Raw genomic sequence first — 60,948 nt, 5'->3', positions numbered from 1 at the left:
GGCAAGGGAACAACCTGTCGTTAAAGATAGTAGTGACAGATCACCTCAAAACCCGTCACTAATGATGGAGTCATTAGTGACAGTTAGAGAGAGCACACTCATTAGTGACAAGTGATTTCAAATCTCATCACTAATGATAGAGTCATTAATGACGGATAGAGAGAGCACACTAATTAGTGACGAGTTACCTAAAGGTCTATCACTAACGAGTCAGTCATTAGTGATGGATAGAGAGGGCACGCTCATTAGTGATGGATGACTGGTCGGATCCCAAGTTATAGCTGATCGAATAAAAAATTCATAACTTTTTTATACAAACTTAGATATGGAAAAACTTTATATCAAAATTATAGCCATCGACGAGGTCTACAATTTTGTAGTTGATTACTTTTTTATTTGAAGTCATATAGATGCACAAATAAATATGTAAAGACTGTCGAAAGAACCACACACAGGGCTACAAACTAAAGTGCTGAATCTAGTGTAAAACTAGTAGAAATCATTGAGAAAGACGCACATATGATCACAAAGTTAAAAATTGCAAATTCAAAGATTTTTATCGTGAGTTTGGTAACTCAAATTGATAAAACATCTACGCAGCACTAACTTTCAGATGTAGCACTATGTCTTCAAAAATTTCCCGGCAAATCGAAGTGGGCCAATTTTCGACGAAAACTTCAAAGGTCCTGTCGAGAGTTTTCCGAGCCTTTTTTGTGTCACGAAAGATAGAGGTCAAAAGACCTACATTTTTTTTGTATGTGTCTCCTTGTTAGTTTTGAAAGTAGAGGTCAAATGTCGAAATCGGACTCCGTATGAAAAAGTTATGACTGTTTTACTGAACACTGCACGAGTTGGGTATAAACTTTTTCATATGAAGTCGGATGGAGATAAATTTTATATGAACATTGTAGAACTCGATGAGATCTACAACTTTGTAGTTGACAAAATTTTCATTTAAGATCAATTAGATATTTAAATAGTCATTCAAACGTTCAATCAGAAGATGTCAAAAGGAATGATTTTGCTATTATACACAACAATGAATGAGAGGTGAGATAGTTAGAGGGGTCATGCGCGTGGAGCTCACTTCTGACCTCGAGAGTTCGAGTCCTGGAATCACGTGACTTGTGACTGGTCGGATGCAGTCGAGTGAGCAGTGACTTGTCAGATGCCTGGTCGGGTATCAAATTTTTTTTCCAGACAAAAATTATTTTCTTTTTTATTTTTTTAAAACATATATTAGTGACAGGTTAGGACCAGAGCCGTCACTAATATGGAGTCATTAGTGACGGGCCATATTTAGACCCATCACTAATGTTTGTCATTAGTGATAGGTCGGGTCCAGATCTGTCTCTAACGTATAGTCATTAGTGACGGGTCGGATCCAAATCTATCACTAATGTGTATCATTTGTGACGGGTTCAGACCTATCACTGATAGGTCCACATTAGTGACCGTCACTAATGAGGATTATCACCCGTTACTAATATGAATTTCTCATGTAGTGTTTGATGTGAGACTACGAGTACGTTACATGTTAATATCAAGATCAATAAAAAAGTAATTAGACACGCTTCGATCTTATAATTACACCATACGATAGATAAACTTACTAATTGTTTATAGATGAATCAAGCCTTTGTCCATCCCACAAGCGCATAAACTCAATTGCAGAGAAACCATTAGAGGTCCTACAGTAGAATAAATTGTAAAATTTATAGTTTAGCTAAATACATCAATTGGTAATAGTGGGGTTAGTCACAACTTACGAGTCACAATACCAATGAACATGCCAAGGATTAAAAAGAGGCCACCTTGAAATATAATAATTTTTCCCAGGATTTGCTAGTTCAATTGCAAGCCGGAAGCTCTTAGCAATTTTTTCATGTATATTCATATAGTTTATTTTAATTGGGTTTTTGAACCAAGCAGGAATAGGATTTGGGCCAAGGACGTTGATTGTTCTTTTATCCATGTCCAGTGTGAATATCATATAGTATAAACTGACTACAACATGTGGCAATAGAATCTGCAAATGGTAAGCATTAGAAAAAGTATAAAATACGACAATGATAGATAGGTGATACATTCTTACCAACTTGCACTTTGAAACATAGTGGTAGTCCATCTCAGGCCAACTATCAAAGGTTTTAGCCAAGGCTTGAACATTAAGCTCTCCACGAAGTGATGGCAATCGATAGAAATCGGAAATCGTCTTGGATAATAGAAAGAAATTTTAGTACTTAGTCATAATTGTATATCCATGTGTAAACATTAATATACACAGAATTTCAAGTCCATGTAGTGACAATCATAGTACACCCAATACATCCTTGAGTTTCCTAAGGTTTAAGCTAATGGGGTACGGCTCAGAGCTCCGCACCCATTCTGCCTATTAAAAAAATTCGTTGCGTTAGGTCTAACAAGACATACGAATATTTATATAAACAATAGATACTATTTTATGCAATAATAAATAAAAGTGTCGTACTCTAGAATATCAGCATAGTCTATAGATATGATATATTTGCATAGCTCGCCTACTAAGTTATTTTGTGTTCTTTGGAATGATGGTAATGAAACATCACACAACAACTGCTCTTTCTTGCATCGCTTGTGAGGACTTTCTATCATAACAACATCATCTGGACTTTCTTCTGGATTTTGGTCCGGACATTCTCCTTTTTTTTTTAGATTCATGGAATCTAGACATCCTTTCCTAATATTTAGTTTTGAGTCCAACAAAATGGCAGCTAACTTTGGTCTAAAATTAATCATATCATGCTGCATAGTAAAGTTAGTGTTATCATAAATTATATAATTAACAAACACACATTACACTTTTTTTACCATGACTGAAATACCTGAGTTACGATGTCAGTTAGCTCGCCTCCTATCCAGTACTCCATATGGTTAAGCAAGAACAGACCGCATGATGTGCTACAACATTATTATAACTTCATCAGAAATATATTTAATCAACGAAACATGTAAATGTTGTAATAAATGACGATGTTGGGCACCTGTCTTCCTGATTGGGTTCATCGAATTGTTCTTTCATGGTCTAGATCGAAACCTGTAAGTCCGGCCACTTATTGGGTTGAAGATCTTTCAACTACGATACAATATCAATTTGTCGCTACATGCCTGCACTACTACACAAATCTCCTTCACTACTGGCTCCAAAACCACCTTCACTGACGATTTTAGAGCCGGTAGTGGGTAACGGGCTATCACTGTCGGCTCGGTGGACCGGCAGTGAATGGCCTTATCACTGCCGGCTCAAGGATTCAGCTGGCAGTGAAAAATCTGAAATCACTGCCGGCTGAAGGATTCAGACGACAGTGTTTTGCCTCTCCTCCCTCCCCTCCTCCCTCTCTCTGTCCTCTCTGTACTCCCTCTCACTCATCGATCTCTCTGTCTCTCTCTCAATACATGCATATAATGATACATATATTTAATGTAAATCAATAATAATACACCTCATTAATACATAGTAATTAACACATATTTCAAGTCATAGGCATCGATAAACACACATATGTACATAATAGTTCCCACAGATTACCCCCTGAATAGTTCAGTCAGTCCAGTATCCCTATATATGTACCTCTACTTCCTCTCCTGCGATGAGAACCATGTCTCCGCACTGTCGACTGTTAGCGTGTGTACATCCGGGGACACGGGGGGGGGGGGAGGTGGGGCGATGGTGGTGGAGCGTTGGACCCGGGCACACCTGATCGACCGCAGCGTCGTCTAAGCTCCAGGCTTGCCGGCGTGTCAAAGACATCGAAGTCTGACACCTAAACGCCTCTACGGTTTGAGCCTTCGGTCTCCTCCGCAGCACACTGACGAGCCACCCTCTCGTCCTCCTCCTCCTGGGCACGCTTATGGGACACAGCTTCTTGCTCCTCCGCAACGCACAGCTGACGAGCCAGCCTCTCATCCTCATCATGGGCACACTTCCTGGCCGCTGCTTCTTGCTCCTCCTTCGCATCATTGTTGGAAGGCCATCCCATCAATACCAACTTCGCACTATACATAGTAATTCATATCATTCATTAATAAATAGTAATTAATGACATACATTAATATCGTGTCATTTGACGAAATATAATACGTTGTCAAGCCCCTTGGTAGCCTTCCTCCTTATCACATACTCTCTACTAGAAGGAGTGGTGTCATCTGAAGATCTGCGACGCGTGGACGACACGATCGATTCATGAAACTCGCCGTTTGGGTTGATAATATGTTCTAAGAAGAACCCGACGATCTGTTCATGAAGGGCATGTATTTCTGCAGGTTGTAACGCATTTGTGCATAGTTGCGAGCGTTGCATTTGATGAATCGAAAGACTTAGTCCTTGAACACGTATAGAAATTGAAAAGAAGATATCAATATGTTATTAATTTCATACCTTAAGATCATTGAACCTAACAACGTCACCGTCCGGGCTGAATGTGTGCATGTTAGTAACAACATAAAACGCGCAGAGATTGTTGCCGGTTGGCTACCTCATACACTTTAAGAGGGAAGGATTCGCCAGTGGAATGAATTGAATATTTTTATTCAGTAGGAAATTCAACACATGAATATTCCCTGCGTACCGGAAAGTCGGTTTTACATCATATTGCTTCCTAAATGGAAAGTAGATGATAATCTTTTTTCGGTATCTTGTGTACGCACTGTACGTGAATATGAATACCAATTAAACTTAGATGCAATCATCGAGAAGATTAAATGATTGAGTTAACCTATTTAGCATGTCGATGCGATGTTGGTAAGTCGTCTGATCTCTCTTTTATGAGTCCAAGACAATGATCTTGCTTATGTCTGGGTGGATAACAAGGAGGATCCATTGAAAACAGTAGAATATGTCATCATAGCAAATTAGTACTAGAATCGAGTTGCCCATAAAATGAGGACACCCTGGTGCGCAAACACGTACTCATAATTATAGGGTAAGAGTATGAATTTCTTGTATTGATGGTGAAGTAGACACTTCAATAAGTAGTTCTCGGTGAAGTCTGGATTCTCGCTTATAAGTTTCTGGTTCATAAGCCCAGGATCAATGAATCCTACTTTCTTATCTAAGTCGTGTCCTCATGCTTGGATCTCTATTTTACGAAAGAGAGAAGTTAGCTATGCAATTTCAAGATACAAGATCATATAACGTGAATTATATGCATAAGTCACTTACAGAGTCCACACTCTGACTATAGCCATGTCGAGGGCATCTGCCTTATACAATTCATACAAGTCCTTGAAATACACCCAGAAGGAGTCATCCCCGTTGAGGAAATAATCATCTGTATATCTTACGGGGAACGCTTGAAAACCCTGTCTGGAATGCTCCAAGTACCATTGATGTAATCGGTGCATTTGAATTTTAAGTTTTCTTTCTATATCTGGTTTGACCAAAGGTTTGGTTAACTCAAATGGTCATATAACATGCATCTTTTGGATATCCGCTCCCACAGTAAGCCATGCTAGTTCCTCTACTATTATTTTTGATTTAGCTAGGAAGTTCGCAATGCTTGGAGCATCCTTAATGATTGGACCTGACTTGCTTTTAGCCTGCTTCTTATTGATGTGTTCATAGTCAGTCAACGGATTTCTTGAAGCCACCCCCATCTGTTTAACTTTGGCCATTTTCGTGAAAATTTTCACGGCATCTTCAGGCACAACAGGCTTCGGTGGAGGTGATGGAGGATAGAAATGAGACGTGACACTGGCATTCACAATCTTTTTAGTTTCTGCAGCAGTGAATGAATAGACATCCTTGGGTTCCACCAACTTCTTAGATGCCACCGACTTTTTAGATGATGTCGTCTGCTTGGATGCTGTAGAACCTGATTATGTTTTCTGAGCTGATGGCTAGGTTCTTGATGGTGCTGGCTTCTTGAGCGGTGGACTTCTTTGAGGCGATGAATGAGGAGGTGGACTTCTTCTAGGAGATGGGTGAGGTGAGGGAGATCTAAGAGGCGATGACGGCCTGAGGTGTACTGGAGAGTAGAGGTTTTCGGGAGCTGTCCCTGGTAGAAATACTATGTAGGCCTTCTCCCACGCGATGAATGTGTGCTCGTTCTCTCCTATATTGTTCGCCCCCTCCTTTACGGGGTAGTCGACCTTAACATGGCGGTACTAGTCAACTGCCTCATCTACTTCGACGACAGCGTAGCCATCCGGTATTGGACGTCTGTGCAATTGTTCATGGGAGCCACGGGGAGAAGCCACGCCGGAAGCCACCTTGATGGTAATATTTCTAACACCAATGTGTAGTTCACACGGTGTCCGTGCTGTGATGAGTTCACACGGGATGATTTGTTCAAGCATTTCTATCATCCTAGCTTTCTGCACATACGTTTTGTTCAGTGTCCCCTTCCAATTCTTAAATGAAAGGCCCATGATCATTAGCGTTTTACGCTTAACTACTTCCATATCTGTCTCTTCAGGGAAGTCGAACTTCTCTAATATCTTGAGCCATAAGATGTCATTTTTTATCGAATCAGGAACCACTTGCGGATCACCTCGTTCACCAGTCCACAATCTGTAGCTAATGGGCACATGATCCATAACAGTAATCCCACATACTGACTTGTATGGCACCAAAACTCTCTCTGGTGCAGTTGGCTCCCCTGCTGGTGAGACCTCCATGATCACAAATCATCCCGTAGGCATCTTCGAGGGACCTCGGACACAATGCCGCTCTTGGAATTACTTATTGTCGTGACCCTCTGGAGCGTCAAGCATCTGCGCATAAGCGAAAAAACTATTGAGAACCTATACGATAATATGTACAACAGATGCATTTATCTACTTATGAATTACCTTATCGCCTCCACATGCGTCTGTTTGGTCTAGGTTGAGGTAGTGGCTCGGGCTACCTTCTTCAATGTTTGACGGCGACACTACATCTCCTTCTAACACCTCGCCTGGATTGGCGGCTGGTGATGCCATCACTTCCTGGGAGTTCTGCATACGATGATGACGAGCGGTTGAGTATTCTACATATAATGAGCAGAGGAAGGAGGAAGATAGAGATAAAATCGACGAGGGAGGGAGGGAGGTTGTCGAAAGAGTGAGATAACCATGAACTAATTGATAGGTTATGACCACATTTAACAAAAAAAAAGTCGCATCACAAAGCAAAATAGGCATAAAGGTACTGACAGTTGACACATTAATCTTACAAGTCATATCATCTTATATAGCAAAATAATGATGATTACAACTAAAACTAGGATTATGATATCTTTACACGTAAAATCACATTTCTTATTTTCAAAGTTAGTACTGATTACCTGTTCAGATATAAAGCATTATTCTCAAGTCAGCATTTATGTGTCAGTCCTTCTAGTTCAGAGAGCAGCTTATCTCAAAACGAGCTGGATGCCCCAAAGCTAAAAGAAAACTCTAGAGGTCAACCTCAGATAGGGCATCCAGCTCGTCTTGAGATAAGCTGCTCTCTGAACTAGAAGGACTGACACATAAATGCTGACTTGAGAAGAATGCTTCCTCTCTAAACATGCCATGTTGAAGCATCCTCGAGCCATATCATCATCACCACTATATATATTTTCCTATCACCATGCCACCCCCTATACTTCTTCTATTTTTCTACATGCATGACTCCAGCCTTGTGCAATGCATACATAAGTAGTATGCATTGCTTGGCAATGTGATAATAGCATGCATCAAGCAAACATCAGTCGCAATTAAATACATGTGCTATGAAAATAATCACAATAGATGAAAATAAACTGCATCAGTGAAGAACAAACTACATCAAGCAAACTGCCTACTGGTTTTTGAAATGCGAGCGCAACATATATGCCTAAATGACCTATCACAACCAAGGTTGGCAAGCAATCAACACTGTGAAAAGGGACTTGATCTGATACCAATTTGGTCTGTTAACAATAAAACTATGATACATTATCATCTAGTTCTACTTTATTAATCACAATGGTGTTTCAGCACAGCTCATAGTTCACCCAATACAAAGTTCTGCCAATGCGAGCACAACATACATGCCCAAATGACCTCGCTATATACAGCCAAGGTTGGCAAGCAATCAACACTGTGAAAAGGGACCTGATCTGTTACCAATTTGGTCTGTTAACAATGCAATTAGGATACATTATCATCTAGTTCTACTTCATTAATCACAATGTTGCTTCAGCACAGCTCATAGTTCACCCAATACCAAGTTCCAAATTGACAGCGGTCGTCGAGGCACCCAATACCAAGGAGGGCAGGGGATTTACCTTTGCTCTATCGGTCGGCGAGGCAGGCGGCCGTGGACGACGACAGCACGAGCGGGATGGCGGTGTAAGGGACGGGGGCATGGGGGACGGCGGTGTAGGGATGGAGACGACAGGGCTCTAAGGACGGGGACGGTGGGGCTCTGGGGACGGCGAAGTTGGGGAGGATGCGGCGGGGACGGCATCATCGGGGAGGATGCGGCGAGGACGATGGTGTCGGGGAGGAGCCGGTGGTGTCGAGGAGGCGGCGATGTCGCGGAGAGCACAGGCTGGGCTCAATTTTTCTAAGTATCAGAGGGCGGGTGTTGAGCAATATAATATAGGGGAGGGCTTTCACTGCCGACTCAATTTGAGCACCGGCAGTGAAAGAGTACTCAAAGAGATATGAAACAAAAAACAACATTACTCAAAGAGATTAGCCTTATTTTAGGCAGATTGCAAAGATTTTTCTTTCAAAACTCTCACATATTACATAGACTAAGCATTCATCATCATTTTCTCTAAAACCCTAACATAATGCTCTCATATGAGTGGTACAAAGGGGCTCAAATGGCTGATTTATTATTTCCCATAGCCCTAGCCCTCTATTTATAGGCTCAGAAAACTTGACCCTCAAGTTTCATAGTTTTTTTTCCAAAATACCTCTCTCTTGCAGTACACTTTTACCTATCATCGAGGATATTTTAGTTTATTTTTTTCTTCATTTATCGAACGGTCATGGTGCCTTTACAACTTAGCTTCGCCTCGACGTAAGCTTAGTCATGGTGCTACGTACTCCTTCGGTCCTCCCATGGTTTTAAGGCCATACCGCGAAACCCTACCACGCTTCTTAAAGCGTGACTAGCCACCACTTGCTTCCACCTGAAGCAAGCGCTCCGATGATGACACGTGTCCTTCATCTTGCGATCTTGACCGCTGGCAAGTCTCTTCCGCTTCCGATCCCTTGGACCGCCTTGTCACTTGCACCGGTATCCCCTTCTTATGATTTTGTCAACACGTCATCTTCATCCTCCGTTTCATGCTTTGCTTGACCTTGATGTTTAGATCTAGGATCACCTTTGACTCCGCCTGACCCTCCTTGATCGTCCGGTACTAAGCACCTGTTTAGCCCCGATCACCCACCATCGACCGCTAAGTTGTATCCGTCACCTGCACAACTTGAAACAAGCAAACATATTTCTTCACACTCAAAAATATCTTCAGGTTAGCATAAAATCAAAAACTTCAACTCAGAGCACATCCTGCAGAAAATGTGAACATCAGATGTTCCAATATGTTCTGCTCCTAAACACCGGACCATCCGGTGAGTGTAACACTATCTGTTCTAATTTTTTTTTCTCTCTACAAGAAAATGTCTGGTGATCTCATACCATCATCGGATAATCTAGTGTGTGCCAATCCACCGAACCACTCTTCTGCAGTCTCTTTACGACAAAAGGTCTAGTGCATTCTCCGGTGTTCATAATCTCAGCACCGGGCTATTCGGCGTACATAATCAAACTTTGCATAAAAAATCTCCTCTCTGCAGAAAATACTCCAGTGCTCTCAAAGTCCATCACCAAACTATCGGGTGTTTGCTTTTCTTTCTTCTTCAGCACTAAAAATGTTCCGGTGCTCACTTCACCGTAACACTGGACTATCCGGTGTGGTAAAAAATCACACACCGAATATTCTGGTGAGGTATAATTTACTGAACTTTGAAACAGTTCTCTCCAATTCAAACTTTGATTAACCTTAAATAAGATCTCACACACACAAGCTCATTCCAACTTAAAACCATTTCAGATTTAATATTATAAATAATTCATCACATATAAACTAAGACATATTTCAACTTAATTTCACGTATCTGATTCAACTTCAAAAGGTCCTGGTTCCTGAGATGAACGAAGAATACATGGATCAATCAGCCGACGCTTTTTTACCCTTGAAAAGAAAGTAAATCCAATTTACCTCTTCCTCTTCCACACAAGTTCAAATCTAATCCTATAAGAAGTTCAAATGTAATGATGTAGAACAAAACCAGCGTAATTTTCACCCTAACGGTGATATTAGGAGACGTCTTGCTTATTTAGCAGCCATCTGAGCTCGATTTGCTTAGTTAGCAAGACACTGCATATGCAAAGTCTTCGATGATTGAAAACAAACAGGATAAATGGTTACATGTTGGAAAAATAGGAGGCGGTAAACCCAAAAACAGAGAAAGAGCATTCATTTTCCATCCATTTACAAATAGTTATCGATTTAGAATGCATTTGATTACTAAACTACAACACCTATTTTAGGTTTTTTACATAAAAATGATTGCAGCGAATTTAGTGTGTTTGGATGACCGGATGGAGCCGTCCCGGAGATGGCCATCCAAGAAACATGGTGTTTGGTTGACGGACAACCAGGACAAAAGCGGACGGAGCGATTACATGTCAAGGAATATTCCCTCATTATACTGGATGGCTCGATTCGGGGAAAATAGATCAGCTCATCAAATTTTCTCGTTCTATCGTTTAATTTTATTTAAGAGAATAAAAAGTGTTTAAAAAATTCTAAATATTTTTTGAGTAAAGTAGAGCTCATTAGCAATCTGTTTTAATTGGTTTGATAAAAAATCTGAGCCAATATTTAATTAAAATTCTCTAAAGAAATATCTTTTATAATCTAGCTCATTCTATTCACTCTAATTCCACCAATCAAACAGAAAACTATCTTATCTCATCTATCCCAATCAAACAGAAAATTAGATCATCCTATTAAAAACAAAAATGATACCATCTCATCTAGACTTACTCTTCAACCAAACACAAACTTAACATGAAAAAGTTGCCGTGCCACCGTAGTCAGAGGGAGTATCGGTCAAATGTCTGCACAAAATTAGTAGTTCCATGTGTGTAACGGAAACCGTTCTGATCAATCAGAGGGAGTATCAAGCGATTTTTTTCCCCAGCAGACAGCTTCGAGCATACTTTCTTCCTTGGAAAAGGAATCGCCCAAAACAAGTCTCGATAATCCACAAGTTAATCGAAATTCCCTGTGGGCCAAACAACTGAGATCTCCCAGGCATGGCCTGCTGTATAGGAGCAGACCGTCCTACGCTGCTGTAGCCTTCCTGTCCTTCCATTCAAACCAAAGTGGAGAACAGAGGAATCGAAACCGATGAGAAAAAGATCAGGAGCTTTATTCCACCGTAAGACCTCTCCCAGTACTAGACCAATGTATATGCAATACCTGTGCACTTTCGTAGCTCTTTTTTCTTCACAGTGCCATGCTTTCTATGACTCCAGTGTTAAATCTGGCCTCTGCAGCAAGAAGAGACAAGAAGCAATAGAAAAGCTTCATCTTTAATTTTGCACCGCAGCTACGCGTCCTGCAAGGGGAGGATCAGATCCCATGCTCTCCATTATTGTGCAAAAGGAATGTTGATGATGCAGATCACATAGAATGTACAGGAAGATGGATCAGGTAACAAGTATTGTATTCGAAAATTCTTTAGACGCCATACCACATACATGTAGTAAGTGAACTCCTCTGTCATGAGGATTTATAGCTCGAAAAAGGTACAGCAAATCACTGGCAGATGGATTCCCCCCATGAATATATCAGTGCCTCGACATGTCAGTAAGAGGGATTAAAATTTCACTGAAAATTTGGTGAAATCTCGTGTAATTTCGGAGGGAAACGAATTATCTAATTATAGAATTTTTTTTCACTGACATGTGAGACCCACCACCCACGTAGCATGGTATGAAAAAATTCATGAATTTCAGCATTTTCGTCAGTGAACGAAAAAAATTATGAAGCAAAATTGAAATCCCTGGTCAGTACTGTTCAGAAAAAAAAGAATCCAACCATAACGCGCTTCATTAAGGAGATTTCAGTAGTAGCTTTCTGCTAGTTGTGTTCTGTCCCCGTCCGTAGAACTTCAAGGTTCCTCTTTTCTAATAATGCTGGTTGCAGCATGAGTTGTGCAGTCTCATGATTCCACAAGTAGCAACAGTACTGCCCGAGGACTGTACTTGGCCGGAATTGGCTTCAGAGTCTGGGAGCATCAGGTCCAATGGTGTTTTGTCCAAAGGGGTCCAATCAGAGGCTCGGACCCTGATTTCAGCTGCTCAATTAGAAGCTAGCGACAGCGAATAAAATCATTTGTAATCCTCCAGACCAGTAATAAACCCAATTCCTAGTTAACTTTATTGTGTGTTAAGGCTGTCCAAACTGAAAGCGTGATTGGGCTCAACGCTGTGATCTCATTGATCACGGAAAGCACATATTTATACATCAAACTCTTGCCATAACCACTCACCGATTTATAGAAGTAGGATCGGGTGATTAGGAGGGAATCTCGGTGATTACAACTGACAGCCATGCAAGGCAAATAACCGCAAGTCTAACACCCCCCGCAGTCTTATCGTCATCGGAATGGACATTGAGACTGGAGCGAAACTCTGAAAAAACCGGAGTGGGGAGACCTTTGGTGAAAATGTCGGCGTACTGAGATGTAGTCGGAACGTGGAGGACGCGGACAGCACCGATGACGACCTTCTCGCGAACAAAGTGTAAATCGATCTCGATATGTTTGGTGCGCTGATGTTGCACCGGGTTCGTCGAGAGGTAGACGGCACTGACGTTGTCACAATAGACGATCGTAGCTCGAGCTGGAGGAGCATAAAGCTCATGGAGAAGCTGCCGGAGCCAACATGTCTCAGCCACTGCATTGGCGACAGCCCTGTACTCAGCCTCGGCACTGGAGCGAGAAACAGTAACCTGCCGCTTGGACGACCAAGATATGAGGTTATCTCCCATGAAGATAGCATAGCCTGAAGTAGACTTCCGAGTATCCGGACAACCGGCCCAGTCAGCATCGGAATAAACCACCAAGTCATGAGCAGGAGACCAGTGAATGACCAAACCAAGCTCAAGAGTGCCGCGAACATAACGGAGGATCCGCTTCAGGGCGGCGAGATGAGGCTCCCGAGGATCATGCATGTGAAGACACACCTGCTGGACGGCATAAGCAATGTCGGGCCGAGTGAAGGTGAGGTACTGGAGAGCACCGGCCAAACTCCGATAGTTTGTAGGGTCAACGACGGAAGCACCGGCTGTGGCAGAAAGCTTGGCGCTGGTATCGACCGGAGTGCTGCAAGGTTTGCAATCACTCATGCCAGCACGCTCAAGGATCTCCATACAGTACTGGCGCTGACTGAGGTGAAGACTGGAAGGCTGTCGAGTGACACTGATGCCGAGGAAATGCTGAAGAGTGCCAAGGTCCTTCATGGAGAACTCAGACTGAAGGGCTGAAATCGTCCACTGGAGTAAAGCGGCGGTGGATGCTGTCAAGACAATATCATCAACATAGAGAAGAAGATAGATGTAGTCATCCCCGCGGTGAAAAATGAACAATGAAGTGTCAGACTTGGCCCATGGAACCCAATAGAAACAAGGAAACTGGCAAATTGGCTGTACCAAGCACGAGGGGCTTGTTTGAGACCATAGAGAGACTTGTTCAAGCGGCAGGCCTTATCCGGATGAGAGGAGTCAACGAAACCTAATGGCTGAGTACAGTAGACCACCTCATCAAGAGTGCCATGAAGGAAAGCATTCTTGACATCCAACTGGTGAATAGGCCAATCACGAGAGACAGCAAGGCTGAGAACAGTGCGAACTGTGGCAGGTTTGACAACTGGACTGAAGGTCTCATCAAAGTCAACACCAGGACGCTGAGTGAAGCCACGAAGCACCCATCGGGCCTTGTATCTGTCGAGGGAGCCATCGGACTTGAACTTGTGACGGGAAATCCACTTGCCCGTGACAAGGTTGGTGCCGGGAGGTCGAGTTACAAGATCCCAAGTGTGGTTCGCCTTAAGTGCGGCGAACTCCTCCTCCATTGCAGCACGCCAATAGGGATCCACCAAGGCCGCACGGTAAGTGCGTGGAATGGGCGACAAGGCGGTGGCATGAAGACTCTCCTTGACCTTGGCCTGCCGGATGCCGTCTTTGCCACGTGTGACCATCGGATGTGAGTTCACGACGGGCACAATTGGAGACGCGCCAAGCACTGAAGGCGGCCGCTGTCCACCAGGGAGGCGTGCGCTGCGAGCACGCGTGGGAGCGCCCGTGGGGGGCAACGCCCAGGGGGCCGCACCAGCAGGGACCGGCGGCCCAGAAGACACACCCGGCCCAGCGGGGAGGTGTGTCGCACTCGGACCAGAAGACGGGCCGGGGCAGGCCGGCTTGGATGAGCCGGGCGGTGAGGGAGCCGGCCCGGCTGAAGTTGGTGTAGCGCCACTTGTGGGGCTGGCCGGCCCGGCGAGGATAGGCGGCCCAGCAGCTGGTGGAGCGTCAGAGCCCGGCACGGCTGGACGTGCTACAGGGTTGGTGTTGAGGGCGCCGGTGCTGCGTACAGAGCGGCGTGATGAGGAGAGCCGGCCGATCGATGCCTGAGGTACAGCAGAAAAATCCTCCAAAAATTCCAAGTCAGCAGCACAAGTTGCAGTGGAAGTTAACTCAGTAAATGGAAAAGTGTGCTCATCAAAAACCACATGGCGCGAAATGATGACCCTGTTAGACACGGGGTCGAAGCAACGGTATCCTTTGTGCTCAAGGGGATAGCCAATGAAAACGCACCGAACGGAGCGAGAGGATAGTTTGTGGGTGGCAGTGGCGGAGAGGTTGGGATAACAGGCGCATCCGAAAACACGAAGGTGGTCATAGGATGGGTGAGTGTTGTAGAGCGCAAAGTATGGTGTGTGCTGACTGAGAGTTTTTGTGGGATGGCGGTTGATGAGATGGCTGGCAGTGTGGAGAGCCTCAACCCAGAAAGAACCAGGGAGGCCGGCCTGAAAAAGGAGTGTGCGCATAATGTTGTTGAGGGAACGAAGCATGCGTTCGGCTTTGCCATTTTGAAGGGAGGTGTGCGGGCAAGACATGCGCATGGTGACCCCCTTGGTGAGGAAGATGATGCGAGCCGAGGAGTTGTCAAACTCACGGCCATTGTCACACTGGACACTGCGAATGGTGGTGGAGAATTGCGTCTGTACATATGCAAAGAAATTAGAGATGGTGGTAAAAGTGTCGGACTTAAGACGCAAAGGAAAGGTCCAAACATAATGCGAATAATCATCAAGGATAACAAGGTAGTATTTGTAGCCAGAGATGCTCACAACAGGAGAGGTCCACAAGTCACAATGTATCAACTCAAAAGCAGTAGTAGCTCTAGTGAAGGAACTAGTAAAAGGTAGACGAATGTGGCGACCGAGCTGACAAGAGTGACAGACGGCGGTGGAGACTCCATGGGGAATGACGGAGGCGTGAGCGAGACGGGCGAGAGCATCATGACCGAGGTGACCAAGCCGACGGTGCCAAAGAGTGGTGGAGGTGGTGAGGGCCTACGCAGGAACCGAGGCACAAAACGGGTAGAGGTCACCAGAGCTATTGCACCTGGCGATCACGTTCCGGGAGTGAAGATCCTTCACAGAGAAACCAAGGGGGTCAAACTCAATAGTACAGTTGTTGTCAGAAACAAAGCGACGAACAGAAATGAGGTTCTTGATGATATGTGGAGAAACAAGAATATTATTGAGAGCAAAAGATTGGTTACTAGTATGTAAGTGAGTAGAGCCAACAGAGGTGACTGGAAGAAGAGAACCATTGCCGACAATAATATTAGAGGGAGAATGGGCAGAAGGTGAATGGGAAAGGGTGAGGATACCGGCATCCGAAGCCATGTGGGACGTAGCACCCGTGTCCATATACCAGTCATTTGCAGGGGAAGGCGGCTACGTCAGGGAGACGGTGTTGAAGGCATTCGCAAGAGTGTGTGGATCCCACACGGTCGGCGACGTCGTGCTGCTGGTGCTGCTCCAGTGTGCCGGCGATGGAGGTGGGTAGTAGTGCGCCGTGTTGGTGAAGCCACCGCCTTGGGCTGGCGAAGAGGCGACGGATGGCAGGCTGAGGAAGCCACCCAGCCCACCCGGTGGGCAGGCCAGAGCGGCGCCTGCGAACTGACCAGGTTGAGAGTTGCCTGGCCGGGGCCCAAGAACCCCGCGACCAACAGACCCGGGCCACATCTGAATTGTACCGGCCCAGGGATTATATGGGCTGGGCCAGGTAGCAGGTTGCGGGGCGGAATTGGTGCCCGAGTTGGCTTGCTGGCCGCCACCATTCCCGCGGCGCCGGCGATTATTCTTGGAACCACCCGAGGTGCAGCTGTCAGTGTTGTTGTTGCCGCCGTTCCCGCCGGATCCGGCTGGGCCGCCGGTGCCTCCAGGGCCGTAGCCGGCGGCGTGAGCGGGAGTGGGGGCCGGGGCGACGCCACGACCAGCTCCGTTAGAGCCAGCGGCCAGGAACACCGAGGGAGAGCCGCCACTGTTGGGGCGCACGCCGCGAGTGATCTCCTCAAGGAGAAGTTGCGAGCACGCCTCGATGAATGTCGGGAAGGGTTTCTGCATGGGTAGAATAGTTTGCAAATGACAAAATTTCTCGTTCAAACCTTTGAGCAAGGTGAGGACGAGGGTGCGGTCGGTGATGGGCTCGCCGAGATCAGCGAGACCGTCAGCCATGGACTTGAGGCGGCGGCAGTAGTCCGTGACGGAGAGGTCGCCCTGAAGGAAGCAATGGAACTCCGCCGAAAGGTTGAGGGCGCGCTGCTCACGGTTGCCCAAGAACTGATGTTCAAGGCCACGCCAAACGATTCGTGCGATCGAGGAAGACGACATCACGATCTCGAGAAGTTCGGCAGAGATGGAGCCGTAGAGCCACACGAGGACCACACAATCCATCCGAACCCAATCGGGACGATTCGGATGAGTGGCGTCCGACAGGACATGTTCCGCCAACGCGTACTTGCCGAGGATGACAAGAAAAAGACCACGCCACTTCGTATAGTTGGAAGTGGCGAGATCCAGAGTCACCGGGATCAAGGTCTTGATGTTAAGCACAGCCACGGCCTGCGCATGGAGGGCAGCGGTGGCGTCATCGCCGAGATCGACCGGGGCGACGTCGGGAGAATTGATCTGGGCGCCTGGCATGCGGAGCACGGGCGCTGTAGGTGAAGACGTAGACGACGCAGGAGCGGTGAGGGAGGAGAAGACCGCTCGAACCGCGTCAGCAGTTGCCGCGGGAATCGCATCGGCGAGGGCTGAGGACGAAGCGCCGGTAGAGTCGGCGGGGAGAAGAGCGGCACGAGCAGCCGCGCCAGCCGCAGTGGCGGCCGCGTCGGGAGAGGACGTGGGGTGGCCATCGGGATCGGCCATGCCAAAACCAGCGGTAGCGGAAGTTAGGGAACGAACAAAGCTGATACCATGAAAGCGTGATTGGGCTCAACGCTGTGATCTCATTGATCACGGAAATCACATATTTATACATCAAACCCTTGCCATAACCACTCACCGATTTATAGAAGTAGGATCGGGTGATTAGGAGGGAATCTCGATGATTACAACTGAAAGCCATGCAAGGCAAATAACCGCAAGTCTAACACAAACGTCCATAATCCACTGAATGTGCTGTGTATGTGTTGTTTCCCTGGGCATACTGGATTGGTGGAAGCATTGCACCTACAGGGCTACAGCTTGTGTATAAATAGCTGGGTTGAGGATGAAACAGGTACCAGACAAGGAGGAACTGCCATCAGCTGGTTGATACCCCATCAAGGCTGCGTCAATGGGCTTCCGTGCACTTGCAAAATCGGCAGGTCTTCTCCGGTAACTAGTCATCCACTCTGAACCTGCAACGACAAACCAGTGATCAAATGTTCATGCCGGATGCTTCCAGCTTGATGCCCTTGAAGCATGACGGAACTCGGACGATAAAGCTCATATTATGCTGCAATCTCTTTGAAGTAACTGCTCAAATTGCTATATGCAGGGAAGTGAAGAACAAACAAAGCTCCAACCTTGTGAGGCGAGTGGAGCCTGCAGAAGCGCGGTCAGCAGAAACAGCACTGTGGGTGCCACATCCAAGGACTGGAATATACTACCCCGAGGGCTTCGAATGGGTCATGGAAGACATCCCCGGCGGCGCCGCTTCATTCCAGCAGTCGTGCTGGCTCAGGAGCGGCGAGGCAGCGACGGCAAGCTCTCCCACGTCGAATCATGCCGCTTCCCCTGATCGTCCATTTGTTTAAATGCATGAGAGGCTTTGAGCAGGAAGAATCACTGAAAGACGCAGTTGTAAAGGTCATCGCCGTCGTGGCAGGTCCATGGATGCTATGGCACACTCAGCAGCTGTTCTGATTCCCAAGTGCAGGCGCTGCATCCACCGACAGATCAGGAACAATGTCTGCCTTTCTTTATCCTTGGCTTTCTCGCTTCTGTTGGCTCTACTAAAATAAAAGCTGCCCGTGATTGTACCTTTAGAACACTCTTCTAATAGTTTTAGGCTTGTTGCAAGTATTATCCTACTGGTTCTAGTCTTCAGCAAAAAGAAACAGCTTTAAGTTATGTTTGCCATACTATATGGGGAGGAGCAAGCATGGAAGGTCAAAACATCGATGTTATCAGCAACTTATATTTCAATTGGATTATTGTAACATCCTGCATTTTAGTATTTAGATAATAGCCAAAAATCACTCCAAATTTGAACTTTTTATAAATAGGACAACTAAAATGAATAAAATTTAAATTAGGCTAAGTATTCCAAACTCACCTTGAGTTTAAAACTTTAAAATCTTAAACCTTGAAACTTACCGGGCTGGAAGCCCCCCTACCTCTCTAACCTAGCCCACCAAACGAATCCCGACCTTGTTCCTTTTCAGCCTGACCTAGAGGAGCCAGAGCCCATCTCCCTTTCCTCTTCGCGCCACATAGAGCCGGCCTGGTTAAGGTCCAGGTTGCCCCCTTCTTTTTCCCTACGCCATGTGCCGCTCCACTTCAGCCACCGGCCCAGCTCGTTCATGACTGCACCAACGCGGACACTCCCACAGCCCTAGCCGCTTTCCTCCTTCCGCTACCGACATATGGGACCCGCCAACTATTCATTGTCTTTCACGTCACGATCATCCTCAAATTGGCCAACGTGACTTTTCCCTAAAGCTGCTCCCAGCCGTTGAAGCACATGCGAGGCACCTTGGGTTCCCCCTCCTCTCACAAAAAATAATCCTATGAGACCTAGTCTCATGTATTTGCGGCATTTGACTCCACTATAAGTTTTATGGCTAACCCAATAGGACCCGTCTCTGCGTAGAGCCGCCTAGCTTTTAGCCCCTATAATCCCCATGTTCGTTTCCCTTCTGCCTGTTGTTGACGCCAACTTCGGTATGAATTTGGTGCCATTCCAGCAAGCCGTCAGCACCGTGGACCCCGCCACCATGTTCATCACCTGTAGCGAAAATGACCCTATTATGATATAATTGTGATTTTGATGATTAATAATAACATAGTCGTTGAGACTAACATATTTGTCAAGAATATATGTTAGTAGATCTCATGAATACAATATATAAAAAAGCCACCAAAGCTGGGACAATGATTGAGTTAGAGAAGTTCTAGAAAAAATAACTACACTGGATAGTCCGGTTATACCACAAGTGTACACACCAGAGTATTTTCCAAAAGGATGAAAAACTAAGCTGAAATGAAATTGAACTCACCGGAAGGTCCGGTGACTAGAATCAATATACATCGGAGCATTTAACAGAAGCTATGCAACTTCGGAAGAATGGAGTTGACTACATCGGATAGTTCGGTGATGAAAAGACAGTGCAGACCGGAGTATTTCCTGCAGAGGCGTTTCTAGAATTGAGAGTGAAGATCAAGGCACCGGATGGTCCGATGATCAATGTTGTATGCAACGGAGGCTCATACCGGAGCATTTAACAGAGTGTGTGAAAAATCATGAAGAGATTGTATTGTACACACCGGAAGGTCCGACGATGAAGATTGTGAACGTCGGAGCTTTTTGCACAAGAAGAAGATTGGTTCGGTTGGCTCAAGATAACTCACAAAATAGTTCGGTGATAGTTTGAAGGCTACACCGAATAGTCCGGTGTTCATAGAGATTTGAGTGAGGTTTTAACGGCTAGTTTTTGATGTTGTACATACCAAATGTTTCGGTGCTTGTACTACTGTCTACACCGGATCATTCGGTATTCACAGTAAAGTTAGCCATTAGAGCAACAACTAGTTCGCGAGTTTGAAGCTATAAATACTCACCCACTCAGCCATTTGAAGGTGCTGGAGTCCAGAGAGCCTCATACACATCTGAGAAGACATCCAAACCATCCAAGTGCTTAAAGTGGTCATCAAAGGCGATTAAGCATACCATTAGAGAATTATTAGTGCTTATAGGTTTAGAGGAAAGCGTTGCTAGGTGCTGCAACCTAGAGAGTGGATCAAGGAGTGATCCAACCGTGTACCAAAAGGTATGTCGGCGCCTTAGAGTCTTGGTAACTCGTCGGTAACTTATTGACCTTCCGACTTGGTGTGGAGTGGCGGCAATAAAATTGTGCGGGGATGCGGAGGCCCTTATCTTTGTGACCAAAGCTCTAAAGTGAAAACGGTGCACAAGTGAGCGGAAAAGAGGTTAGCGGTGAGACCTCATCTTGGTGGTTTGGTGGCTCATCGTGCTTGAGGCCTTATCTTGTTGACTTGGTAGCTCAAGAGCTATGACCAGAAGAGTCTTGACGACCGGGAGCATATCCTTTGTGAAGCTCCAACGTGGACTAAGAGTGGCTTGTGTGCTATCGATACCACAGGATAGAAATCCCTTGTGCCGAGTTTGTCTCTCTACTTTATTTACGTTTCCGCATTTACATACTTAAAATTTACCTTGCTAGAATATGTTACAATCCCCTTGAGCGATAGAATAGACACACTGGATAAACCCAGAGCACATTTAGATAGAAATTAAGATAGGCTTATTTTGTGAAATTTTTGAAGCCATTAATTCTAAGTGTCCTAATTCACCATTTTCTTAAAACATCACCGTTCCTTTTAATTGGTATCAGAGCCTCATGCTATTGATAGGCTTAACATCCTAGAGTTGTGACGTCCGAGGTTGGAATAGATACTCATAGCGCTCAATATTTTAGCGGTATTAATTTTCCTCGATGATAAGTTCTGATGATTTGTTATTTGCAAACTAAAAGTTTAGATGTTTGGAGAGTCAACGAAGAAGGGATGAAACCATATGTCACCAACAAGGAGAATCAATTAAATGCATTGACAAAGAGTACCATTTTATCATCTTTATATGTTGATGCTTTTAATCGTATTTATTATCTCACCAATGCACATGATATCTAGACTAGTCTCATTGAAATACATGAAGGCACAAATGATGTGCGCAATGAGAAATATCATGTGCTTATTACTAAGCTAAATAACATCAAGTAATTTGCTCATGAAAGTGCTAATGATGTATACTCACGTTTGAATAGTCTTGTTAGTGAGATCAATATGCTAGGTTTGACACAAATTGAAGATGCTCAAGTGGTGAGAAGAATACTTCAAGCTCTTCTTTTGAAGTACAAGTTAATTGTCTATATCATCTACGACAACCACGACATGAGCAAGATGACTCCAATTCAAGTTCTCGGTAAGATCACCGCCTATGTGACGACTATGAATATGGGGGTTAAAGCTTCTACCTCATCTGACGCTAAGAACCTTGCTCTCACAAGCAAGCAAGTTCAATGTCAACATATGAAGGCAAAAATGAGGAGACAAGAGAAAGAGTCAAGCTCAAGTAAAGATGATAATGATGATGAAGAAGAAGAGAGCGATGAACAAGATGAGCAAAGCACCTCAAGTGATGAAGAGACTGATCCCAAGATGGTCAAGTTCATATCACAAGTGGAGAAAAATATGAAGAAAATCAATACCAAGATTGATCATTCAATCTCCTTAAAAGACTTGTCAAAATAATTGATCATATCAAGAAGAAAAAGAAGACTAAGAACGAGAGGGAGACAAAGAGAAAAGTCAAAGCATTCGCAAGCATAGGAAGATAGGTGAACGAAGATGAAGTGTCAATCTCAAGTGATGAAAGCCTCACGATTCACTCCTCCAAGAAAAAATCTTTCTCAAGATCATCATTACACAAATCGTCACACAAGCCATCTCAAGTGCCTTATAGCCAAAGGTATGGAAAGCGGTATAAGTGATAATGAATCCAATGAGGATTCACCCTCTCAAAAAAAACTTCTTGATTTGATCAATGAGAAACAAAGGCCCGTAAAGAAATAAGCTAAAAAACTTAAGAAATTCAATACCCTTAATGACATTCGTGCTACCTTTATTTCTAATTATGAATAATTATTAAGCAAATTCAATTTGATAAATAAGGAGCATAAAGAGCTTAAGACTAAATTTGAGTGCATTGAATCTCAAACTAAGGTCCCTTTGAAGCAATCTACCTCTCTATTCAATTTCAATCCTAAGGTAGATGCTTCTACTTCTTGTGATAATTTGATTGATTTATCTAGCTCACCCCTTTGCAACGAGATTTGTGTGGAGATTGTTGTAGAATCACTTAACAACCTCATTGCATAAAAGAATGATGAGCTCAAGCAAGAAGTGAAGAAGCTCAAAAAGGACTTGGCAAGATTAAAAGGCAAGAACCATGACCAACCTCCTCAAGATAATCATGCTACTATGATGAAGAAGCTTGCGGAGAGGTCCACCGTGACATGCTTCAAGTACCATCAAGAAGGCCACAAGTCCTTCCAATGCAAGCAAGTTAAGAAGGATACCAAGGAGGAGAATAAGATCGTGAACCTCTCCAATAAGATATCCAACATCTACATCAAGCCCAACTACAAGACCAAGATCAAAAGTAACCATTACAAGCTCAAGAAGAAGAACAATGACAAAGTGGTTGCACACATGATTGAGAGAAAGGACCGAGGCTGGAATCAACCTATTTGGGTTCCGAAGAAGACTTGAAGTCCGAGACGGCTATGGGGATTTGGAGACTTGGATCACAAGATGAAATGAAGGTTCAAGCAAAGAAGTCATGTGTACAAGATTGGACGCATTAATGAAGATCATAATCATCATTTAATCAAATTCCCATCCAAAGGTAAAGCAGGTAAAGGTACTAGATGCTAAATCCTCTGATGAATTCACTTATCTTGTCTAGGATCGCATGCTTCCTAGCAGTCCGATACCGATATCGATACCGATACACATATTTGTATCGGTGCTTCCTAGCAGTCCAGGACCAATCCCTTTACACAATGCTGGTTATGCATAAGTAGGGATGCAAGTGGTACCTAAAGGGTAGTTTTGGGTCAGAACTTAGATCATATTTTCTTTAACTTAATTGGGTGAGGGTGAACCTTCAAATTTTTTTTTGAGTTTTATGTTGATCCAATGATCCAAAAAATACAAAACAGATACTAACCGTGTCGCATACACCAGTACAAATAAAACATCATTATCCTAGCCATTATATCAGTGAGAAGCCATCGTTGAATGAGATTACTCGTGAGTTAGGACTGAACTGAAGCAACTCCAGTCCAATCCACAACAAGATAGCCATTCAAACCGCCGAAATCAAGCCAAGACTATTACAAGACACACAACAAAGTACCCCAAAACAAGGAGTGCCTTGAGCGTTCAATTCATCAAGTCAAGATTCTTAATTCTCGCCCCCACGCTTGCAACTTTACCAAAGATTAACTGGCTACTCCCACCAAACAAACGGTGAAGGGAGAAATCGGTAACCTCTCACCTGCGAATCCCCACCCAACGCCGAACCCGCAGCCTACGTCGAACCCTTCACCAAATCGAACGAAGAAAAATCACGCAACCACAGCAAAAAGCAATCTTTAAAACTCAAGAAAACACCAAGATCTGATCTTGATGCGCTGGGGCCGGAGAATGGAGGGGGTGGGGCGATCACTGAGCCTAATCCTGGGGTCGGTGAAGATGCTGACGACCATGGCTTGTTCCCTCCCGTTCGACACATGTGTCTGTCAGGTGGGATGTGTGAGAAAGAAAGGGAACCCAACGTCCCAACGCTTCGCTTCACTATGGTGGTGAAGACAAGGTAACGTCAACGGTTTAATGGGCCATGGCTGGGCTTCCACTTGGGCTTCACTCGTGCAAGCCCTCGTCGCTTCTGATTGGGCCCAACAATACACAGGTCCCACATCACGCCTCGATGACATTTGGGGCCCACAAATGCCAGGTCCCACGTACTGACCCCACTACCCATTGACATCGCGTTTAACAATTTCGCAGCTGCTTGTTATTGAGTTTTTAAAATAATATTATTTTAATAAAAATTAAAAAATAGTATTCATTTTCAAAAAATTGTTAAAATAATATCATGTCACTAGACAAAATACCGATAAGGGATTTATGAGCAACTCGTCTGTCGACACGTGCCTATCGACATTTGGCTTACCGAGTGGTGGTGACCCACCGTATTAATCAGTGTTTGCAGTGTGGCAGGTGAGATGCTCACATGTTTTTTAACATGCATATTATTTTTGTAATTTTATATTACATTAATATTATTTTAAAAAATATATCTTGTTATCCAAGAGGATAAGGTTTTCAAACGCGCGCGTTGAAGGTGATCTTGTCCGTCCGATGCCCCGGCCCCATTCCAATCCAACGGCGTGCGCGCGTGCGCCTACCTGGCTTACTAACCCGCGGCCTCGCACCTCACCACCACGACGAACCCTTATCCCCGAGCCACTCGCATAAACCCTATCCGGCGATGTCGGCGACGGCGGCCATCCGCTCTGGCGAGCTCCTCGCGTGCCCCGTCGCGCTGCGGCGGCGGCCGCCCGTGGCGGTGGCGGTGGTAAGGATGAGGGGGACTGCGGCGAGGGCGGCCGTGGCGGTGAGGGCGGCGGCGGCGGCGGAGGGGGCGGAGGCCGGGGGCAAGGGGAAGGGGAAGAAGAGGACTGCGAGCGGGATCACGAAGCCGAAGCCGATCTCTCCGGAGCTGCGGGAGTTCGTCGGCGGCGCGGAGGAGCTGCCCAGGACGGAGGCGATCAAGATGGTCTGGGCGCACATCAAGGGCAACAACCTCCAGGTCTGTCCATACGCTCTCTATGTCGCGGCTCGTATTTGCGTTTGGTTTGTTGTTTGATAGTACATAGTAGTTGTGAAGGCACGTCGTGCTAATGCAATTTAGTGTGCTTGGGTATCGCTTGTGTGGCTGCAATGTGTTTAATTTGTGCTAATTTGCTATGGCGAACCCCTCCATGGTAGTTGCGATAATTTGCGGTGGTGAACCCTCCTTTAAGTGGCATTATCAGGAAGTATGATATCATCGTTTGCGTTCAGAGTTGTATAAGCATAATGAGTAATGGCCACGCTTGCTGGCCTGTGTGAGCGTATTCACATGCTCCCCTCAAACCCGGCATATTACTTTTCATTTAGCTGTAATGTATGCTACTGCATATTCTTTTTGTGGGTTAAGTATATTTTCTTTTTGTGAATGGATGTTCTTTTAGATCTTGTAATTGCAGCAATTTGATGTGCGGAAATTGCATTTCCTGGGTTGTGATGCTTATTTCCCCTAGTAGGTTGCAGGAGGCTAGCTAGGGGGAGGAGGAGGTAATGCATCTGTTATTTCAATGACAGAGTAATTGCATTGCTTGTTGCCATGGGCTACATTGTGATCTCCCTGATTTTAAGCCTGTACCATCAGGGATGCCATAACATCTGACATTGTCTTGTGCCCTTATTTGTTTTGAGCACAGTCATCTGAAGTACTGAACTTAGGCTTAAACCCTTGATCACGGGTAGCTCATTGGCCAGTGTCCTTGTGTACTGTCTAGGACCAACCCAAGGGTCTGAAGCACGCACTCTGTTGAAGAGAATTGAGTGGTGCAGTATGGCAAGGACAAAGTTATAGGCTATAGAGATGTGTAGGTGGACTCCAATCTGCATGGGGACCATAGGATTAGACTGGCCCTTCTCTATCATATGTAGAAATAAACCAGTATTGCCTGGACACGCATATCCGAATTTTTTTTGGCGGGTCGACGTGTATCCACACGCCGACTCGTGTCTTACACCACACCACACGCATCGGACTCTTCTTTGCCGAGTCGCCACCTTCACTTCATCCGACGGCAGAGGCGGGAGAGAGGAGGAGGCGGAAGCGGAGGCTGTGAGGGAGAGGAGACGAAGGCGGAGGCCATGGCAGGGGCGAGGGCGGGCGGCGGGCGGTGGCTGGGGCGAGGAGAGGGAGTCAGGACTCAGGAGGGGTTGGAGGAGATGGAGTCGAGAGGGTATGTAGGGCATGAGACGGGCTGGGTGGGCTGTAAATGGCAGCCCAATAGCTCATCTAATCCTTTTTTTCTTTTCTTTTCTTTTTTCTTTTTAAACATATGATGCATTTGCTAATGGATCAGTCATGAATGTGAAAAAATAGTAGTTGCAATGCAAAATTAGTTGCACAATATATTTTCTCTAATTTGAATTTCCAGTTTTATTTTATAAAATAATAAAAATAAATATATATATATATATGAAGAATCCCAGAGTCATGTTTTTTAGAATTTGCCGAATCAGACACCTGCAACCGAGTCGAACTCTGACACCCGCACCCGTGTCCGTGTAACAGTGAAATAAACTACTAAGGATTATTGAATTTGCAAAACGATGCAGCACGTGGTGCATGACCATATGCGGGCAAGGCCAAGTTACAGATTATAGAGATGTGAAGGTTTACTCCAATCTGCATGCAGACAATAGGACTGGAGTGGTGTTTCTCTGGCATATGCAGAAAGAAGCTACTTTGGATTAATGAATTTGCACTTGGTCCATGTGGGGTGTAAAAATTCCAAGAATGCCCTTGGAACAGGAACTATTTGATGACCATATCTACAACCACAGATGCCCTGCAGTCATGCTTTTGTTGAGATACGTAATGAGTAATTCACTGGACATTCTAATCTAGCCATCATTGTTTTTCCTGGAATTTTATGGTCTGTGTTATTTTTTTTATCGTGAAGTGACTAATATTTACGTCTTCGGAAAGTAGAATAACCACCATTGTGGATCTAGTATTTAGAGTCATGTACTAACCTCCAATATTTCTCAAGACAATATTGAATTGTATGAATTGTATGTTCTGCATGACAATTTACAACAGTGTCATACAATGATGTGATCACTAATATAATCTGACTGCCTGGTTCGTTTTGATGCATGTGTTGTTACTTATGAGCTATGGCCCACATATTTCAATCATTACACAGTGCAGCTATCTCGTAGCACATAATATCTAGCATTATGAAATTTTCTGGCTTATCATAAATTGCTTACTCTATTTGTTGCAGGATCCGAATAACAAGAAGATAATTGTCTGCGACGATAAGCTCAAGAAGATTTTTGGAGGACGTGACCGTGTTGGATTTCTTGAAATCTCTGGGCTGCTCAATCCTCACTTCCAGAAATGACAGGATCTATGTAGATCATGCTTTTTTGTACTAGCTGTGACTGTTGTGTCGTTATATTTAGCTGAACCTGGTTTAAAGGGCCCCTTAATGCTAGTTTAATAATGGCAAATGTGTTCTCTGAAGACACTTTCATCTACTCCCTCCGTTTCGCAATGTTTGTCCATAGTTTTGGAAGTATCTGTCTCAAATTGTTTATCTATTACAGTAACCAATGATGTTTTATGATCTATTTTCCTGCTATGCTTTTGAGTGCATCCGTACATTTACTCCAACACTGGTGAGTTACTTGTTCTCATCTTTGCATTGAGTAGGGTTAGTATGGTCATCTCATTGCATTTATTTCGATTTTAGTATTCCTTGGATTGTACGTAATGATGGGCGTAGATAAATATTGCGAAACGGAGGGAGTAGTATTTGTAGTAAATGGTTGCTAGTTCTTGGCTCTTCATTAATTATTGGTCCTGGATCATTTATGTTTACATTCTTGTTGTTATGATCGCAACACAGTGAACAATATCACAACTGTTGGTGCAATAAATGTTTTTTTTTCTTATTTTTTACATCAAGTAGGTGGGAATATTTATAGACATACTTTAACCACTTTCGTTGTCATTACATCATTACTCTTTATCCATAGAAATATTCCAGCGAAGACTAGGAAATATCATAGGAGTATTATGGTCATTGTATTCCTGCATTACCTTAGCAATTATGTGGGGAGGGGGGCACTAGACCCTATGTCAGTGTTACTAGTGATTTCTCTTCAGCCATCTCCTCATTGGGTTTTAGCTAGCGGGCTCCTTTTTAGGTTACTCTTCACTCTATCACCGAGGGTCCTCGTGTCACATTCCTTTGGCCTTAGGACTTCACTGGACCATTTATCCTTTAGGCTTCGTCGCACCCCTTCGGTCTTTCAAGCTTCGCCTCTGAGATTCATTTCTTGGGTTGTACTGTCTTCTCGGGTCTAACTCATGCAGAGCATAAAGGGAATTATCCCTATTTTGACGTTAGTCTCTCTATTTTGGTTTTTGGGATTTAACTATTGTAGCAGAAGTCAACAAACCGGGGCCCACGCGGTACCATTCCCCTAACAGTCACCCTTTCACGATTTTGGTCCTAACTTTGGGAGAGGGGGGGGGGGCGAAGCCGAGAATCTTTAGACAATGGGGTGATACTCTTGTCTCGGTCCCCACCCTTTGGCCGGCCAAAATCAATTTTCAAAAATGGCAAAACTAACGTGTTACAGAACATATGACATGAGATATATATTTATATAATGCGTAACCCTCCACTATCATACAGTGAAATCACAACAAAATGCATTTTCGCGATCTATACAACATATCTATGTGTTGCGCGAAGGGTAAATGCTTCTCCTTTCGCGAGGCAACCTACTGGCACGAACCAAGTGCCTAACGCCCACTGATGTGCTGCAAGGATGGCCTAGCCGATTGCTAGGACATTCGCTGCAAATGTCCCACTACCGGACATAATATTGGGCTCTGCAGCGACTGTCGAGCCATATGAGGAAATGGATGCAACCTTTGCGAAGGCCTGCTAGGTCCCTATCCCCTGCGAGGATGTACCATGTGTCATCCCAGCCCTGCAGTATGATCTTTTCATGGAGCTCTGGGGTCACGATCCAATTTACGTGACCTGCGAGGTTCCAGCGCCCATCGTTGCCTTCGAAGCTATGTAGCACCTTCAAGGGTGAAGTCCATCGGATGTCATCTGGTGGTGGAACCCAGAGCGTGTCACTTCAGACGAGGATTACGTTGCCTCTTGCTTGAATGATATGTGCAGGTTCTCCCCTTTCGGGCCATATGCGTGCCCATAGCTCCTCCGCTGGCTCCGATATCCAACCATCCATGCTACTGACTCGCCACCATGATGCTTCCTCGAGGCGCTCTCCAGATGTGAGATAGTGGTTGGTACGCATAGATGACAATGGTTTTTTCTGCTTTGGCCCCTAGCTTCAGGCGTATGAAGAAGCCCTTCGGGTTCTGATAATGGGCCCATTCCAGGAGCTGGGGTCGCATAAATATTTGTCCGGTCAGCGGGTTGTGACTCTCACGGAGCCATCATCGCAGTCAAACCCTATCAAGTAGCTCCCCTCAAATGTCCTGATCTGCATTATGCGCCCTGCGAATGAAGGGACTTGCACGATGAGAGTCCACTCCTCGGTTAGTGAATAGAATGACACCTCACCTGACTCATGGACTTCGTCCATCCAGAGGACCCAAGGGATGAATTGTAAGTGCTCTTCATGATGGACAATGTTGCACCATCAGGAGCAAACTATCTTGAAGGACACAAAGTCCCTCGGCTCGTCGAGGCAACCAGTGATGGCGTGAAGGGCTGGCCATGAACGTTTTGCCCACTCAATGACTATCTTTTTAGTGTTCCGTTGAGTTTTTGCTGTCGCTGGCTAGATGGCAGGAGAGAATGTTGGTTGAGCGTGAAGTTGTGTGAGGTTCATAATGAAAAGTTATGTATTTATATGCGGCGGATTGGGCCAGTTTTAGGGAGTGAACAGTTGCATGTCGCTTGGGTTGAGTGGCGACAGTTGCAATTTTCCATGGGAACCCAGGCGTCTCAATACATGTGTTGTACGCCATTATGGTGCCGTACGATGGCGCTGGTACTCTCAAGGCCGTTATGGTGACCAATTTGGCGGTACCACATCTGTCCACCACGCGCCCTCGTGTTTCGTAGTTCTCTCATCATGTAGATGTGACATGGGCTTTGTGGGCCCCATGTGTCAATATGCCTGCCATGTTCTGATATGTCGTATGTGCGATGATGTGCTACAACATGCCTTAGATTTTCTGGGGTCGTGCCTTGGGTGCCGAGAGTATAAATAAATGGGTTACCCCTCCCCTTTGTGGTAATTCTTTTCGTTCACCCCATTGTGCTCTTGCTCGTCTGTTAGCCCTCTCCTTGTTGGTGTGCATACCCACTGGGTGAAGTGTTCCTTGCCTTTTCTATTACTTCATTCTTGTCCCCTTTGGGAGATGATGAAACCCAAGCTTCAACGTGCTAGTGCCACGGCTCCATCAACACCATACTTCGCTGTTAGCTGGTGCACCGAAGGGAATATTAAGTCTCTGGCGGAGAAGCATTGGATCCGTGACGTGGGCAATGCCCGGTTGCATTCGCTTGAGGAGACGACGCCACAGCCGTGCGAAGGTGTGGTCATCATGTTCCTTGAGTTTTTCTCTGTCGGCCTCCGCTTTCCCTAGATCTCTATGCTGGCTGGTGACCTAAATTGGTATGAGCTGTAGATCCAGCAACTAATGCCAAATGTCATCGCATGGCTCTCGGTGTTTGGGCGGATTTGGCGTTCCCAGGGCCAGAAGCCTAGCGCTCTGGCTTTTGCATTCTTGCATTATGAGCACTGCCAGCCAAAGAAGTTGTTGCTGAATGAGGAGGAGTATGCGGCATCATATGGTAGCGTCGTCTTCTGCCCTTTCGTAGGGTTGATGGTGCCTACAAAGGCTCAATGGATCGGTGGGGTAAATACTGGACCGATTTCTAGTTCTATCATAAGGTTCCCTGCGGTTTGAAGATGGCTTCGGATAAGAAGGAAATTGAATTTCAAAGGAGGCCACCCATGGACATGATAGATGACGTCAACGTGAAGCTTAAGACCATCGCACTGGTCGCAAAGCATCTTAGCTTCCATGACCTTGTTCAGGAGTATTGCGTAGCTAGGGTTAGCCCACTCTACTTTGAACAAACTCTACTTTGACCTTGTTGAGGAGTATTGTGTAGCAGGGGTGGGAAGTTTGAAGTGCCGCCTAAGAAATCTTTGAACAAACTCCAAGCCTTTAAAATACATCTCGAAGGGGCGCTAGGTAAGTGTCCTCATGTGTTCGATATCCCTCCTTTTTGGCGAGATGCTATGATTACTTATCTTTTATTGCAAAGAGCGTTGAGGACATCGAGGTGAAAGCAGAGGCCCTGCTAGGGCTGTATATGCCGGTCGAGCACGAAGAGCTGATCACGAGGGTAAAAGGTGGACGGATCAACCACGTCATGGACATCATACATTTTCCCTATGGGCCTCACACTCCACCTCCTGAGGTCACGCGAAGGAGGAAAGTGGTGGACGCCATCACTAATAATGCATCCACTTTCGTTGCTGCCGTGAAGGCCCCCTGGCAAGGTTTCGGATCATGCAATGAGCTAGGACCGAAGAAGCGATGGGTTGTACCCATCGTCGAAGGATATGGTGATAGTCGTGGTGGCCTTCCCTCGAAGTTGGTTGTTGATGGGGATGCGATGACGACCTCGTCCGCTCCCAGAGCTCACAACAAGTCTTCTATCGCCGCGATGCCGCTTACTTATGTGGCTCCCCTTCATGTAAGGGTGCTCATTTGACTAACAATGTGTATAAGGTCTTTTAATTTGGATTTGGGAGGCGATGATGAAGAGGATATTGGGGAGGAGGGTGCTGTTAACTCACCCCCTCCCCCCCCCCCCCCGCGGATGCGGCCCCTAGGGTTCTGCTATGGCCCCCAAAGGCTCTACGCAAGTCCCAAAGGATCTTCTGATCATGGTGACGATGCTTGCTCGGACACGAGTGAAGAAAATACTTTGGGTGCCTTCCTTACATATTTATTTGGTTTATGTATTATGTCTTATGTTGTATTTTGTTTGTTCGTCAGAGAGTGCCTCTCCACGTCATGCTTCTCTGCCAAAATTAAGCTTAGGGAAGGGTAAGTTGTTGATGGTGACTCTGAAGATCCCTCAACTGAGCGGCAGTATCTCTGCTTCCGAAGGATTGGATTGCAATGACCTTTTGCAAGGCCATCTACCCGGCATGCTCTTATCACACTCAGCGAGTCACTGGACATAACTGTGGCAGAGACGATGGCAACACACTATGCCCCTGTTGACTTGATCAACCACCTGTTATGATGCAAACGAAGGTGTGGCTTTGCATGTTATTGCGTTTTAGTATTGTTTTTTTTATGCTAACCTGCATATGAATTTACGATAGGGTTTGGTTCTGCTGCGAAGTGCTTGGACGGTCATCGGCCACATGGGAGTCCAGCTTGACGAAGTGAGGTCCAAGCGTTATCGGGCTAAGAAGGAGATTAGGGACCTCCAAGCTAAGCTCGAGGAAGAGCGTCATGTGTGGCTTGCCTCAGAGGGTCAGAGGGTGCCCTTTAGGAAGAAAAGAAAAAGCCGTATGCTTTTGATGATGCCCTCGAAGGGGAGAAGAAACGGCGGTGCACTTCGGACTCTGCTCAGGAAGATGAGAGGTGGAAGAGGCTTGACCTTGAGGTTACCCTCGAAAGGAGTGAGGACAGGTGCTTGAATTTGATACTTCCCTTGAGCGTGAGAAAGTGGTGTGAGAGGACCTCACTACCACCTTCGAGCAGGAGATGGTGTTGCTTGAGCAGAAGGCAGCAGCTCTAAAAGATAAGGTGGCCAACCATATGAAGAATGTATGCGCCATCTCTGAAGTAGTGTCTAAGCTGTTCAGCGAGATCGAATTGGTTGACACTCCCCCTTCGTAGCTGGCTCCAACCTCCGAGGTGCTCTTAAGTGGATTGGTCGGGTTACATCTCTCTCACAGACTTGCGTGTACAACTTTGGTGACTTCTGCACTGGGGTGTCCATCAAGGAAACCCTAACTTCTCTAAAGGCTAGCGGCTGCTCTCATTTTGAGACTCTCGGCACACCAGGCTACTAGCTCCCTACGAGAGCCGTCTTGAAGTATGTGGGTCGCAGGGTGAAGTTGGATGCTCGTGATTTCTTTGGCAAGTATTGGTGTACCCACGGCTAGGCTGAAGCCCTTGTTAGTGCCTGGAGTGTTGGTGCTAGCACCTTGGTCTCAGCGTTGACTGGGCTCGATGGGTCGTGCGGTGGGGATGCAATAGAGGGATCCAAGGCGAAAGAGTTAATATTGGCGGAGTCTAGGTGTGATTTTCTAACCTTGGATCTGCCAATATGTTTCATTAGGTCATTGGATAGGTCGTAGGCTAAGGCCTCTTCTCTGATTTTGTGAACACTGGGGTTTTAGTTGGTCTTTTGTAAGGCAACCATTTTGGTAATGGAACCATCTTTTGCTAGCTTTGTTTCTTAATCTTTCTCTTTGCATTTTTTTAGCATTTCAAACGCACTGCCGGATGCAGTCCTCATCTCATTCACATGCGGGAGAAGATGTTGTCATCGGGCCCAAGCCCGAAGAGGATCATGATAGATGAAATGCCTCTAGCAATGGAATACGAAGGTCTTTACATGCACTACATGACATGGCAAACATTTTTGTCAGTATCCCCTAGGGGAATTTGAGGATTATTACCGCTGGCGAAGGGCCATTCAAGATGCCTCTGATGCCGAGGCTCGGATGTTTTGGAGAACCTTTGATAGCTCAATTTTAGAGATTCGACGAAAGTGCAGAGGAGCTCAGCCTTTTTCGGCGGCCGAACTCCTCGTACCAAAAGAGGAACCTACCGAAGAGGGTGACTTTGTGATGGTCAAAGCCTTTATTGTGACTTTGTCATTGGAGTCTTTTAGCTCCAGGGGGCCATCTGACTGGGAAATAGATCCGGAAGCTCCATTTGACATGAGGCACAACCTCACCTTTCAGTCGGCGTGTAGCCACACGTATAAGGAGATTTTCTCATGTGATCCTTCGAGATCTTTGGTCGGCTGCCCGACCTCATCCTGATGTTGTAATATTTTTCTGTTAAATAATGCGTTGGCAACTAGTTGGAAACCATGGCGTAATTCCATGTTCTTATGTGTGTTCCGAGTTATTAAGTGTTTGTAACACTTGGGTCCGATTGGTGTTTAGGAAAAGTCGAGCCCATGTGCGAGCATCGACCCTACGCTTATTATGGGAGAGTCCTTAGACTTTGGCCATTCGAGATGCTTGGGTTTATTATGGGTCCATCCGGCTTATCAGAGGAGTCAACCCCATACGTGGGTGTCGACCTCCGTTCATTATGGACAAGTCCTTTGCCTTCGGCCCTATGGGAGCCCTTAGACTGCTACCCTCTTTTGTTATGGGTGAGTCCTTAGGCATCCTTTGGATTCCATTGCAACACGTTATGTTGCAAGAGAATGTCCTAGACACCATTGAATGGCAATGGACACCGGATGGGATGTACTCTGCTCGATCAGCCTACAAAGTCCAGTTCTTTGGTTCATATGCGACCTTCAGAACAAAGGAAGTGTGGAAGGCACACGCGGAACTGAAAGTGCTTTTCTTCTCTTGGACTTCCATGCACAAAAAAAATTCTCACTATGGACAATCTGGCAAAAAGGGTATGGGACCACAACCCAATATGCCAACTGTGTAAACAAAAGCTAGAAACACTGGCTCATCTTCTAAGAAATTGCGGTTTTGCAAGGCAGGTGAGGCAATACATTGCAAACTGGATGACTTTGCCACCAACACACATGGGAGGGACCAGTGAACTCTCCCTAGCATAGAAATGGGGAGTTGAGTTGTAGGCAATTCCAAAGGAACACAAAAAGCGAGAAGAAGGTGTAATCTTGTACACATGGTGGAATGTTTGGAAAGAACAAAACCGAAGAATCTTTCAAGGCGAAGTGCTCACACGCTTCATGTGGCATACAGGATGACGGAGGAGGTCGACCTACGAAGACAGGCTGTGCATGAGCCATGTATACCAGGGGAAGCGCGGAGACTTGACACGGAGCCATCTCGTGCTACCAAATGATGAAGCGATCGTTGGATTTTGAAGTGTTGTAACCCGTATATAGCATAACCACGCCATGGGTGTACTGGGAGGCGCCTTCTTGTAATCTCCCAAAACTTTAAACTTGCTCTTCTTCTTGATGAATGGAAACACTCCTGCCATATCTCGTAAAAAAAAGCCCTTAAGCATCAACCCTCCGAGGCCCTAGGGCTTGTTCATTTTTTTTTATGTAAATGGCATGTCCTTGGACTTCGGCATAGGTGAGTCCTTGGATTATCACCTTTTATTACACGAAGTAGAAATGCACATTCTTCTTTGGGGAATTAATTTCATTCCTCTAGGGATTACATAAGGAGGCTGCCTCGTTAAAAACCTTACACCCCATAATGGGGCTTCTTCTACATGGAAAACAGTAAAACTTCGAAGTTACTTATATATTTTTAATAGAAAAGTAAAGGCCATAGCTAATCCTACCTATCCTAGGGGGTTGTATGAAGGTTGGTCCTTAGACCCAGTACTTGTAGAGCCAATCCGCATTCCACGTGTGAGTCAGCGTTTCACCATCTAAAGTGGCTAGGCGATACGAGTCAGGTCATCGGGACCCATAAACAACGAACGAGTCATCCCATTTGGACTGGAACTTCCTCACCGTTCTATGGATCAGCTTGCGCCAGAGTATTAGATCTCCAAGCCGATATGCTACACCAATGATTTTTTTATCGACCCAATGTTTGGTCTCTTCTTGGTACTTTGTTAAGCTAGTGGCAGCAACAAGATGAGTCTCATCTAGTAGGTCCTTCGATGCTCCTTCGTCGCCAGCGCCGGCCAATAAAACCCTTAAGGACTTAACCCAAGCCTCCTCTGGTGTCATCGCCTCATCCCCGAATAGCAGATGAAATTGTGTGAAACTTGTGGGTCCACTAAGTATCATGTGGAGGGGCCATGGAACTTTTGGTATCTCCTTTACCCATTTTCCCTTAGGTAGCCCCACCATCCGCTTTGCTACTGGTGCTGAGATGCCTTCGTTGGCCCTCTTGACCGCCCCATCAGATTGTTGATGGCCCACCGATGCGAAGCATATCTCAGTTCCCAAACTCTCGCAGAAGTGCCTGAACAATGTGGAGTCAAATTGGGTTCCATTGTCGAGGGTCACTTCTTGCAAGACCCCAAATCGGCATATGATACTTTTCTAAAAGAAGTGTTGAATGTTCTTTGCTGTGATGTGGGCTAGCGGGGTGGCTTCAGGCCACTTTGAGAAGTAATCTATAGCTACCATTGTGTAATGCAGGTCACCTGTTGCTCAAGGAAAAGGACCAATGATATCATCACCCCACTGCGCTAGCAGCCACACCGGGGGAATGGACTGGAGGGTGCATTTCCAAATGTGTGTCTGTTCTTCCCATCCACTAACATCCTGGACATGAGCGGACTAAGGCCTTTGCATCTGAAGCCACTATGGGTCAGTAGAAGCCCTGCCAGAAGGCCTTCACCACTAGAGCCCTTGGTCCTGAGTGAGATCCACCCTATCCTTGATGTATTTCCTTCAAGAGCTCAATGGCTTCTGCCTTCGGTATACACTGGAGTAAAGGTGCGTAGATTCCTCCTTTATAAAGCACTCTGTCAATGACCTAGTAACTCTGAGCCTGACAGGCGATCCTTTCTGCAGCTAGGTCATCTTCAGGTAGTGCATGTCCTTGTAGATATGCTACCAAAGGCTCCCTCCAATCCTATTCTCCTATCACTACGATGTTGGATGGCACTTCGCCCTGTCCTACCATTGGGATCTTGAGGACTTTGAAGAAAACTTCATATGGCAATAGAGTGCCCTAGGCTGCGGCCTTTGCAAGGACATCGGCCTCCTGGTCCTCCCCCCTCCCCCCCCCCCCCGATATGGACTTCAACATAAAACTTGCGAAGTACTTCTGCATCTTGACTACCATTTGGAAGTGTTTGGCCAGCTCCGGGTTCTTTGCTTGGTATGTCTTGTCCATTTAGTAGGCTATAACTATGAGTCCCTTCTGGAGATGTAAGAATTTCCAGTGCTCCTATGCCCGAGAGTCCCCAGGCTCCATCAATATGTATAGTCCATATCTGGTCAGGCTGTGGTTCCTCCAACTCCTTTGCTCCAGGTGTCCAATCAACGACGAAGTCCGCTAGTGCCTTTGACTTTATGGTTGTGCGGGTCATGAAGTTGACGCACAACAGAGAGAGTTTGGTTGTCCACTTACTGATGTGCCCGGTGGATCTGCGGTTTGAGAATACCTCTCCCAAGGGATAAGAGGTCAGAACCGTGATAGGGTGTGTCGTGAAATAGTGTTTTAGCTTCCTAGAGGCTATGACCACTATGTGGGACATCTTTTTGACTTTGGAGTACCGCTACTTCATGCCACTCACTGCCTCAGAGATGAAGTAGACTGGTACCTGTCGTAGCCCTCCTTCATCCTTCTTCTCCCGGACCAAAACGGTGCTCACTGCCGATGGTTACATAGATATGTATAACAGCAGCCCGCTCCCGAGATCTGGGCTAGCCAGAGTGGTCAACTTTATAAAATAGCATTTCAAAGCTTCAAAGGCTTGTTGTTGTTCATCCGTCCACTTGAAGGGGTCCAACCCTCAGAGAATTCGAAGGAAGGGCATGCTCTTTTCTACAGATCTTGCGATGATGCGAGGTCATTCTTCCTACCAAGCGTTGTGTGTCCTTGACTGACTTCTGAAGCTTCATATCGATGATAGCTTGAATTTTTTTCGGGTTTTCTTCGATATCTCTAATAGATACCAAGCATCCCAGCAATTGGCCTGAGCAGACACCAAAAACACACTTTTCTAGATTCAACCTCACACCTGCCTTCTGAAGGTTGGCAAATGTCTCCTCCAAATCTGTCCCATGGTCCCCTTCCCTTCAACTTTTGACCATAGTGTCATCCATATATGCAGCTACATTGCGATCTAGCTAGGTTTAAAGTACTTTTCTTACCAATCTTGCGAAAGTGCCCCCCACATTGTGCAAGTTGAAGGGCATCCGAACATAGCAATAGGTTCCTAAGGGTGTGATGAAGCTAGTCTTTGTCTCGTCCTCTTCGTCTAACAAAATTGATGGTACCCCACAATGACCAACTGGTCTATTCTTGCCAATAGGAAAGTCATCCTTCGGGCACACCTTGTTCAAGTCTGTGAAGTCAACACACATGCACCATTTTTCATTGTACTTCTTCACCAACACAAGGTTCACCACCAATTCTAGGGCATGATCTCGCGAATCACCCCTGCTTCTAGAAGTTTTTTAACCTCCTCCTACGTAGCATCCTGACAATGAGAGGACATCTTCTAAAGCTTTTGCTTCCGCACCTTCACTCCTGGGGTTACATTTATGTGGTGCTCTATTAGCTCTCTTGACACTCCTAGAAGGTCCCTCAATGACCATACAAATATATCCTTGTTGGCCTGAAGGGTAGCCAACAACTTCGCCTCTTGCTTAAGCGGCAACTCCGTACCTATGTGTACGCACCTGTCCTTGTCCTCTGGGCGCAGTGGAATTCGGGTTTGGCCCTCGGTGGCATGCTCTCTTGCTCTTTTATGTCCATCTCGGATAGTATGTGCACCTATCACTAACCTGGGCATAGCCATGTTCTATCTGGTGAGTTGTGCTTTGACCGCCCTAGACAGCTATAACACCCTTTGGGTCGGGCATCTTCATACATAGGTAATCATGATGCGTCTCTGCGTCAAACTTGGACAACACTTCTCGCCTAAAAATGGCATTTTATTCGTAAGGAGCATCGACCACATCAAATAGGATATCCTCTGTCCGAACTCCTCTTCCTTCGTTGAAGGACACTGGTAGTGAGATCCTTCCAAGACCTTCAATGTGAATCCCTCCAAAACCTTGCAATTGGGTTCCACCTGGCCGCAGGTGGCTTCTGGGAATCCCTATCTGATCAAATGCCTTGGTAAACAAGAGATCAACTGAACTTCCTCTGTCGATTAGTACCTGGTGTATCTCCGAACCGAACACATCTGCAAAAATAACAAAGGCATCCGTATGAGGATAATCATGGACTCAGAGGTCATCCTAAGAGAAGGTGATTGGCTGGTGTGAGCATCGAGACCTCACCACCAACAAGCTGGTTTTCGCATGATTAACTTTGTGTAAATACTCCCTCCGTTGCCCCTTGGACTCAAAGTCATAGCTGGTGCCCTCGGAGATGGCCATTATCACGCTCCGGGCCCACCCCACATTCTAGACAGACCTTGCTCCAGTTGGAGGGGCTTTGATAGCCATTCTCAGCAAGACGGCGGCAGTTTGGGTGCCTATGACTGGAGCGAGGAAGGGGCTCCGGCCCATGATGTGGGGTAGTAGGGTGGGTGGGTGTACACAGGGGTTGGCCCAAAGCTAGGCCCACCTCGCATCTCTACATGGTGCATTGTTTGAGGGTCATGTGAGGACCCAAGCTGAAGGTCCAGACGACTGCCAGAGCGACTACATGAGGACACAGCTTGGTCATGTGACTTGTGTCTTTGCCGTGCACCGCACAGTACAGCGGCTGGGGCCGCCCAAAGCTACGGCCTTGTCCCCTCATCAAGCCTCCACTTCTCTATCTGCTCTTATCTAGGCTCTCTCTGATGTTGTGCACCCTCGCTTATGGCCCCTTAACTAGTGAAAATGATGATGGTTGGTTATGTGTCTGTCTGAAGATCTTTGGACTTCCCTCAGACTTTCTTCGTTCTCCCTTCCTCGGCCCTCGAGTACTCTTCCATCTTGGGGAATAGCTTATCCATGTCCCTGACCAGTTTACATGCCAGGCGCGAGGCCAGAGCCCTCGGACGAAGGCCTAGCTTTGCAAAATCTATCATTGTATCATCATTGAGACCCTTCCCTTGACACTTCACTTTCATGAAGCATCAAATGAATTCCTTCAGGCTCTCACCCTCCTGCTGCTTGACTGTAAATAGATCTCCTATGGTGACCAGAGCATAATTGCATTGCAAGTGTGAGAAAAGTGTTTCCTGAAGCTGCTCTCAGGAGAATATCATTCTCACTGGTAGAGAGGTGTATCATGAGAGCGTGATTCCCTTGATGGTTAGGACGAAGGCCTTATCCATGGTGGCTGTCTCCCCCTGCGGACTCTATCCTGGCCTCAAAGCTCATTACAAATTCATTCGGGTCGGTCTCACCGTTGTATAGGTGCAGTCGGGGCATTTTGAACCCCGAAGGCCATGATCGCATCTACAGACTTGTAGTCAATGGGGAGGCTTCATCTACTGCCCGTAGTCGATTTTGTTCCTCCGAACCTCCTTGATGAGTTACCTCTAGGTCTCCATTGCCGCTGAGGCCTCTCGATGGCCCTTGCTAAGATGAAAGGGACTGGCAGAGGGATCTGAGTTCCTCGCATAGCTCTTGGATTTGTTTGTTAGCTTCCTCCACCTGGCTCCTATGTTGCGCATCATTACCATCATGATCCCTACTCCATGGTCCCCTAGGATGTGTGGGGGAACCCAATGATGTTCCAGGGCATCCGGCGTGATCGTCCGATCTTCATCGATGTCTAGAGTAACCGCCCTAAACTCCCCTATTCTGCCTGGGACAACCATGCCAACTCCGGGAATTTTGACCTCAAGGGCCTCGATTGAAGCCCTGGCCCCCTCGGTTGCCACTATTCCTTCTTGCTACGAAGGGGTCTCATAGCCCCACGCCCCCCCCCCCCCCCCCCCCGCCCGCCTCATTGTTCGCAGACTCCTGTGCCTTTTCTCTCCTAGTCTTCAGTGGCATGAGACCACCACGTGGTCATGGGTTCGATCCCACAAATGGCGCCAAATGTTATGATCGTGATCACAGCACAGTGAACAGTGTCGTAATTGTCGGTGTAATAGCTATTCATTTTTTCTTTTCTTTTTTTGCATCAAGTGGGTGGGGATATTTATACGTATACCTCAACCACTTCCGTCATCATTACATCTTTACCCCTTATCCACAGGAATATTTCAGCTAACACTAGGGAATATCCTAGAATATCCCAGGGGTATTATGGTCATTGTCTACCTTCATTTCCCTAAGCAATCAAGTCTCGACACGTGTCTTGGGGGCATGCATTGGACCTTCTGTCAGGGTTACTAGTGATCTCCCTTCGGCCATTTCCTCATTGGGTTTTAGCTAACTTGCGGGCTCCTTTTTAGGTTACTCTTCGCTCTATCACCGAGGGTCCTCACGCCGCCTTCCTTCGGCCTCGGGGCTTTATTGGACCCTTCTTCCTTCAGGCTTCATTGGACCCTTCGTCCTTCGGGCTTTGTCGCACCCTTTCGGTCTCAGGGCTTCGCTACACTCTTTGTCCTTCAGGTTTCGTCGCACCCCTCAGTCTTTCGAGCTTTGCCTCTAAGCTTCGTTCCTTGGGTTGTACTGTGCCTTCTGAAGCCTAACTCCTGTAAAGCATAAATAGAATTATCCCTATCTTATCGTTAGACTCTCTATTTCGGTTTTTGGGATTTAACCATTATGGCCAAAGTCAAGGAATGGAGCCCATACGGTACCATCCCCCCCCCCCCCCCCCCCAAAAAAAAAAATCCTATTCACCTACTATCTTAGACCTGAGTTGTGGATCAACACATTCGTCCATTTCTTATATGCCTTCTAGACTTTCTTAGGTGGCAGCTGAAAAAGCCAAACACAAATCTATGATGACCAGGGTCTGCAATAAGGAAGGGTATGATCCTTTGTCTTTTGCTTACTGCTGATTGCACTACTGAACTAGTTGCGCTGGTCTATGATTGTCTCCAAAACTGTTCATTTGGCAGGAGAGAATATTAAGATTTTGCTGTAGAAGCTGCTCATTCAGCTCAAGCCCAAGAGAGAATGTCTTCCTTCTACTCGACGCTAACCATGTGTCACATTCTGAAGTTGGTTATTTTTTTGACAATTTGGTGTAGGGGCCCTCCTTGTTCACTACATATTGAACCAAACTTCCCATGCAGAATTATAGGACATTCTTGAACAGGTGAGCTGCATCACATGCTCCTGATTACACAGGGTACAGAGGCTTACCATCTATCAGGGGTAAGTGATCATTCTACTTTAATTCCCATGTTCGTGCAGTCAGATAACTTATCTAACCAGCCTTCCACGTCCTCGCCCTACCCAGTTTTCGTTTCATTGAAAATTGTCCGTGAAATTGCTGTTTCATCGTTTGATCATTTCGAGAGAAAAAACGTTGTAGGAAATAATGGCTCAGAAAACTTAATTTGCTGCCTCGTCTGGGACCTGACCTGACCTGGCCGTACATTTTGCGAAACAGACGGCTTAGATTGGAAGAATGGTTGCCCTTCCATTCAGACACGGAATATAGTGTGACAAATAGTGTTCTCCCAAAGATATTACATGATGGACCGGAATGATCCTTTAACAAGACACTAATAACTGACTAGTGCGTCCATGATCAGAGCACATGTCGGTCAGTTGTGGTCGCGTAGGGTTTGAATAAAGTTGGTGTCATCTTTTGAGAGCAGATGACCTTTGAGAAGGACTGATCACTGGTTTCTGATTAAAGTCATTATTGTTAATTCTCTATTTGGTGTTACAAGTATCAAGTTCTTTTTAAGTTGTCTTTTCAAAATGAAAATGACAAGGTTAATTTCCCATTAATTCTGTTGGCAAAACATGCCACTCACGTAGTTTGTGAACCGACGTATTTAGCGTGTATTTTAAAGGCTTATTGTGCCCCTTTGGTTTTATGCCCACAAGGACCAAAGTTTATCTTACGGAGTACAATTTTGCAGTTTGCCCTATTTTCGTGCACCTCATTTACATCATCTTTTTGACAAGAATGACGCATGGACGTGCTACGTTTGGAGGCCCGTATCTAGAGGTGCATGTATACGTTTGTATGTACGTGATCTACTCGTGAGGTGTTCAAGCTCATTAACAACAACAGCTCGTCAATCCGTATGGAAGTACTGGAGCATGAGAATGTGCAAGATAGGTGCCGTTACTAAACCAACGATGAATAATGTACGTTATCAACATAGAAAGAAATTGAAACTATTGCCCATTGATTGTACAGAAGAGTAGTAGAACAACTTCTTTTTTTTTCTATTTAAAGATGTTTGTTTTTTATTTCATTCGTTCCTTTATAGTAACGCATCGCCTCCAGTTTTTTATTTAGTAAAATACGCAAGAAGTTTTTGTGTAAAGAATTGAGAAAAGTAGAAAATTAGACCAAGTGTTGAAGATCAAGAACAGATACAAGAAAGAGGAGTTGGTAGGAATAAAATAACATCCTTTTGATTATTTCTACATATTATTTTTGCTACGGTTTCTAGGAATTTTCAAACTGTTGGAATTTCCATTTTCTTTTTTCTAAAAAGGTTACTTTCTCTCTTTGTTGGCACTTCAAGTTGTGAAGGACTTCTTTGTTGGCACTTCGAATTGTGTAGGACTTCTTTGTTGACACTTGATATGGTACTGGTAGTGCTACTGCCGCCACTAAGGGTCCCTTATTTAGTTTATGAAATCCTATAACAATTCAGCATATTCAAGAAAATTTCAAATTAATCAACAACTTGTGTTTAAAAAATTTAAAGGCACATATGTTAATGCGTGCAACGCTACACCCTCTTCAGATTGTAAAACTTCCCTTAAAGTTTATATTTTCCTCCTAATCACTGTGGTTGAGTGGGTTAGGAAAATGCACCTAATTACACTGACCAAGGAACCACCAAATCTTCTCTCTGAAAAGGGAAAACAGAAGCTACCACCCAATACATTGAGTTGTGTTGCTGTGCTTGGAACCCACTCCAACATTTATCTTTCTTTTTTTTTGTTGGAACACTCCCCCATCTTTGTGGGCTAATTATATATTTTTCTTCTTCTTAGCCTATTATACAGCTTTATCAACGGTGAATTTCATAGAAGATTAGAGTACATGATTTGTATACTGCATAGCGTGAGAAGAAGCAACGGATATTGGGAAGTGAATGCCGAATAGGTTTAGGGGTTGAGAAGAACCTCTCCGTATCCACCATAGCGGGGCTGTGGAGATATCGCAAGTTGACTGTCTAGCGATGTGTAGGAGGAATTGAAAGCACATATGCTAGAAAGTGGTGGTGCGCTGAGGCAGTAAGGATGCCACCGAGCATCTTCGACGGACAGTACGTTAGTAGTGCGGTGAGTAACTACGATGGATGACACATGGAAGTGAGGAGCAATGGTGAGCTCCAGCAACAAATATGGCCCCATACTCAACACAAAAATAGCGAAAAAAAAGAGGCTTGGTTCCACCCTTGACTATTATCCCTAAAGCCCTCAACCCCTCTCCACTCACATGTTACAAAAGTGACATTCAAACACCCAAACCACACACCACTCCAAACCCCTCCAAAAACACACAATGCAACCCAAATCAATCCCAAGTTGTACACCATAAAGCTCTCAAAGCAAACCCAACAACACCATATAGCACCAAACCATCAAGCAATACAACCCCTCCTTCCACACTACCAACACCACAAGAACCACCCCGCACATATATAAAGATCAAGCCAAGATCAAGAGCAGCGGCAAGTGAGAGGAAGGGTGTTGGCAATGGGCAGCGCCGGCAAGATCATGAGGACGGCGCTGCATGCCTTCTTCCGGCACTACCACCCGGCGTCCTCCGCGGCGTCGCTCCTCGCGCTGCCCTTCTCCGCCGCCGCGCTCCTCTCGCGCTCGCACCCGGCACTGCTCGCGCCGTCTCATTTCCTCTCGCGGCGCCTGCGCCGGGTCCTAGTCGCCGCGGGGTTCCCGCCGGCGTCCCAGCTGCTCTTCCTCCTCAGCCACCGACTGTCCCAGCGCGCCTGCGCCTTCATCGCCTCCCTGCCGTTCTCGCTCTCGTTCCTGCTCCTCGCCAAGGTCGTCGCCGTGCATTGCTGCTCCTGCTCTGAGCAACGACAGCGGCAGCGGCATCGACGCGCGCCGCCGGCGATTGTCGTCGGACAGCTGGTGCGATCATCGTACCCGGCGATGGCGCGGACGCAGCTCGTGAACTGCCTCGCGCTGCTCCTCGCCAACGCTGCCGTGTTCGCCGCGCTGCTCGCCGCGTTCAACGCCGCGGAGGCGCTGCACCTGCTGGGCATTCCCTCCGGCTCCGGCTCCAACGGAGGCGGCAGCGGCAGCAGGGCCGTACTCGCGCTCTCGGCGGTCGGCGTGATCGTCTACTCCGTGGCGCTCGCCAACGCCGCCGCGGTGTGCAACCTGGCCACGGTCGTCGCGGCTGCCGAGGGCCGGGGCGGCGTCCGCGCCATGCTCAAGGCGCTCCTGATGCTCCTCCGGGCCGGCGACGCCGCCACCGCCGTCGCAGCGTCCCTGCCAGCCAGCCTCGCCGCCGCCGCCGTTGAGGCGCTGTTCCAGCTCAGGGTGATGCGGCCGTACACGACCACCGGCAAGGTGACCGCAGGAATGCTCTTCGAAGGGCTTCTCGTCGCCTACATCCACGCCATGATTTGTGTCCTTGACACTGTCATCACCAGCATGGTCTACCAGACCTGCAAGGTCAGCCATTCTTGTGACCTCTTGGAGCTGGAGCTGGAAGGCAAGGACGACTTGAGAGTCTGAAAAACAATTCCTGCAATTTTAATTGCTAGAGCATAGGGTGCTCAACGATAAATTCTTGTTTTTTTTTTTTCTTTTGTCCATTTTCTTGATCTTTATAAGGGTTAATTGCTGGTTCTGGGGACAAAGGTGCTGTTAATTAGTGATAGTAAGTGCATCAGGTCCATCAGACTGCTAAGGGGGGCCAAATTGTAAATAATTGGAATACCAGGGTCTATTAGTCTATAAGATATTGTCTTGTATGACTACTATATAACTTAGCATGCATCATATAGTATATATACTTGGTAAGCATGGCATTTCCTATGGTTAAGGTTGTTTTGTTGTCTTCTGATGCTCTTCAGATATTTAAAATAATATCTCATAAGAAATCAGCTAAATGGTCAATGTTTACAGGGATGAAACAGTTTACAGGTTATCTGGCTTTTCATCATAAATTATCAGGCACATAGTATTCTAAAACCATGCCGTGTTTCGGTATTTAATATGCGCATATTTTTAGTCACTCCAGTGATAGCATCTGTATCATCTAAAGGATAAGGTCCACACTCTGACATGTCACCTAAAGTTGCCAACAATTCATGTCACTTGTTTAGATCCTGAGCCCACCATTTCAAGTGTTTCTTTCCTTGATTCTAAAGCAAGGCAACAAGAGAGCATGCTCCTATCTGCATATCCAGATCAGCTCTCATCAGTCTGCTGGTGAGTGAGTGGTGAAAATTTCAATGATTTCTGCCCGCTTTTCGGCCACTTTATTCATAGCCTCCAATTCAATCCATGCACTCAGATCTGTCGAAAATGGTTGCTACTTACTACCACTTGCCCCATGCAGATTCCCAGAGCCACAATGCTACAACAACTTTCTTCCAGCAGAGACATGAACTTTTTGGTGCCATTGGATCACAGAAAGTTGTACCTGGGGACTAGGTTGCATAATAATTCGGAAGGAGAAAAGCTAGGGCATAGTAAAGTAGTTAGGCTTTTGGCATGAGCCAATGGGAGGTGAGTATAAATCGTTTGCTTTGAGTAATTGTATTTTGCTTCAGTTCTTGTATGTTTCCTAGCATGATGATGCACAGTATTTTTTAAGAAAAAAATATCAGATGAACGAACTTCTGGTTTCCAAGACCTCAGGTTGCTTCAGATTGTCAGCATTTCAGATTTCTGAAAAACAAAGATCTGTACAAGGTTTCCTCGGATATGTCTCCCACTGACAGAAAGAAAATATATTCTTAGGCATGTCTAGGGTAAGGAAAAAAGATCCTCCGTAATGGAGTAGCGTTATAGTCAAACCGGTAGCAATGGATGCTGAAACAGAATGTAATATCTCCAAAGAAAGTAATGTGGATAGTACAAGGTTTCTTAGCAGAGAATATTTGATTTTCATGGAAAACGGTGCATAAACTTGGTACAAGTTAGCTAGGACCACAAAGTTGCCAGACATAGTTCAGAAGTTTAAGACCCTCACTGTTATATGAGAAGTCTGAAGTTCGATTGAGTATTGACATGACAAAAGTTGGATTTGGATCCAATCAGAAACTTTGTCAGTCTAGCTAAATTATTCCCAAAAAGATTACTTCCAACCGCCAGATTCTGCTTCAACTGAGCTTCAAACAAATATCATGATAGTGGTATCTAAAAATGGATATGAATATGATACAAGCGGACAAGGCAGCATGTTACATAATGGCAAGATGCAATACATGAGTATTATAGTACAATTTCCAACAGAGTTGCAAGAGATAGCCACAGATAAAGAATGGTAATTCTAAAAACTCAAGATGCTACCACATCATTAAACCTACTTAGGTGATGTTATCATGTTAGGACAGAAGCATTCAACCAAAGCTAACTTTGTTTTCAAGTGTGGTTCAGGAAGCCTCTAGCTCTGAGGAATAAAATAAGTTAAGGCACTGCTTACCATAGGATCAAATGTCCTTATCAAATTTCATTCTGAAATCATTTATGGAGGTTATGACCTAATATTTTCCTTCAAAAGGTTCAAGATCAACCAACCTAATAGTAGATGCAGCAACATTAGATAATGACATTCTGGCCGATCTTGACAATGATGTGCCTGAAATTTGCAGTGATAATAGTATCCAGGAATCATAATGCAAATATGCTCAGGTACATAGATTACAAAAAATATTTATTCAGGTTACTGCCTTTAGGCTAGAAAAACAGCTTTAGGCCTGTATACATCAATCACTTGTGGTTGTAGCTAGGCACTGAATTTGAACTTATTAATTATTGTAAAAAAAACAATTTCTCTCAGATTGAATTTACAGTACCTGAGAATTGGTCTGACAAGAAATAGAAGAACCAGAATTGGAAAAAAAAATGTCAGGCGAAGTTCTAGGTAGTAGTGCTTATAGAAGGCTTATCAAATACAGTATTTTGAAGGAGGAAACTAAAAACAAGAAAATGAAATAGCAAACCAGTATTGATTGGAAAGAAGCCAAAACTGGCCAAAGACATAAACATGTACAAATTACAACAAGCAAATGTAAATGAAAAACATCTGTACATCCACTTCTCTTTTCAATCTTATTACAATACATAAAAGATCTTGTTGGGAATAAAATCATAAAATAAACATGTATACGATTGACCCATCTACAGAACATCATAAACAAGTATGCATAACTTCCACTTACGTTATACTTCAACTTTAAGAACCTTTGATAACATCTACAGATCAGGTATTACAACTTGCATGCTTCAACTTAATAACATGTATAAACTAGAAAGGCTGGATCTGTATCAGCTATTCTGTGTATCTATGTGGTAAAACTGCAAACTGATACCATTGAAATATCGAACTTCAAGAACCTTTGATGCCGTGACTGTACGAATTGCAGGCATCCAATATTTGCCTGAAGAACATCACTCAAATAACAGTGATCAGGAAGGTTCCAAAGGGAGTCAAATGGATGTTACTATTCTTCCCTTTTGAATTGTAAGATCCCAATTGGCCTCTGGTTAGTGTTGCTGAAGTCTGTTCTTGAAAGTGAAGCTTGATTATTAGGCATGCTATTCTTCCCTTTCAGTTGTGAACTGTTTGACAGAGCCGACATTCCTGCATTCTGGTTGTTGCCCCTACCAACCGGTGGTTCATGGTTATGTTTTCCTTCATAAGTTGTTATGACAGCCTTAGGATCCGAGGAAGCTCTCTCAATGTGCTTCCTAACATTGCACCCAGCATATGTGCACTTGTAGTAACTCCTACAAGTAGAGAGGGATATCATGTGAAACAAAAATAAATCATGCCATGATTTTTGTAATGAACTGTACCTAAATTATGTATTAAGCTTGCTCATAGCACTGAAGTAACAAAATCAACCAGAATATTTTCAATAAATCAATAGAAAGTGTAAAAATAGGTAATTCTAGAAAAATGCTCTTTGGATATCTGCAGATTCAGTGACAATGTTTCACATTTCATTGAGTTTGTCTGCAATCCCAATATTTGAAGAGAACCACAATGCTTCTATTCAGAAGAGCGTAGATAAATCTAAAGCTCATCAGGGGCAAGCACCACAATTCCAGATCTGATAAAGCTTGATAATGGTCGGTTCTGATCAAGCTACTCCCATGTAAATCATAACGTGTGTTATTCTTCAGTGTGGATACACTATCTTCATACAGTATAGATAGGAATAGGATGATTTTATTTTGTCCCCACCAGCCACATAGTGCTGCGCAGAAGCCAACCCATCCCAAAAGACTTGAGATTCTTTGGAGATAGAGAGCTATCTGAAACTAATTCCATAACTATTGGAGTCAATTTGTGAAACTGATAGAAAGAGGTATGGAATGAAATACTCAATGAACATCGGGCAACAGTGAAAAATACTCAATGAATAACTGGACTTTTTTACATTTGTAGGTGCATTTTCCCTGCCTTAAGCATATAATATCGATCCCTCAATGTAGAGACCGGAACCTTATTTCAATTTGGAATAAAGCTTCCTTTATCTAAAAAATATATTATCGATCCAGCACTGAACAATCTTTTTTTATTATTTCAACATGCCATTCCGGTGGCCACACACACTTCGGCATATACCACAGCAGGAATATATTGCAATAATCTGCCTCCAGATAAATAATCCAAGAAAACTGAGAAAGGAATGTTACTGAACAAAATGAGGAAGGAATTATCCTTTTAATGAATAATTCTGATATACATATTCAACTCATATGGAGAGAAGCATGCAATGTTTCACAAGATATGCTTTGAAGAGACATGAACTAAGCTAGCGCTTCATGCCCTCATCAACAACACAAACCAGGACATGACACTAGGATTACATTGTCATGGTATGAAAGACACTTGCAAGGTGTACTTACGCAGAGTAGTTATGCATTACAATAGACAATATCAGTATCTGAAATGGAATGAATAATCTAAAGGCCGGCTCATGCAATTCCTAACAGACAAATGTCATGGCGGTCAGCCAGCTGCTCATATGGGCCCAAGGAGCACCACGGCAGGAGATCAAGCTAGGAGATAAGTTTAGTAAGAGTTGGATTTAATTAGGAGATAAGTTTGGTATGTTAGGATTCGAGGTGATTTGTTTAGAGATAAGTTTGGTAGGAGATAAGTTAAGAGTTAGATTGAATTAGGACTGCTTAAAGACAAGTTAGGAGTTGAAGTTGATTTAGGGTTGTGATTTCCCCTCTCTATATAAAGGGGTAGCCGCATATCATTGTAACGAAGCAAGAGAAGAATTAATCTAAGTCTCTCTCATCTATAGTCTAATCAATCTTCCCTAGCAGCCGACGCCCCCCGGTTATCCTCCCGGCGGATGTGTATCCCCCTAATGATCCTAGGATCATGACACAAGGGACATCAAATGGAAACCCGAAAATGTAACTCAAAAGTGTTGAAGTGGCATATTAAATGATTAGATCACAAAGTATTGCAAGTAAGAGTGTAAATAGCATCCAATAGATCCCATCTATGTTACATGGATATGGATACTGATACGTGTATCGGTATCGGGCCGATACCGATATGCGGATACGCCATTTTCCCCAAAAAAAAGATACGCAGATACGTTTTAGTATTTAAAAATAATAATAAATCACAAATAACAATGGGAATAAACCACAATACGCCATCTTCTCACCGTAGGAAGGAACACAAAGCATCCAACACCTAGATCCTACAAAATGAACCCTACTTCCAAGCCAATCGGGAGGGGAAAAGGGGAAAAAGGTGGGTGGGTGGGTGGGGGGGGGAGGAGAGCTCATCGGCTGCAGGAGGCCTAAGGCGATGCGGTTGATCCCGAGACCCCTCGCCAGGAACAACAGCAACTCCAGCTGCTCCGGATCGTCGAGGAGGGCCTCGTAGGACCCGTGGAGGCAGGTGGCACCGGTGCTTGCCCTTAGAATAGGAAGACATGTGTCATGCAGCAGTGGCGTTGAGGCGCTACGCGCGGTGGAGAAGAACGGGGAGGTGGCCAGCGACAAAGAAGACATGTGCGGTGGCGGTGAGGGGCTGCGTGCGGTGGAGAAGAACGAGGAAGTGGCCAGTGACGAAGAAGATAGGACGGTGAGGCACTGCGCACGACGGCTGGCCAGTGAGGGAGGCGTGCGGCTGTGCGACTAGCGACTAGGCAGATAGAATCGCCGAGGTAGTATTAGGTCACGGACAAACAGAGGTGGGCTGAGCTGGGCCGTATTGGAGACACATATCCCAGGCGCCCAGAAGTATCCAGCCCAAGTATCTGAATTATTCATATTTATTTTTTTACAGATACTCTATGGATACGTATCCGCCGCATATCCGGGGCTTATCCGTATCGGACACCGCATCCGACACGGATACGACCCCTGGGTGGCGTATCCGTGCTTTAGAGGATCCCATGAGTGTTGTAAAATAGTTTTCCTTAGAGCCTAGCTTTGAATATACTGTAATATCAATATGGAAACATATACATCCCAATGTTGACGACACCTTACATACCATATGAACTTTCAGAGAGAAAAAGAAAGAGCAACAGATATCAAAATGACATAAATCACACTGCATAGGCAAAAAAAAATACCTTGGATGAGGGTTTCCTTTGACAACCTTCTGCCCATACTTGCGCCATCTATAACCGTCATCCAAAAGATCAACCTCACTGGTTGTTTGCACAATAATCTTAGGCTCTGACAAAGTCCTTTGTGAAGAAATTTGTATATTTCTGAGCAATGAAGCAATGAATATTATGAAAACAAGAATCTAATAAGATAGTGGAGTTGTATTGAGAGCTAATATTACCTTCTTTTGTTGTCAGTATCACCATCATCCACTTCATGTGGTCTTGATTCACCATCATCCATATCATCTCCGTCACTTAAACCAGATACTTGTTCAGACATCCCATATATAGCTTCTTGATCTCTCTTAGCGCTTGACAAGCCAGATGTGGTATCATTAGATTGTTCATTTTGCTCGGCAGCTGAAGAGTTGCCGTCTTTTGCCCGCTTATTTGGTGGACGTTGGTGATTGTGTTTGCCTTTGTAGATGATCTCGGATATTTGACCATCTTCTGCATGTTCTACTTTTTTCTTAACCGGACAACTAGGATGAGTACATTTGTAATAGCTCCTCGGGCAATCACTGCCCTTCACCACCTTCTGACCATATTTCCGCCAGTTATAGCCATCACCAGCGGGTTTATCAACAGGGGCATTAACTTGATACCTCTGAGACGCCTCAGCTGATTGAAAGGATGCATTATCGTTGTTTGCTGTCACCATTGCCATCTCTGAAATTCCTGCCATATTGGCTGCAGAATTCATATGATGTAGAGGTTCAGATGATGTTGCAGCTGCTGAAAAAGACGGTTGTTCAATGCGATCGAACATTCTGAGTGGAGAATGGCTTGCTTGGGCTGTAACTTGAGTCAGAGCCTGCTGATGCGACATTCCAAAGCCCCCCTGTAAAAATACAGAACAGGTTGTCATCAGTAAAATTTTGATTCACTTTCTTTGTTCGAGACTTAAGCATATTGATTATTCTCAGGCGGGCCTCCCTTGATTCAAGGGCATTCAGCTGAATGCCCAAATCTTTTGTCAAATAATTAAGCATATGTATGTGTATTTGGCATATGTATATGTATGCAATCAATTTGCTGCGTATGACCAGGATCACTTGCTTAAACTTGCTCGGTTTTATCCTATGGACTTCTCAAGCAAGTATTTGATACCTCTTAGTTACACACTCAGACTCTTTATTAAAGATATACGTACAGATAAAAGGTTTAGAAATGTAAAATCTTGGGAGCTTCCAGTCATGCTTGTTAAAAGAAATAAGACTCTCATGTATCCTATTGCTTACAAGCTTCTTAAGTTGGTGTCAGAAGCTTCTCAAGTTGGTGTTAGTTTTCCCGTGGCAACTGCTAGTGTTGAGAGGGTACTTTCAGCAATGAATTATACAAAGAATAAGCTAAGAAATAGAATAGAGGACTAATTGTTGAATGATTGTCTGGTTACATTCATTGAGGACTAGTTTTTCAAGCAAGTCATGAATGAGGTCCTGGTATTGCGCATCCAATCCATGAAGAAGTGCATAGTATTTAGTTGAATTTATTGACTCCGCGGTGCTGGTTATCGAGTTTATGGTGCCGGCAACCATCCAAAAAGTCAAAGATGGTGTCGGCATTATGCTCTCTTCTAATAGTGGCCCCTTGGCATTCAGGTTGTAAAATCCTGATAGGAAAAAATCATACTATTTATTGTGCAATTTGTATAACTATTTGAGTTTGTCTCTAATATGAATAATTTATATTATATTATGGAGTTTAATATTGTGAATCTTTTCTTTTCCATTGAATACTTTATGCTACCGTCGATGTTTGAATGTCCAACCTAGAAATCCTGGTCCGCCACTACCTGCACATGATCAATTATGTATCTCTTGATACTGGATTACTTAGTTCAGGATTTATATTAACAAAAGTTAAATGTCAACAGCGAGTTTAGCCTCCACATTGCTCTATGGTTCTACCCACCAGACATTGTGAATACTGAACACAAAAATTATGAATTATTTTGACAACTACTCCATAGTGACTTCGCTGTCAGCATAACCACCTCAAACAGAGGAATATGTTTTCCAAGGATCCTATCAACAGATTAAGACCGTAAAATGCAAGAAATATTAATATTGATTCACTGGAAAGTTGTCCCGTCAGTATCAACATAGCATGCCAACTTGCAGTAGGATCGCGCTGGCAGTAGCACAATTATTGATACTGTAAGACAATGTACCGAATCACCACTTGCCTTATCTCAAATATCTCTGTCCTTGTAGGCTGAGATTATTCATTGCACCGCAGTGCCACACACAAATATAGTAAGGTGGCTTTATGCGTTTTGGGGCAAACCTATGGGACCGATCAGTACCATAGATGTAACCATCTTGCTAAAAGCACCGATGAAACTGTAGAAGTATCACCTTTGGGAAGTTCCAGATTCCCGATTTGTAGTACTTCACAAGCTTTTAAAACACAACAGAAGATTACATGATTCTTTCAGATTTCCTTAGCATCACCCGGACCAAAATGAGGAAGCTTAACGGATTAGTGACACTTATGCAGATTAAAGTATACAAGAGGACGAACAATAATCTCTGAACCATGAATAGGAACCTATTAAACTCCATTAAAAAAATAGAATATAGAGTAAGCACTTGTCTCTGTTAGTATCTCGTAAAAACACTATCATAACTCATATGATAATTAAGTGATCAGCTCACACATTTTTTTCTTTCTTTTTTACTTTGAGTTTTAACGTGGCCAATTTTACGATAGACCACAAACAAGATGAACTTGCCACTACCCAAGATCTAAAAATCCATTTTTTGATGACGTAACACGAGAAAAGTCTTGACCTTGCAACAAAAAACTTGGAGATATGGGCACGACGTACCATGGCCGGCGAGAAGAGCAAACCGGGGGAGTCGAACAGGCCGGAGGGGCTGAGGCCGGGGGGCACCGTGAACACGGACGCCGCCGAAGCCGCGGACGCCGGAGGCGCCACCGACAGCGCCGGTCCAGCCCTCGCGACCCCGCCTCTCCCCCTCTCCGCCTCATGCTGCTGCTGCTGTTGCGGAGCCGGCGGCCCAAGGGAGCCGATGAGGAGCTGCGTGAAGCTCGCCGGTCCGGAGGCGGAGGAGCCACCGTGGCCCCCGCCGGCGGCGGCCTCGGCGTCGGAGGGGAAGAGTGCGGAGGCGAGCGTGAGCGGGCCGGGGCTGGCGTCGCCGGCGCCGGTGAAGAGCGACTCCGCGGCCGAGCGCGGCGGCAGCGCCAGGCGCGGGCGCGGCGGCGGAGGCGGGCGCGCGGACATGGTCGCGGGAGCCGAGGGAGAGGAAGTCTAGAGAGAGAAAGAGAGGCTAGAGAGAGAGAGAATGGATTCTCTTCTTCTTCTTGGTTTTCGGCGTTGACTTTGGTTTGTGGAGGTTTTTTGGGCTTGGTGAACAGAGTCTGACTTTCTCTCTCATTGGCCTCTTGGAGAGATGAAAGGTAGAAAGAGAGAGTGATGAAGTTTTCCAATGCTTTGCTAAATTTTAGCTAAGAGGCAGAGACATCTATTCAGATCCTATAAAGTCCTTTATTTTTCCTCATTCAAACACAATCAACTTTAGACCTAAATTATAATTAAGAATATATGATTATATACTATACTATACTAAAAATATTGTTTTGTAATTTCTATATAAGTTCTAAAGTATGTTTGTATAAGAGGATAAGTAATTTATTTTGATACTTTCCTATGAATGAATTATGGTGCATAAAGAACTTATTTGTTCATGAGCTATATGATACTTTATAGTACTTTTATCGATCGTGCAGTAATTTTTATTTGATAAAAACAAATTGCTTACAAAATAAAATGTGTGCATCACTTGGTTTTCATAACAAGTGATATGTGTTCCTCCAAATGAGGCAGCTTAAAACATGATCAAGACACTTCAAAAAGTCAAGATACACTATGACAAGCAGTGCAACATGCGCTTCCTAAAAAAGATATTAAATGAGCAATGCATGGTTGTAATATGGATAACAATATGTATATTGACAAACCAAACCAATAAAAAGGACACTTCACCTTACACTGCAAATTTTCCAAACACCCTATATTTAAAAATGTCTAATCAAGCTGAAGCTAGCTAGGTTAAAAAGAGGAGAAATTGCTACATTGTCGTGGGGTTTTTGTCCTCCATATAATGCTTCTTTGTTTTGTCTTCCCCTCTTCACTCTATTCTCCAATTTCAGTGAGCTTTCACCCCATATATTTCATCTCTAGATAACTCCGACCCATCTTCTCTACCTCCGACGAGGACAAGGAATTACTTTTCAAAGTTCCACCTTGCTCTTAATTTTAGAGGGAAGCCAGGGCTAACAGTTGAACCAGAGGTGCAGCGGTGCAGCAAAAGGTCGTTAAGCGGTGTCGACGGTAAGGATGACTTAATGATGACCTGTTGGAGATAGGTTAACATGGTGGCAGGTTATCGTCACTGATCTAGATACAGAAGACATCAGAGATATGAGAAGGATGATAGGACAGGAAGCGGTGGGAAGCTTACCATCAAAGGAGGAATCGAGAGGAGGAAGATGCTCGAGAAAGAAAACATGTGTGGATTGTCTTATCTTTTATTAGATGGTTAAAAACGAGTGTTGTGAAGGATCAAAACACTCAAGCGCACTTAAAGACGATCCTAAAACCTAATATTTCTTAATTTTTATTCTAAAAGCTCTCATATTTCTAATTTGAACTTTATGAAATTTCCTTTTGCGAGGGAAATTTGATAAAATTTGACACCGTACAACACTCATGAACATGTATACCAGTACCAATTGAAGTCAGTCCCCGAAAAGAAATCAAGATATTTCATTCATTCCCTTCTCCTCTCTTTCCTCCACTTGTCAAACCAAAAAAATCGAAGTCCAAGATAAGACGCATCTCGCCGTCGCCGTGCTGCTCACGACGCATCCGGCGGCCGGGAGGAGGACGATCCGTCGGCTAACCGTCCGAGTCCCAACTGCATTGAATGAGTCCGGATGCAAGAAATTCCAGCCTGCCTGCCTGCCTAGATGCGTCAAGGATTGATTGCTGTACTTTTACCGTTCCAATAATTGGGATTATGATTGGGTGTCCGTGAGAATGAAAGACTAAGAGAGATAGAGTAATTGGGTCTCAAACGTACAACCACTCTTGAGTAAACTGAAAAGCTAAATTTGCATCGAAATTTAAGACCTCGGAAGATTTTAATAGAAGCAACTTGGGTTGCGTTTGGTTAGAGGATAAAATTAGATAGTATATGACTATTCATATCTTGTTGGATTCTTATTTGATAGTCTGGATGGGTGATCCGATTTCTTATTTGGTTGGACGGATAGAACTCAGATGGAGTTAGTTAAAATTTTGTACGACTTACTTTATCATTTTTTGTTTTCATTAAAATATAATCACATGTGATATTGTTTTGTTAATTTAATTACTATGAATACAATAGTATAATTGGATCGCAAATCAAATAAATAGTTTAAAAGATAATATCATTTAAAACGTGCTAACAAAATAGTTCATTTACTCTAATCAACCAAAATAAGTCATATCAATAGGGATAAAAAAAATCATCTAAAATATGGATGACTCCGTCAAGTACTTGTTTTGCAGATGGGTTCGTTCAGTACGTGACAATAATATTCCTTCTAAATAGTCATCCTATCTAATATATGTTCCAACCAAACATCTCAAAAAACTAGATGGCCATCTTATATCTAAAGATATCTCTTCAACCAAACACATCTTTGATTTGCTCAGACTTTGTTAATTCGTCTATATTGATGCAACTTTGCCTCAACCAGATATTTGCATGTCTCTAGCTTCTTAGTCTAATTATGGGCACTCCCATCTAAGGTATACTCTATTTGGTTATAAATAAATATCATTTTGTGCATTGACACAGTCCTCAAAATATTAGTTTTTATTGTAATGTATTTATATAACATAGCAAGATTATAATATTATAAAAATATTTTTCAGAACAAATCTACTCATACTATTTTCAAATATCTAAACTCAACACATAAAAAATAATTTGTAATCAAAGCTAGAATGGTTGACAACATGTAACCCAAAATGATATTTATTTGTGGAGTATTAACTTTCTTCTCTCTTTAAGGATCCTCCCCACTCGCCGGTTGCCACACACTCTCACACTGGTAACACTAGCTAAGTGCCCATGCGTTACAACAAAAACATAAATATTAGATATCGTAACATAAGTACAAACTCAAAGTATGGAACGAATATATTGGAAGCGATACCATAATTTGATTTAAGATAGGATCCGAAAAGATGGGAGAGATTATCCGCTAATTTCACTCCTCATTTCTTCACTTATTTTCATTAATAAAGTGTGTCCTATATCCTTAGCCGGTAATAAGACAGATATGTTGAAGTATGAGAGTAGATGATAGAAGTGGATAAATTATTCTAATTTTAATTTTTTTATTAGATCAGAGAAAAATAGAAAAAAGAGATGGCACGAGAACCTACCTATATTTTATATAATAGAGATTTAAAATACCATGTCTCATGAGTTAAAATACAATTAAAGTGGGGCATGCGAATATCAGTAGCAGAGCTTATTGTGCGATAAAAGAAGCCATGGTCCCTCCTTCAAAATTTAAAGTCCATCATCTATCACTAACGACGTACTAGTAAATGAGCCTATGCTTCTCAGGATTTGAAGCGTAAGTTGGTAGATTTGACCCCATCTTGGTCCAAAACGACGTAAGGTCAGTAGTCTCCAATCCTCTCAAATCGCAAATGAATCCATAAAAAACATTCATTTGGATGCGCTGCCTCGCCATTGTCTCCAAGGAATGCATGCACGGATCCCATTTTTCTTTCAGCAACGCAGAAAACGACCGTGCAACATGTAGATTGACAGCTGGTGCTGTCAAAATCGAGGGCTAGATCACAGAAAAAGGTGAAAATGAAAGGCTGCAGAAATGTGACAAAAACCGTGCAGATAATCTATCAACGAAAGGAGACTTGCATGAGGTGATAATATAGCAATCTCAACAGTGAGGCAGGGGTGATGCCAAATACAACTACTATGGTGCACATGCATCCGGTTAAAACAATACTTTAGTAGTAATTGGTTTATAATGATCACTATATCACTGTAGAATTATATATATTACATACATAATGTGTGCATCACCGTCAATTTAGTTAACTTTGCCCCTTGTTTCAGACACTTTTAGAACGCAAATTATATGTCCAGACAGGGTTGTATGTGCCAAATTCGCTTTTGCAGGTCGGTAGCAAAAACAAGTCATTAAATGAGATGGCAGAAGCAAATATTTCTAGATCCTTTGATGGTAAAAACGTATTTTTTTATTATGTATCCAATTTTTACATAGATCGGGAAATTTTAATGAAGTCCAACTTAAGCATAATAAATATTGTATCAAGTGATTGGTGCAAATTAGAAAGAGCTTTTTTAAAGTCAAATTAAAATGAGTTACTACTGGAGATTAGAGATCCTATGGTTAACAGTTTATAAGTTTAGTCTTATGCATTTATTTGTTATATGAAACGAGATGTACATTTCCCTGAGAAAAAATACTTTCATGATATCATAATGTATTTTTTTCTAATTTTCACGCACATGTCTCCATATAAACAAATTGTTGGAGATGTATCTTCGGACTACAACCATATCCAACATACCACTTTCTTTGCAAGATAACAAATATAACGAGTGGAACAGAGGTATTTACAAATAAAAACTACTCACTAGAATGCTACAATTAGGGTTTGTTTGTTTGAGTTTCTGCTTTTGGTTTTCTAAAAAAGTTATACTTTTGGCTTTGTTGAAAAGCTGTTTTTGAATTTTAGTTGTTAGTTTTTACAATATTTTTTTGGTTTCTCAAAAAAACTACTCTCAGTTAGCTTCTCATCATCTATTTTCTCAGAAGTAGGCTTCTGGCCTATCCAAAAATCACTTTTCAGTAAAACCGTTTGTTTTAGCTTCTAATTTATGTGCTTATGACAGAAATAGAAGCCAGAAAATGGCTAAAACAAACATGCCCTTATGTTGCTATAAGATTTATTTGTGGTGTATTACCTTCCTTTAGATTTCTTTTTCTAGTTTGGATAAAGTTTGTATATAGTGCTTGAATTTGTGTAAAAAAGCTATCACATCATCAAATTTTATCAATTTTTACCCAACGATGATTGTGAAAAGTAATAGTCAAACATGCTTGTTAGAGATCGTACTGATATTCTAAACAAGATAGTTTTATATATACTTATGGTCAAAATTTTAGCATTTGACTTGCTTCAGACTTCTCTTTGAGAACAAGGGAGTGCTTATTCACTAGCTTGTAAGTTGCCAAGTGCTTAATATGGACTATAAATGAATGGTTCTAGCGGCATTTAATGTCCAAATGATTTAATCTAAATTGTCCGAGCATCAACATGTACATTTGTCTAAACAGTAAACAATTCCGTTTCCTAAAATTATCAGGAGGAGCTGAGCAACACCCAAAATCACCACCTGATAGCAACCCTAACAGTTACAAAGACAGTAAAATTTCGCTTAACTCCTAGGCCAGTGAAAAACGCAACTACGAACGCGATCACCGCATAAACAATTAATAATGTGCTAAAGATAAGATGCCGTACAAGAACACCCTGATAAAGACAGAAAGCAACTTGGTGATAATACTAACAAGACGCCACAATCTCAATACTTCAGTTCAGCATACCAATGAGGCAATGACAGAGTAAACGATGACAAAAATGGCATAAAAAGATGACTTCTACCCAACTGTCAGCATCACAGTTTACTTTCTTTCCATGCTGACTGCTGCATGTTGCAACTGTCAAAAGTTGCACCTGCAAATGCTAATAGTAGAAGCAATAAAACAACGGATGTAAGGTAGTACACGGTTCATCATAACGGACTATTTTTCCATCTTAAGCACAATCCACTCCATACTGAAAGGTTTTAAACCTTTCAGTAAATCTTATGACGAT

At 44.2% G+C, this 60,948-nt stretch overlaps 6 protein-coding genes across 8 annotated transcripts in view; 3 read left to right on the top strand and 3 right to left on the bottom strand.

Annotated features, from left to right (window-relative positions):
* Positions 1–16,036: 16,036 nt before the first annotated feature.
* Positions 16,037–17,512, bottom strand: LOC133906025 (uncharacterized). Its single transcript, XM_062347826.1, has one exon. It carries the CDS (start codon positions 17,510–17,512, stop codon positions 16,037–16,039), a length of 1,476 nt encoding a protein of 491 aa, XP_062203810.1.
* Positions 17,513–17,854: 342 nt separating this feature from the next.
* LOC133906641 (uncharacterized) lies at positions 17,855–18,866 on the top strand. The gene is made up of 2 exons (XM_062348593.1): positions 17,855–17,962; positions 18,126–18,866. Exons 1-2 carry the CDS (start codon positions 17,922–17,924, stop codon positions 18,382–18,384), a joined length of 300 nt encoding a protein of 99 aa, XP_062204577.1. The 5' UTR covers positions 17,855–17,921; the 3' UTR covers positions 18,385–18,866.
* A 5,998-nt stretch (positions 18,867–24,864) lies between these two features.
* On the top strand, positions 24,865–27,752 carry LOC133906640 (upstream activation factor subunit spp27-like). Its single transcript, XM_062348592.1, has 2 exons — positions 24,865–25,250; positions 27,511–27,752. Exons 1-2 carry the CDS (start codon positions 24,930–24,932, stop codon positions 27,628–27,630), a joined length of 441 nt encoding a protein of 146 aa, XP_062204576.1. The 5' UTR covers positions 24,865–24,929; the 3' UTR covers positions 27,631–27,752.
* A 17,128-nt stretch (positions 27,753–44,880) lies between these two features.
* On the top strand, positions 44,881–45,888 carry LOC133906024 (uncharacterized). Its single transcript, XM_062347825.1, has one exon. The coding sequence runs from the start codon at positions 44,881–44,883 to the stop codon at positions 45,886–45,888; it is 1,008 nt and encodes a 335-aa protein (XP_062203809.1).
* Positions 45,889–48,395: 2,507 nt separating this feature from the next.
* On the bottom strand, positions 48,396–55,444 carry LOC133906229 (probable WRKY transcription factor 3). Of its 2 annotated transcripts, none has more exons than XM_062348062.1 (4): positions 54,817–55,444; positions 52,163–52,824; positions 51,945–52,085; positions 48,396–49,113 (listed from the first exon to the last, which is right to left on the bottom strand). In XM_062348062.1, exons 1-4 carry the CDS (start codon positions 55,231–55,233, stop codon positions 48,828–48,830), a joined length of 1,506 nt encoding a protein of 501 aa, XP_062204046.1. In that variant the 5' UTR covers positions 55,234–55,444; the 3' UTR covers positions 48,396–48,827. The 2 variants fall into 2 exon arrangements, with proteins under 2 accessions (XP_062204046.1, XP_062204047.1); XM_062348063.1 differs by having other exon boundaries at positions 51,945–52,061.
* Positions 55,445–60,846: 5,402 nt separating this feature from the next.
* LOC133906646 (eukaryotic translation initiation factor 5A-5) overlaps positions 60,847–60,948 on the bottom strand; it is a 3,917-nt gene continuing 3,815 nt past the window's right edge. For both annotated transcript variants that reach the window (XM_062348598.1, XM_062348599.1), the window contains exon 6: positions 60,847–60,948. This exon is cut by the window's right edge and continues 242 nt beyond it. The gene's annotated coding sequence lies outside the window, so the exon portion shown is untranslated.

This window comes from Phragmites australis, chromosome 23, assembly GCF_958298935.1.
Source record: "Phragmites australis chromosome 23, lpPhrAust1.1, whole genome shotgun sequence".
NCBI classification, from domain to species: Eukaryota; Viridiplantae; Streptophyta; class Magnoliopsida; order Poales; family Poaceae; genus Phragmites; species Phragmites australis.
Note: the sequence above shows the minus strand (reverse complement) of the source record. Positions and strands in the feature narration are given on the sequence as shown.

Coding starts and splice junctions, on each gene's coding strand:
- LOC133906025 (XM_062347826.1), bottom strand. CDS start 17,512: ATGGCCGATCCCGATGGCCACCCCACGTCCTCTCCCGACGCGGCCGCC.
- LOC133906641 (XM_062348593.1), top strand. CDS start 17,922: ATGGGCTTCCGTGCACTTGCAAAATCGGCAGGTCTTCTCCG. Junction 17,963..18,125: donor AAATCGGCAGGTCTTCTCCG/GTAACTAGTCAT, acceptor TGCTATATGCAG/GGAAGTGAAGAACAAACAAA.
- LOC133906640 (XM_062348592.1), top strand. CDS start 24,930: ATGTCGGCGACGGCGGCCATCCGCTCTGGCGAGCTCCTCGCGTGCCCC. Junction 25,251..27,510: donor TCAAGGGCAACAACCTCCAG/GTCTGTCCATAC, acceptor TATTTGTTGCAG/GATCCGAATAACAAGAAGAT.
- LOC133906024 (XM_062347825.1), top strand. CDS start 44,881: ATGGGCAGCGCCGGCAAGATCATGAGGACGGCGCTGCATGCCTTCTTC.
- LOC133906229 (XM_062348062.1), bottom strand. CDS start 55,233: ATGTCCGCGCGCCCGCCTCCGCCGCCGCGCCCGCGCCTGGCGCTGCCG. Junction 52,825..54,816: donor TGCTCTTCTCGCCGGCCATG/GTACGTCGTGCC, acceptor GTATTTTTACAG/GGGGGCTTTGGAATGTCGCA. Junction 52,086..52,162: donor GATACTGACAACAAAAGAAG/GTAATATTAGCT, acceptor TTCATTGCTCAG/AAATATACAAATTTCTTCAC.